General features: G+C 48.6%; 1 protein-coding gene and 1 long non-coding RNA gene across 9 annotated transcripts in view; both read left to right on the plus strand.

The window, feature by feature from the left end:
- Window positions 1-3,077: 3,077 nt before the first annotated feature.
- LOC132000841 (uncharacterized) lies at window positions 3,078-39,362 on the plus strand. 5 transcript variants are annotated; one of them, XR_009399468.1, is made up of 7 exons: window positions 3,078-3,287; window positions 12,876-13,074; window positions 13,772-13,923; window positions 14,499-14,562; window positions 15,428-15,520; window positions 34,602-34,708; window positions 38,147-39,362. It is a non-coding gene; the product is annotated as an uncharacterized LOC132000841 (long non-coding RNA). The 5 variants fall into 5 exon arrangements; XR_009399470.1 differs by lacking the exons at window positions 34,602-34,708; window positions 38,147-39,362 and adding an exon at window positions 31,084-31,137; XR_009399469.1 differs by lacking the exons at window positions 34,602-34,708; window positions 38,147-39,362 and adding an exon at window positions 26,869-27,027.
- A 30,242-nt stretch (window positions 39,363-69,604) lies between these two features.
- The window catches only part of SLC45A1 (solute carrier family 45 member 1), a 29,072-nt gene continuing 27,539 nt past the window's right edge, over window positions 69,605-71,137 (plus strand). For 3 of the 4 annotated variants that reach the window (XM_059374875.1, XM_059374873.1, XM_059374874.1), the window contains exon 1: window positions 69,605-69,769. In XM_059374875.1, coding sequence (XP_059230858.1) covers window positions 69,608-69,769 — 162 coding nt within the window. In that variant the 5' untranslated portion in view covers window positions 69,605-69,607. The remainder of the gene's footprint in view (window positions 69,770-71,137) is intronic. The other variant, XM_059374876.1, reaches the window with a different exon arrangement.

Consider the following 71,137-nt stretch of genomic DNA (forward strand, 5'->3'; position numbering starts at 1 on the left):
ACATGCTCTTCATCCCTCACCCTACTCCTCCCTTCCAGTTTCAGCTCCTATAGTCCTTCCTCAAAGGCTATTCCAGGTGGATCCTGAGATTGTGTACGTCTCCTCACAGGTGTCATTTTACATTTATTTGTTCACTGTCTGTCTCTCCAATGGGATTGAGCTTGATGGAAGCAGGACCCGCGTCCATGATTATCTCCAGGGATTACTACCGGAAGAGGGATTAAGGCCCATGTGATGAGCTCAACCATGAGTATGAGTATCTGCGGAATCAAAGAGATGCAGCCTTTGAGCACCTGGGTAGGTAGGAGGTCACACTGACCGCCACCGTGGTGCTGTGCTGTGATTCCTCTACTCGGAGGAGTGTAATGACTAAGTAGTAATACATAAGAGATGAGGAGACAGTAGTTACCTAGACAGAAGCTCTCTTAGCAAGGCCTGTGGGCCACCTCCAGAACAGAGACACCCCACCTCTCGGGTCCACTGTCATCACCCCACCCGAAGCCTCTGTCCGATCTCCGGATGACCAACCAAAAATCTTCCCATCATGTGGGAAGTTCCCACCTTCTACGTAGCAGCTGGGATAATTGTCCAACGATCTATGTAGAATTGCTCATAGCAGAGGGAGACCTATGGGCCCATTAGAACAGGTCCCAGTGCCTCACTGTGCAACCCTGCCTGGGCCAGCAGCCCTGACTCGTCTTCTGTCTCTCCCCAGCCGCTCTGCCTCCCTGGCTGCTTTTGGGAACTTCAGAAACTCCAGCCCTGGACATGGTCCCTCCTCGAGGGAAGCTCTTCCCAGCTGCCCCTTCCCTCATAAAGGTCTCTAGTGAATTGTCACCTGCTCAGTGACACCTCCCCTGGTCCTCAGGCGTGCCTGTCTCATCTTGTCCTCACGCGTGTTCTTCCTAGCTCCCATCTCCGTCTGCGCTGTTATTGTGTATTTTCGTGTTGACGTGTTTCCTGCCCACCTTTTTCTCCCAGGACACATGTTGCAGGGGCCTCGTTGGGACATGGCTGGGTGCTCGCTGGCTGGACGGGGAAGCACTTAGCCCAGGCTTGCAGAGTGGAAGGGCGGAGATACTCTCAGTTATCATGACTGAGTGGCAGAGAAATACAGCACGTTAGGGTTTGCGAGGGGCTCAGGATTCATCTAATCCTATGTCATATCCCTAAGGTCGGCGCCCAGACGCTGCCTGACCTCTTACAGGGCCCGAGAGCTAATTTTCACTCATGGGGCATGGTGGGGGGTAACCAAAAATAGCCAATGAGGTGACATTATGTCATTTTCACAAGCTAACTTAAAAATCCCACTCTGACCACTTAGCCTAATGTTTATTAAGCATATCCTCAGTGGGGTGGGAGGAAGAGGCAGACATGCAAAGAAAATAATCTAACTTGGGTCCCCTGTGGGGGTGGGGGGGCTCAGTCAGTTGAGCGCCTGACTCTTGGTGTTGGCTCAGGTCAGGATCTCAGGGTCTTGAGACTAAGCCCCACGTCGGACTCCACAGAGTGTGCGTCTCTCCCTCTCCCTCTCCCCTCTTCCTCTGCCCTCCTCCACCCCGGTGTGCTCTATTTCTCTCACAAATAAATAAATTTGGGAGGGAAGGAAGGAAGGAAGGAAGGAAGGAAAAGGAAAGAATCTAAGCCACCTGCGGGTGAGGACTTCAGTGGGACATGCCTCAGGGGGTCTGGATCCCACCTAAGCCCTTTCCTAGCTGTCCTGGTGTTGGTTAAATACTTGCAAAGAGTTTAAAAAGGTGATTTAGGATAGTAGCCATCTTAATGCCTGGCACCTCATAAGTGCCTAATAAATGTCTGCTTCAGGTCTCTCAGAGAACAAACAGCAGGCGACAGGCCCACTCTGCTAAAAACTACATTTCCCAGCCTCCCCTGCAGCCGGTGGGGCGATTTGACCAAACTCTGGTCATGTGAGCTCCAGTCCGAGGTGTCACTTACTGGCAAGGCCTTCAGACGGGAGGCCCCGGCCCCTCACACTCCCCTTCCCCTTGGGGGGGGCGGGGGGGGGGGGGGGGGGGGACCTGACAGCCTTGGCAGGGACCTCACTACAACCAGTGATCTGAATGCCCTGGAACACAAAGGGTGAGACAGGGGAGCACAGCACCCCCACCCCCAACACCAGCCACTCCACTGTCCAGGGAAAGGCTGGAACATCTCTCAGTTAAAGCCATGCATCTAGGCCCTCTTGGTCTTGACCTCACCCGCTCATGCGTGATCAGGGAAGACTTTGCCCAAGGTGCTGACATGTGTGTTGGACATTGAAGGATAAATGGGGATTTATCAGTATGGGGGATGGGGGTGGGGGTGGGAAATGGGCGCAAATTTCCAATAGAACCACACTGTATGCAAAGTATGGGGACAGGAGGGCCCTTGCCTGACTATAGCCCGTGTTTCCCCAGTAGAAGGTCCTCCCTGCTCAGTAGAGATTCCTGAGGCTCCCTTCACCCCCAGGCATCACCACCAGATTTTCTGAATCAGAATCCACAGGGGAGGGGCCGACATGGAGCTGAATTATTACCCAGTGCCTCGGGTCATTCTTGTGACCAGCAAGTTTGGGAAGCACTGGGAACTGAGTTGGGGAAGCTGGACTGAGCCCAGAGTAAATGGTTTCGGATCCCATAAGGAATTTGAACCTCCACAAGCAGGCTTCTTTTATTTGAGGGGAGAAGCCAATAGATTCTTTCAAAAATGTAATGGAAGTTATAAGCCTTTTCCCAGAAAATTCCCACCACTCCCCCTGACATTTGAATATCTTTTCAGGGACCCAAGAATTCCCATTGGGAACCAGGAAGCAGCTTGGGGCTTGGGGTGGGGGGTGGGGAGTAGTGATCTCAGTCAAGGCAGGGATTTGGTGAAAGACAGTTCCAAAGTCAAGCAGAGGCTACCGGTGGGTGGGTGGGTGGTGGGTGAGGGGCTCTGGGAAATGGAGTTTGCAGGAAGGGAGGAGGGAGATGGAAGAAAGGCAGGAGGAGGAGGCCAGAGTGTGTGACCAGCAGCTGGTCACAGATCTGTGAGGCCTGCAGAGCCCTGTGGAGGGAGCGTGGGGAGGGGGCAGAACAGGGGCAGTGACTCCAATTCTTTGACCTGCCCAGTGTACCACGCTGAGTGGGAGGAGAGGAGGGTGAGGGACTCAGACATCAGTTCCTGGAAAGCTGTGGACGTTCAAGTAGACGATTAGAGGGGGCCCAGGCTGAAGATCCGGAGCTCTGGAGTATGGGTGACAGCTGACCTCCGATAGTCCAAGGGCTCCTCCCAGGACCGTCTGCAACGTAAGACAGAAAGCTGGCCCCTGGGGAGACCCACCTCTGCCGGAACCAGGCAAGGAACCCATGAAAGGGGAGGATGCGGGCGTGAGAGACAGAGAAACAGAGACCAAGGCGCGGGAAGGTCAAGCCCCATGAACACTGCCAGGCCACCAGACTGCGCAGCTCTGAGGTCACCCGGCATCCCTCAAAGAGTCTTTTGCTAGCTCTGCCATTAACGTTCTGTCCTTAGTAAAAACACAGCCAAGTATTAGGGATAACGAGAAACGACCTACGATTTACTGTAGGTAAATTGTGCGATTTACTTGCAAATGGTTTAGAAAAAAATATATGGAGAGAGAAAGAACAGAGAAAATGCTCGAGAGCGGAGACTCTGCGGAGACTCTGGTAGAAGCGATTGGGGTTCTTTGTACTATTCCTGAGGCTTCTTTAACTTTAACATGATAAAGATCTCCTTGTTTTAAAAAGAACACTTTGAGGAGAGTTCAGGGTCACAGGCCAGACAGCCGTGGGTTCGTGGGTTCGAGCCTGGGGACGAGCTTTGGAGGAGTTTAAGGATGAAGGGGAAGAGGAGTGCGCAGGTCATTTGAGGGGTGAGACCTTTTAAAGGTGGCGATGGGGAGAAGCAGTAGGTGCCTGAGCCTATCTTACGGCTGCAGCAGCTCAGCTGCCCCGGACTGAGAGGGCCAGGGCTGGGACAGAATGGAGGGGGACAGACAGGAGGAGGAGAAAGAAGGGGGGAACCAGGAAGAGGGGAGGGAGGAGGGGTGGGCGGAGGGGGAGGGAGGGGGAGGAGGAAGGCGGAGAGGGAGAAAAGGGGGAGGGCCCGCCGCGGCGAAAATTGGGATCAGGCCGAGAGGTCGGCCTGGGGTGGAACGAGGCCGGGGGGGGGGGGGGGGGGGGGCGCACCCTTCAGACTGACCGCAAAGAAGGCGGAGGTTGGGGCCACTTGCCCCCTGACCATGCCCTCCCCCTCCCGCCCCCGGAAGCGCTGGCCCTTTTAAGGCGCCAGCCCTGCGGTGAGTCACGCGGCCACGCCCCCGCCGCCCGGCCCCGCCCCCGAGCCCCGCCCCTCCGCCCCCCGCCCCCCGCTCCCCCACCGGCCCCGCCTCCGCAGCCCCTGCCCAGCCGCGCGCACTTGCGGGGCCCGCGGGCCTCCGTGCGGGAAGCGAGCTGGGACGCGGGGTCCGTTCCTTTCCCCGGAGCCAGGGGTCTTCGCGCGGTTATCAAAGTTATCGTTCGAGTGAGCACTTGGGCGCACCTTCTCCTCGCGGCGCTCGGGCCTGGAAGAAGCGTTCGGGCTTATTTACAGCCGGGGCTCGTTTGTGCTCAACTCCCGAGCCTGAGCCTCCTGTGAGCGCTCGCGTGAGCCGCGGCAGATCTGGAGTGAACCCTGGCTTTCCTGCCACCTGACCCTAGTGACAGGATTTGGTGGGCCTTCCGGGACTGTCTGTGACCTGGGGGAGTCCCCGGGGGCCCTCGAAGAGGGACTGACCCAAGTTCAGGGCCGCGCGGGGCTGGGTGGGGGAGGTGGTGCTGCTGGAGACCCGCCCCCAAAGCTACACCTTGGCCACTCAGGGGCGCACGTAATTTCTGCAAACCCTCGCCCCCTGGATCCCCACTCCGGGTGCAGAAATCAGCAACAGCTCCATCCTCCCCTAGGTGAGGTCCCTCTGAGCTCGGACAATATGGGACTTGAGAGATTTAGCTTTTGGTTCCTCCTGAAGCTCAGACGTAACTTAAGCTTGTCGTGTTTTGGAGGGCTCAGGGCGGCAGCAGGGATCCCCACTGGACAAAGGATAGAGAAGTTAACCAAGTGGTACCCAGTTACCCCCCCCCCCCCCCCCCCCGCACAGGGTAGTATGGTGGGATCGCGCCCCACAAGGAGCTGCTCCTTTTCCGCCCTGACATTTGGTGGGCCTTGCTGTCTGCTCTGGAAAAAGCCACTTTGTTTATTTTTAAAGATTTTACTTACTTGAGAGAGAGAGCGCCCAGGAGCAGAGCTAGGAGCAGAGGGAGAAGCAGACTCAGCACTGAGCAGAGAGCAACACGTGGAGATGGATCCCAGGGCCACCCAGGCGCTGCTCAAAGCCCTCTTAGAGATAGAAAAAAGACAAGGTGTGACACAAGAATGGGTTTCAAAGCTGCCACTTGTCTGTCCTCTCCGTGTATTAATAACGTGTGACTTACAGAAATTTCCCAGGGGTTGCCCAGAGAGGGCATGAGCTTGGAGTCCTGGAAGACTGTTCTGGCAAAAAACTCTGGATTTGGACTTGAGTGCACAGGTGTCTCCACCATATAACCAGCCGGGTCAGGCCTGGTGGAGACTATCAAGGTAATTTCTGGGCTCAGGGCCTTGAGGCACCACTCAGAGCTGAATACATCCCCATCTTGGTTCTGTGACATTTTCCAGGAGCAGCTGGACGGTTCGCTGTCTCTCATGCATGAGTCAGGGCCGTCTGAATTTATATTACATTTATTCTGAAACAAGCTGGCTTGGGCTGAAGTCACCCTCATTCAGCTCTAAACTGTAAAACCCCAGCAGCTGAGTTCAAAAAGAAAGGATCAGAGTATAATGCTCTTTTGTTTGATTTTGCTTTTACCCTCCAGAAAATGGGTATGGGGGTGGGATTGGACGGTTTACAGATCCATGGTCCCGGGCAGAGATTCTAGTGACAGGAAGGACCCCTGCTTCCAGATGAGCAACCTGGGGCACCCTCTTTGTGTTTTGTTTTTGGCTAGAGAGATGGATGGGCAAAGAGCAAGACCCTTTGAGAGAGAAGCTGAGGCAGTAACCACTTACTGCCTAAACTGGTCCCACTAGGATCAACTCCAGGCTGGACACCTTTAATGCCTCCCGCCTAGGAGATCACTGGGGCTCGAGGATTGCTAGCTTTGGGTGATTACTTCTCTTAATTCCTACCCTGAAAGAGACTAGCTTCTTCAGTCAGCTGGGTGCTTACTTACTAAAAACTTCCTCTCTGTGGGCACTTGGTCACCATCTAGGACAATGACCCATCCTCAAGAAGGTAGTCAATACTCATTAGAAAATCTGACTTGAACTTTGAATTATTTAAGACAATGCTTTCTTCCTTTGACTTTGCTCCTTGATGCCTTGTTAATTTAAAAAGTTATTTAGCAAATGGTTATTAAAGTTATAAAGCTCCTAAGAGCAAAAATAAAACTACTTTTAATGTTATAGTGAATATAACTCTCAACTTTAGCTATATGGTCTTCTGTGATTTTCTTCATATATAATGAAATTAACTCCATTTTCTTAACTTTATACTTTGGGAGATGGGAAGAGTATGTTTAAAATCTAATTTTGTTGAACATTGGGCTTTTGGGAGGAAAGAGTCTAAGTTGTGTCAGTCATCCTGACCCTGGACGTGAATGAGTGTCAGTCTTAGCCTCCACTGAAATAAAATGAATGTCTTCAGAAGGTGAGCAGATCTGGAGATAATCTCTGCCCAAAGCAATAACACCTGTGCCTTCGGTGTTGTGCATAATTCAAGTGGGAGAAAGCAGGCCTTTGCATTCGCGCTCAAGCTGGCAAGAGCCCAGGCATCCAACCCTGGGGCTGAGCAGAGACGTGATGTGGTACAGATTCTTGGAAGGTCAGGGAACCCCATTCCCTCCGTTCACAGGGATGCTAAGAAACCTACAGACAAGCTACTCTTCCTTCTGAACGATTTACCCTCTTCGAAATAACGAGTCACACCAACCATAATGTATTTCAGCCTCACCAGTTTGAAGTATATAATCACTTACATATACATTATTTAAAAAAAAAAAAAAAGTTTTGCTGCACAAGAAAGATCAGAGAGAGGACATTTAATTTGTTTAGAGAAAAACATGTTTGCCGTGATCTCAGTTGCTCTCAAGTGTATGTTAGTAACTTAATGTTTATTTCAATGATCCTCTGTTCCTGAATAAATCTCATGTCTCTAGAGGGCAAAAATTCTATTTTCCTCTCCTTTGGGTTTCTATAGAGTTTTGAGGGTAATATAATTAAATTCATTTTTAAAATATTAAAGGGAATAAAATGTGCCACCCAAAATATGCTACTTTGCCATGATAATTATTTTGAGCTGAAGGCAAAGGAGAAAATGCAGACCCAGGAAATGCATTCTGCCTTCCCGCAATCTGCCTGAAAGTAGGGCTTCTACTTCCCTTTGGAGGTGTTCACCCCTCCCTCCTACCAGGAAGGGAAGAACAACCTAGATCACCAGGGACGGGGATAGTGCCGACATGAATCTACATCAATAAAACCTTACTCAATAGCCCTTGTCTTCAGTAGTTTCTCCCATATGTGCATCTTCCCACATTCACCAGCCCTAGAAGCCCACATATCATTTTCCTTTGTCTTGTCACTTCTCCACATCTTATTCTGCTTTGTTGAAATGGTTTATAAGCTCCCCAAGTGTAAGTGCTTCTTTGGGTCTTCATTTATTTTCTCTGAAGGCCTCTGCCCACGTAAAAATGAAAAGATGGCATCAAATAAAATGTGTACGCCTATTTCCTGCTAATCTGGCTTTTGTGAGCCTAATTCATAGGCCCCAGGCAGAGAACCTAAGAGGGAAGAGGAAAGTTTTTTCCTCCCCTGCAGTACTTTCTAATGTGATTCACTAAGATGGGTGTTTCTATAATTTAATCTGACCCATAAGATTTTATTATGACAAATGACAAATAATTGGGGGAAGGAAACATCCTATTTATCGTTGTTGCATGGAACCATTTGAAAATTCTTTCTAGACCTGACTATTATCCTCCCCAGAACCCCAAGAATATCCGTTTCCTGAGTGTGGAGACAAACAGGTAAGAGTCCTGACTGCAGAGACTGACAAATCTAAGACAAAAGAAATGTGAATGTTTTTCTTCCTTGGAGGGTTTTCTTCCCATTTGTCAGGAGATTCACCCTCTGGCGGCTCTCACTGGCCATTCTGACTGGTCATCATTTGCTGATAGGAGCTAAGCCTTTATTCCTGATCCTGGGTAGGAGAAAATTCGAAATTGTATCTGTGAGAAGGAAGTGGCTTCAGGCTTCCTCAGGATGGGGTGGAGATGAAGCCGAGCCTAGGAAATAGACACAGTTCGGCTCAGCAGTAAGCCAGGGAGTGTCCTCACCCTCCCCTTGATCTTCATTGTCACCTTTGTCAACTTCTGTCTCTTCCTCCTCCTCCTGACTGTTGTAGTCAAGGCACCTGCCTGTATTTGCCGTACCGAGCACCCAGATGGGTTCTCCCCATGCATCACCTCACAGTCATGGGCAATCAGAATCCCTCTGGGCATTTCATTCCCATCCCAGACACCAGGATGGCAGTCCCAGGGACAGGCCACAAGCAGTGTGCATCCTTCTGGGTGAGAGCAGCTGGCTATCAAGTCCACTGAGCAGACAAAGCCGTCCAGGATGGATTTTGGCTTCTCCCAGGAGGATGAAGAGTTGGCAGAGTAGTGTCTTCATTCATTCGACAAAGATCGGCGCGCCTACATTGTGCAGGGACTGTGCTTGGTGCTGGGGCAAGAGGAGCGGAGGTGATCCTGACCTCAGGCCTCCCTTTCTAAATGGACTCAGCCTTCCAATCCAGTAGGAACGGAAGAAGCAAGCAGTCGATTCCTCTAAACCCAGGACAAGAGCAAAGAAAGCAGGAGACTAGGACACGGGACAGAAGAGAAAGTGTAAGTGTAATTGTTAGCCGAGACTCAGGGAAGGTGTGATCCAGTCCTGATGTGGCGCCTGGGCCTTCGGCAGAGAGCAGGGCCAGGTCAGTCTGCTCACAGAACAGTAGGGTGGCTCAAGGAGTCAAAATCCGAGTAGAGTTGGGTGGGAGTGGAAAGGCCCCCGAGAGAAACCATGTCTCCTGGAGAAGCAGGAAAGTTATCTGAGAAAGAGGGATAGAGAGTCAGGGGGTGGGGTACTCCCAGCAAAGGAGCATGGTGGGGCCCCCTGGACCTGACATGGCCATGGGAGATGTGTGGTCTCCCCAAGTATTACTTGGAGTGACCCTCCCGCACCCCCCACCTCCAGCCTGCTCCACTAGCAACCCAGCAGCACCCCCAGGAGACTGGGGTCCCAGGCCCAGCACAGAAGAAGGCAGAGGAGAAGTTTCCCAATCTCTTCCTGCTGACTTGGAATGGTTGAAAAAGAAAATGAGAGAGATGAATGGTTGGTTATTTGAATTTTGATTTCCCGGATCTTGCCAGTCTTAAGACTCCAGAACACAGAGGCTCTTAGCTGCAAGTGGAATGCACCAGCCAGGGACAGAATGGGTTTGCCCCAGGACCGGCTGCAGAGCGAGCCCGCTATAAGCTGAACATTGCAGAGGAGGAAGGAAAAACTCCCAAGAATCCGTGATTCGTGTTGCTGTGCAGGACAGCAGGGTGATGGAGAAAGAACAGGAGGCCAGGAATTACCTGGTGATTCACCCAGGGAACAGTTAAGAAAGGCAGAAGTGGTACTTGTGGCCCGGAAGCAGGATCTCCCAGAACGAAGCAGGCTGGGCTCCATCCAAAACGGAGAGAGCTGGCTGTAAGTCCGAGGGGTGTGGGATGAAGAGGGACTGACGGGACAGCTGAGAGAAGGATAGAAGTTAGCTGTCATCACAGCACCCTGGAGGCCATCTGGCCCCAGGAGGAATGCCACCATTTCTGCCAGAGCTCCGCAAATGGGCAGAGAGCAGAGTCTAGAAGTCAACCTACTTCACTTCTAGAAACCTAGTTCACTGGAAAGCTAGTCACAAAAATCAGATTCCTTCACCTCCTTCCCCGCCCCACCCAAGTTTGCTGAGTATCGGTCATTGGGTGGGCACTGGGATAGGTGCTGGGGACACAGTGGTGAACTAGACAGATGTCATAGCCCCTGCCCTCCCAAATCTGGCCTTCCAGTGGCAGAAAGCAAGCAAAAACCGGAACCAAAACCGAACAAGTTAACAAACTAAGAACTACCGTAACTGCAAGCTGAACTCGGCGCTCAGTAAGTAAGGGGCTCAGGTGGAGAATAACTGAGAGGGACCTAAGGAAGGACGGGTAATCAGAGGAAACCTCCAGGAGGTTGTGAAATCCACCCTGAGACCTAAAGGAAGAGGAGGAGAAACTAGCTAAACAAAGGAGAGTGAGCACAGCAGGTGCAAAGGTCCTGGGACAGGGAAGGGTTGGAGATGTTCAAAGAGTGGAAAGAGTGGGGCAGGAGGAGCTGGGTGAGAAGGGCAGAGGATTTCACGGTGTCCCTGGGGGGCGACATGATCTGTTCCAGATTTTTCAGAAGGCCACTTTTGCTACTATGAGGAAACTAGATCGCGAGGCTTCTGACAAATTCTTGACTTATTAACAATTTCGTGTCTCAAAAGAATTACTCCCAGGAATGGCCGCCCTATGGAGGGACTGTTAGCCCAATAGACATGCTAGAAATCTGGAAGTAGCCAACTATGTGATTTTAGGATTCATGATATCCAAGAAGGATAACACAGATTTAGGTGTATTTCCTGATCATCAGCATGGGAGACCTCAAAAGTCATGGAGAAGTCTTGTGATTCTAAGATGTGCATCTCAAAAAGGGAGCTCGGTTCAGAGTAGTTCTGACTGTGTCATTACAAATGACTTTCCAAAGAGAGGGAAATGGACATGGTTCCAGGAGGAGGCTGAGGTGCTTGAGAGCAAGTACCTAAAAAGAAAAGAAAGTCTCCTACCGCTGGCAAATACAAGATGGGGACCTCTGAGAGTGATCTCAGGAATGCAGAGCACAGTCGAAAGGGAAACGGAAAATGATGAAAGCAGGACACAGGGGTGGGGCAGAGCAGACCAAGGAGTCCTGTTCTGGGGAGGCACAGGAGCCGCGCCACGAGCCACGGGGATTCCTCCTGTCCTGTATTTTCTGCATTTTCATGTGGAGGGGACACCATCAGACAGAGAGGGAGGAAACCTGCCTGACAGCCAGGACTTCTGAGCACAGGAGTCCTGTTTGCCTGGCTGTCCACAGGACCCCTGTAAGGCTGGCCCAGGTAGTTAATACTTAGTGGATGAAAGATATGCAAACTCTCCGGGCGCTGGGGGGTGCCACAGACTTTCCTTGAAGAGGACTGTGTCCTGTTCTCTGGCTTCCATCATTGATTTTAGCTGCCTAATTGGGAGCCTTGGTGGGAACCAACCTCGCCTGCCTGGACAGACGTGTGAGGGGCCGAGACATGTCCTTCCTCCCTCATAGTCGGGGCGTGGACCGGGGACCTGGCTGTGGCGGATCAGATGCCCTCAGAGGGCACACGTGGGAGTGGGGATCGCTGAGAGATTTTGCCAGCACCATCGGCCCCGCGCAGTCCCCACCGTGCACGGCGAGGGTCTGTTCCCTTACACCCAGCATCCCGGCCCCCTCCCCGCCTGGCTCCAACTTGTCTTTCTTTCACTAAAACTTTTCATTTCGAAGTAAGCCCAGATCCCACAGCAAGTTAAGGTGATCGTGGACCCTTCCCCAGCTGTGGGGACAGCTCTCTTGACCAGGGCTCGAACCAGAGACCCTGACAATGACCTGACCCATGGCGTGAGGCACGCTGGCTGTGTTTTAAAGATTTTATTTATTTTATTTTATTTATTTATTTGTGAGAGAGATTGCAAGTACGTAGAGAGGCCGACAGAGAGATAAGAGGAAGCAGGCTCCCCGCCGAGCAGAGAGCCTGATGCGGGGCTTGATCCCAGGACCCTGAGATCATGACCTGAGCCGAAGGCAGAGGCTTTAACCCACTGAGCCACCCAGGCGCCCCAACGCTGGCTGTTTTAAAGTCTGTTTCTGAGCCTTCCTACTGGTTGCTGCTCTACACAATACCCTTCCAAAATCGTCTTTCTGTCTAAATTAGCCAGTTAGTTTTGCTACTGCGAACGAAGAATCTGGACGGGTATGCTACCTTTGAGAGGTCACTAGGATGGGAGACATGTCTGCAGACGGCACAGCCTTGGAGGAATGCGAAGAAGCCTCCTGCGTCCGACCCCCCCCCACCACCCCACTCCCACCCCCCGGGTGCTTGATGGGCCCCAGGGGAGGCTGAGAAGGCCAGAAGCTGAAAAAGAAGTTGATGAGGGGCATGTCTGGACTTTATTCTGGGAGCAGGGGGAGCTGTCAAGGGGATTCCAAGTTAGGGATGACAAGAGCAAGGAAGCCTCGGGTTGCTGAGCGGGGGAGGGGTGGTTGGGAGCCTCGCAGCTGGGAGAAGCCAGGGGGCCAGAGCAGTGGGGAGGAGACAGTGCGGGACTCCACGGAGGTAGACCTGGCGTGTCTGGGATTTGGTTGGGAGGAGGGGGAGAAAGAGGATGAGGAGGGAAAGGTACAGGAAGAGGAGGAGGGGGAGGAGGGAGAGAGAAGGAGGGAGGAGGGGGAGGAGAGGGAGGAGGGGGAGGAGGGGGAGGAAGGGAAGCTAATCGGAAGATGACAAGGCTTCGAGTCACCAGCCAGCAAGCCGGCCCTCAGTGCAGAGTGAGTGGGCTGCAGGCGGCAGGAAGTGAGAGCAGCCCCCGCAGAGACGGGGCGCTGGTTCTCCGCGGTCTGCTTGAAGGGATCCTGGTGTGGTTTGGGGCTTGCTCATGAAGGGCTGTTCTCTCCCTCCCACTCAGGGCACAGCTTTTCTTTGGACAAACACCGACCCTGGCTTGACATGGGAGTCCCCGGAGCCCGGGCTTGGCAGGACAGCTGAGGTGTCCGGGGCCGGTATTAACCTCCTCCCCCACCAAGTTTATCTCACCTGATGTTTCTGAAGACCCTCTGTGCCGGATGCTCTTCTAAGCGCGTCGTACCTTTTATCTGACGTTTAAGGTTCGTTTAAGTTCGCTGCTCCAGGGGTAGGCACTAGGATGGTGTGCTTGGGAGTCGGCAGGTGGAGATAAATGCATCATCTTTATTCCTGAACAAAGAGGATTTCCCAGAACATGGTCTCCTAGCCACGTGGACCTGCCAGTTCATCCCTAAGGTAGAAAGTTGCAGGCACTGAGGAGCAGGGCACAGCTGGGAAGGGAAGCGGCTCAGTCCCTTCTCGAAAACACATGGGTAGGGGAAGCTGACCCTCTTCTGGGAAGGGGGCAAGGGGGACAGAGAAATGTCCCCTCTACCAGAGACAGAGAAAGGAGTAATGTTTTCACAGGGAAGTTAGGAATGGTGCTTTGCTGACCAAGCGCAGACAGCATTATTGGAAGGAGCGCGTCCCAGGATCAGAAGCAAAAGCAACAGGATGTGAGGTCTCTGGGTTGAACAAAACCTTCAGAGTGGTGAGGGTGTGAGGGCAAAAAGTTTGGCACAGAGGGGGTGCCTGGGTGGCTCATGCAGATAAGTGTCCACCTTTAGCTCAGGTCATGATTTCAGGGTCCTGGGATCGAGCCCCAGTCGGACTCCCTGCTCGGGAAGGAGCCTGCTTCTCCCTCCACCTCTTCCTCCTCAACCCCACTCATGCGCTCGCGCTCTCTCTCTCTCTCCCTCTCTAATAAATAAATAAATATATATATTAATTTTTTAAAAGTTCAGCACAGAAATATGAGCTATTAAGAAGGTACAATGGACAAGACTTGGCTTGACTCTGGATATGGGGGTGATGGCGGTCCCCAGGGTCATGGAGCTCTTCGCCGAGACGGGATTCCAGAAGAGAAACAGACTGGGGAGAGAGATAAGGAGGTGGGTTTTGAGTAGTTAGAGCTGCTTAGCCCCGTGGGCCACCATGGGAGAGACTGGCAGGAAATGTATACTTGAACCATCAGCATGTTCACTCAGCAAATACTTATCAAACACCTAATATGTGCCAAAAGCGTTCCTAGGTGCTGGGAATGACATGGGAGAAAGATAACTGACCCGATTCCCGGCTGCATGGAATTTAGAATCTAGTTGCGGGGACAGGCATACAGCAAAAATATGTATAAATAAGTGTATATATATATATGTATATATATATATATATATATATATGTATATATGTGTGTGTGTATGTGTGTACATATATATGTAAATTTCTTATGAATTGACAAATTATTCTAGGAGTTATAAGAAAGCACCAGGAGGCTTAGGGAAGCAGGAGGCAACCTGGCCAAGAGGAGGGGACCCAGACAGCGTATGCAAAGGCCCTGCGGTAGAGATTCGGTTCCCAAAGAGCCCAAATATGGCCAGAGTGGTGACAGTGGTGATCCCTGAGTAGAGACTCAGAGGATGAAGGTGAAGACTCAGGGAGGGTGGCTCATGTTTTGATTTTATTCTAGGCCCCATGGAAGTCATCAACAAGTTTTTCAAAAGGAGGTAGAGGAGGTTCCAATAACTGCTCAGGTGAGAAATTCTTGCACTAGAGTGATGGCAGGGAAGGTAGAGAGTAGGAGGGATTGGAGAAGCTGCGGAGACACACGCAATAAGCCTTGGATTAACCAGCTTTGAGGAGAGGAGGGAGAAGGAAGAAAGCCTTGGGACGTCCATCAGAGCAGCTGGCGAGGGGGTTGCTGTCCACTGAGAGAGGGTCCAGGTGGGAGCAGGTAGAGTGTGAGGTGGTGTGACCTTCAAGGGAGGGACCAAAGAGCCGGCTGAAGATATGGGTCTGGCGTGGGGACCAGGTGTCAGGGCCATACGTGTAAATCTGGGAAACGTTAGGTGACTGAAGATGTTTAAAGTCTTGGGCATGAGTTGACAGAACCTTTAGGGTGATTGGGGAAGAAGGACCAGGACTCCCCCTGGAGACCCCAGGCTTGGAGAATAGATGGAGGATGACCTATGGTAAAAGGGCTGAGTGGTAGTTGAAACAGTGAGTCAGGCAGGGTTGGGGGTGGTAAGATTATTTTAGTCTGAGGGCTTGGGGGCTGGCCCCAGAGAAAAGGATAGAATGCCTCCAAATATTTGAGGACTGACCACGTGTTAGAGTGTAGACCTATTTTGTCTACACTTGCAATATGGTCTTTGGCTTCACGTTGCTCAAATCCAGAGTTGGGCAGAAATGCGGAAAGGATCTAGAAAGATCCATTCAAGGATCCACCTTTAGATAGACACTTGGAGGAGATGATCTTCCAACTCCGAATCCCATCACTCTAGTTTATGTCTGAAAAGGGGGGGAAAAACGAATTGCTTTATTGCGACATTAACTTTTTAACAAAAACGCTGGTAACTAGATCCAGCCATCGAATGTGTATCTGTTGAACTTCTACAGTGTGCTGGGCGCTGCGAGTCGGTGGTCCTCACGGGGTCTGGGGGCGGACACCTTCAGCTCCTTGTGGATGTGTCTGTTTCCCTCCAGGTGCAGGTAAGCACTCGCTTCCACATCTTCCTGTTGGTCAGTGGAAGGCAGCAACACGTCATTGTCTGAAAGAGAAAAGAATGAGTTTAACAACACATAAGGTCAAGAAGTGAAACAGACAGTCTCCAGCATCTAGAAAATTACTAGAAAGTGGCCTTCATCAGTAAAAGTTCCCTTTCATCAGCATAAAAAATAAAAAATCCCGTATTTTTACGGCTGATATCACCCTCAGTGGTGAAGGTGTTTAGATGGGGTGTTTCAGGGCAGAAGAATTTATGGCACAGAGCTTCATTCCTTGGCTCCCAGTGGCTCCTAGAAGCCAAGGAAGCAGCAGAAACAAAGGCAAAAGCATATGATGCAATTAATAGTTACGCTGTTTGTGCTTTCCTTGAATGGCTTCACTCCCGTTCCTTTCGGGGTATCTTGTCCCTCTTGAAAAGTGCCACACGTTCATGATTAGCCTTTGTTCATTCCTTCATCAAATATTTACAGAGGGCGCTGGATAGACGGTGGTGGGGGGTGGGGGGTGGTCCAAAGGAAGGGAGGGAAGTCGTGGAGAGTGTCAGCAGGTTCCTCACGTAGGAAGAACAGAAATTCAGGCAGCTGGATTGGAGGGGAGGCTCGTGGAGGGAAGGGGAAACAGAACGGGGTGTAAAGAGGGAGGGGGATGGGCAGGAACGAGGGAAGTAGGGGGAGGGGGGCCAGCCTGGGGGACAGATTTTCAAAAGAACAACAGCTCAGGGGCACGGGAGATAAAACCAGGACAACTGTTTTTGTTGTTGAAAATTCAAATGTCCGACTGTCAGGGGTCAAGTTCCAGAGGAGAGAGTCTGATTGGCTGGGGTTTTGCCCCATCCTTTGAGAAGGTGGGGCATGTGGGTTGACACCATAGTACTGGGGGCAGGTGATTCCTCCAAGGAAAATCAGTTACAGGCTGGGGAGGTGGGGGGACATGGTGAACTGGCCAGGAAGACAGGAGCTGCTGTGATCAAGAATAATGTCTGCCTTTATTAGAGGACGCTGAGCCTTGCAGAGATGGTAGAGGATGTGTCCAGCAGACAGAGCAGCACATCCAAAGCCATGAAGTAAGAAAGCACCAGAACTGAGGAAGGAGTGGCTTGTGGCCCCTGTGGTCACAGGAGTTACCTGGGCAGGGAGGGGCAGGTCACTAAGTGGTGGTTGGGTTTTCTCTGATTGGGTTGAGATGCTGCAAAAAGATCCTAAAAGAGACAGTACGATGATCTGGTATATATTTTATTTTATTATTTTATTTTAAAAGATTTTACTTGTTTATCTGATAGAGTGAGAGAGACAGCCAGAGAGGGGAAGTCAGCATAGGGAATGGGAGAAGGAGAAGCAGGCTTCCAGCTGAGCAGGGAGCCTGATGTGGGGCTCCCTTCCAGGACCCTGGAATCATGATGAGCTTGAGCCGAAGGAAGCAGATCCTTAACCAACTGAGGCAGCCAGGCACCCCTGCAGTTCATTTTAAAACTTCGCCAGGCTAGAGGATAGAGAGTACATCAGGGAGTGTGTTCAACCGAGTAAGCTCTCCTTGTGGGCCCTTGGTCAGCGCAGGGTTGTGACGGAGAGTGGAGCATGGACCGCAGAGGGGAGGAAAAGCTTCCTCAACCCTCTTGGGTTCGTGAGTAGAGTGTGCAAATGAAACTGACAAAAGACAGATTAAGAGGAGGAAAAAGTATACAAATTTTATTTTTAATTTTACCTATACAGAACTTTCACAGAAAATTAAACACCCAAAGAAGTGGCCAGACTTGGGGACTTATGTACCTTTTTTTTTTTCCCCAAAGATTTTATTTATTTGACAGACAGAGATCACAAGTAGGCAGAGAGAGGAGGAAGCAGGCTCCCCACTGAGCAGAGAGCCCCATGAAGGCAAAGTCTTTAATCCATTGAGCCACCCAGGCATCCCCCTACATACCATTTTAACAGAAGGCATTAAACTATGTACCATTTTAACAAAAGGCATTAAATTGCAGAAAAGAGCCAAGACAAAGAAGAGGGGGCTTCTGGGGACAGCAAATTGTGGGAAGGTAAATATATGGGGGAACCAATGTCAGACAGGGTTATTTTGTAAGGTTTCTTATGCAAAGTCGCCTCAGTCCCATCTCCATCTCTGCAGATAGGGTTGCTCTTCCCATCCTGGTACAAGAGAAGCCTAGGATACCTTCCCTAGGGGAGTGTCTGCCTTGTCTTCAGGCAGATAGCTGGAGAACAGAGAGCCCTTCCTGTGGTCACTTTATCTCAGTTGCCTTCAGTCCAAAATTATCCTTCTGCCAAGGTAGCATATTTGATCCCCTTCAAAGGCACGCGACCAAGATCAGGTAAAAGGTCGGGGTAGGGAGTCAGTTTTTACAGGAAAGACAAAAAGAATATCACAGAGGCAGGAGATTCAGAGCATGAGTCAGTGTCAAGAAGAGCAAAAAGAGACCATGGAGCCAAGTCCAAGACCAAGAGTGTCCTTGAAAGTGGGGAGGAGCCCACAGGTACCAAGCACCCAAGTAGGTCGGACATGGATGAGGAAAGAGCAGGAGACACTGAGAGTCTAGATAAACAATAGGGTCCAAAGTCTGCAGTGGCTGAGAAAAGCCAAGAGGAACTATGGGTCCATAGGAACAGCCCCAGGGGGCAGGCTGTCTGCCCGCTGGGTTTCTGACCTGACTTCTCCTCAGGAAAAGAAGGAGATGCAAAGACCCACATGTTATGGAGGGTCTTGACTGAGGCAAGTACAGTCTATCGGAGTCTCCTTTAGTGAAGAGCAGGGTGATTCAGGGCAAGGGCTTGGGATTAGACAATGAGGTTCACAACTAGGAACTTTTCCTATTGGTCCTGCTGATGTACCTGCACAAATGTATGAAGATTTGTTCATTACGATGCTATGGGTAACAGCCAGCAGAAGGACTATAAATAAGGAAGCAGCCTAAGGGTACATCAGTAGACAACTGGTTAAACAACCCCGGGCATCCATACAGTGGAATGTGTCGCAGCCATGAGAAAGAACAAGGTAGACCTATGTGTGCTGACATTGACTCACGTCCAGGATGCTTTGTTTGAAAAAATCCAATTACAGAACAGGAGCACAGTGTGGTCTCTTCATGTGGAAAAACAGGGCATACAAATTGGTGCTAATATGTGCATTGAGAATTTTTGGAAGGAAAGACAAAATGTTGACAGTGATTTTGTCTGAAGAGAAGGACTGGAAGTGGGAAGGTGTATTTCTACTTTCCTCCTATTTGATGTCTCTATGAGCATATCTCACATCTACAATGAAAATATTAATTAATAAAAACTGTTCTTAAAACCAGAGTAAAGATTTGTAACTCCTTAGAAATAGAAGGGATCGGAGCACCTGGGTGGCTCAGTTGTTAAGCATCTGCCTTCAGGTCAGGTCATGATCCCAGGGTTCTGGGATCAAGCCCCCCATGGGGCTCCCTGCTCAGCAGGAAGCCTGCTTCTCCCTTTCTCTCTCCCCCTGTTTGTGTTCCCTCTCTCACTGTCTCTCTCTGTCAAATAAATAAATGAAACTTAAAAAAAGAAAGAAATAGTAGGGATCTTCCATAATGGATGGAGGACGTTTGCCAAACACCTACAGCAAATATTACACTTAAATATTAAGTGAGGGGGCACCTGGGGGGCTCAGTCAGCTAAAGTCTGCCTTGAGCTCTGATCATGATCTCAGGTCCTGCTCAGAAGGGAATCTGCTTCTCTCTCTCTCTCCCTCTGCCCCTCCCCGCCACTCATTCTCTCGCTCTCTCTCAAATAAATCAATAAAATCTTTTTTTAAAAAAAGATTAAATGAGAAACCTTCCTTTAATATCAGGTGTGAGACAGCAGTGCCCACTGTCTGCACTTTCTTCAACCATATGAAAGCTTCGTGTCCTAATCTGTGCATTAAGAACAGAAAAATCAATAAATGGTGTAAGGTAGAAAAGAAAAAACAAAACTGTCATAGGTCACAGATAATGTGATCATCTGCACAAAATTCAAGATTATGTTTGAACTAATAACATTTTTGGAACTGAATATTTATCATGGCTGTTGCATTTCAGGTTAATACTTAAAACGCAAGTGTATTCTTATATATGGGCAACAGTACAATTTTTAAACAACCATTTACACTTATAAATGGTTGTTTAAAAATTGTACTACCAAGGAATAAATGTAAGAAATATGTGTATAATTTCTGTAGAGAAAATTGTAGAATGACAATTTTAAAACTTATAAATTATACAATGTCTAAAATTGTTTAAAATGTAGGTATTGAAACATACTGAAAAGAAGTAGAGCTATATACCATCTTCATGGATAGGGATACTCAATACCTCATAAAGATGTCAGCACACTCCATATTAATATATCAATTCAATGCAACACCAATCAAAGCCCCAAAAGGAAATTTGAGGAGTTGACAAAATTATCTTGGAATTTAGATAGAAAAGCAAACAAATTAAGACAAATAGTTAAGGGTATTTTGAAGAAAGAGGGCAAGGTCAGAGGTATAAATATTCTTCAGGTCTTCATTTCCTTGTGAAGATGCCTGGGTCATGTACAACTTATATTAAGTAAATTTGTATGTTTTTTGTTAATCTGTCTTTGCCACAGAGCCCAACCAAGAACCTAGAAGGGTAGGAGGAAAAATATCTTTTTAACCTACAACCGGTTAGTGATACAAGACTGGAGTAATCAATAATTGGTGCCGAAGATCGGATTGTGCATCTAGAAAAAATATTAACTGATTCACTTCATACCGAATACAAAAGTACCTTCCAGGTGAATTAAATGTGAAAAGCAAAATTTGAAGGAAAAAAAAATGGAAGGGAAAGTTGGGAGAATACTAACAAAGTTTTCTCAACTAAGTCTCAGGAAGTACAAACCACAAATAACAAGACAGACAATTCATTAAAATTAGAAACTTCTTCTCACCAAACATCAGCAACAACAGAAACAAAAGGACAGTACAAGCCACAGACCAGGAAAAGATAGGTACAGTTGATAAACAACAAATGATCCACATTTAGGATTTACAAAGGACTCCTACAAGTAATTAAATAAAAGGGAACCCAAAAGGGAAATGGGTGATGGGTGTGAACTGAAAATTCACTACATTTTTTTCCTGTACTTTTCAGTATGCATGAAATATTTCATGATTTACAAAACCAAAGCTCTGGTGTCAGGTTTCCCAATCTGGCTGTGTCACTTTGAGTAAGTCACCTCCCCTCTTTGTGCTTCCTTTCTCCTTTGTAAAACTGAGGGTTGCACTGGAGGACCTCCCATGTCCCTTCCGGCCTAAAATTCCGTAAGGCATCAATCCATAAATGGATAAAGTGGCATGTCCCCACCATGGACTATTATTTGGCAATAAAAGGAATGCAGTGCTGGTACTGCCCCAACAGGGATGCACCTTTAAAAAGACTATGCAAAATGAAAGAAGCCAGACACAAAGGACCACATATTGTAGGATTCCATTTATATGAAATGTGCAACATAAGTAAATCCATGGAGACAAAATGCAGATTCGTGGTTGTGGGGGGCTGGCGGGAAGGGAGGGCTGGAGGACATTACGGTTAATCAGTGCGGGTTTCTCTTTGGGGTGAGGAAAATGCTCTAAAATTGATCGTGGAGATTATTGCACAAGTCTGTGAATACACGAAAAGCCACAGCGTCGTGCCCTTGAAGTGGGCATACTGTAGGACATGTGAGTTCTAGCTCAATAAAGCTGGGAAAAATGATAGTTTCCATTTTCCAAAAAGAAAAATTTTCAGTGACCCTGGATTCATCCTGTGACTATTCCGTCTGCAGCAGGAGTGAGCCACTCACCGGGGTCCTCGCAGACAGATTCCCCAGCTCGGTTAGCTCTTTGGAAAAGTTGAGACACATCACACACATTGGGATAGTGGAGCAAGGAAAAGGATCTTGATGTTACAGGGGGTCTGATAACGGGAGTCAGGAAGGGGGGGTCCTGTGACTCAAAGTTCACAAAAGCACTTCTCTACTACTGAAGGTAGAGGAAAGAAAATCCTGATTCTGGTGGCTGTCATTGCCACCAAAAAAAAAAAAAAAAAAAAAAAAAAAACCCTAAAATATAATAAAATATAAATATGGGTCGCAAGTGGGATGCTGAGACGTTCCATGATTGAGTTGTAGTCCTAGAATGAAAATACAGTAGCTTTGGTTGTTTCCAGCTGTAAAAGTGATTTGGGGCCGGATATCCATTTTATAGCCTTTCCCTGGGTGTAGTAACTGGAAAGTGCCTGAGGAAAATCTCTGTCCAAAATCTAGCTGCTCTCCACATAGGTCCTCCTGCCTCGACAAGTGAGAGCTGATGGGGAGCTGGCAAATAATTACATTATTTCTGCAGTAAAGCCCGATACATCCCTAATAAAAGTTAATGATTATGCGCAGACTTTCAGATATTCGGAGTCTAGACTGAAGACACTGAAAGGAAACTTTGTACGTCCATTCTTTAGCGTTCGGCACCAGCAGGACTATAAAGTGACTTCAACATCAGCCTCAAGCGTCCGTGCATTAGTTACCTTCTGCCTTAGGCACGGAGGCCCCGCGAGGACCCTGGGAAGAAGTCAAGGTTATACTTGATGTTCCCAAACATTAAAAAGCTACAGCATTCCAACATGAATGCCAAAGGCAGAACACAACTAACATCTCTTCTTTGTAGGGTGGGAAGCTTCGTCTCTTTCCCTGGACTCGATAAATTCAGCCTTTTCTCTTCCTCGCCGGTGGGAAGAGAGGGCCGTGGGAACAGAGGGGTCGGCAGCAGGTAGTGACGTCCTGACACAGTTGTCAGACTTCAGAACTGGGAAAGAGCCTCATGCGCCCTCTAAGGCCAACCTTTGATTTCACAGAAGAGGAAACCACGGCTCAGGAGGACCAAGGGTCTTGCCTAAGGTCATTGCCTCAGGCCCGCAGGGATCTGACACATCCAGGTGGACGGATAACTTGTTACCTTTCAGATGATGAAATCTCCCGGTTAGAAGATCACTCTGACACCTCATTTATTCAGCCAACAAGCATTTACTGAGCACCTGCTGTGTGCCGGGCGGGGGCCCTGGACCTGCGCTCTTGCGGGACAGCAGGGAGACGGGCGGTAAGCAAGCGGTACTAGCTGCTGTGACAGGGACTGAGGGCGCTTGGGCTTGGGAAGACCCCCTGAGGAGAGGACGTTTTAGCTGAGACCTGGACGACACGGGCACAGCCATGAGACCCAGAGGGCCTAGACCCGCACTGGAAGGAGAAGCCAGGCCAAGCGGCTGAGGCCAGGGAGAGAGGTTCGTTTGGGACAGAGCCGGGAGGCAGTGGGACAAGATACTGTACAGGAGGCCACAGGAGGTGCTGAGGGGTGAAGTGACAGCTGAGCAGAATGGGTGGTAGAGGGGAGAGGGCCAGAGGGGAGGCGACCCAGGGACCGGGGAGGAGGCCACGCACAGGTATCCAGGTGAGTCAGCCGCGGGCGTGGCGGAGGGGAGGGCAGGGCCTGGGTGCGTGGGAACCAGGTGGACCCGCCTCGTGGTCTCTGTGGACACCTTGTGCTCAAACTCGGGGTCTCCTTGAGGGCACCGGCTCTCTGGCGTGAACCCCTAAGAGCAGGAGAGCGGTCAGGAGCACAGATCCTGGAACTTTGCTTCACCCGCAGCTCTAATTCTGCCCCTCACCCCGTGAGGGGTCGCTTCCCAAATTTTCTAGTACAGGCGCTGGTCGGCTTTTTCTGCAGCGGCCGGGTGAGGACAGCCTTCGTGGGCACCTGCAGCTTGGAAGGGCCCGCGTTTGGTGCAATGTTCTGCTGCCTCTGCTTTGAAAGTCTCCACACTTTATACAAGGGGCCTCGAATTTTCATTTTGCACTGGGCCCTGCAAATGGTGGGTGAAGCTGTCCTGAGCTGGAGGCCGGTATTCTGGGCTCTGGGGGCTGCATGGTCTCTGTGGCAACCACTCGCGTCTCAGGGTGTATCGTGAGCACAGCCAAGACGGTGGGGCGTGCATGGGCGTGTCTGCGCTCGCAGAACCCGACCTGCGCATCCAGTCTGCAGCCTGGATCCCGTCCAGGCGCTGCCAGTTGCCGACCCCGGGGCCAGTGCCTCAGTTTCCCGGTGGGACGAATGGGAAGAACATTCCTCATCTTCTAGGGCAGTTCTGAGAACCAGTCATGGAAACAAATACAGCACCTGAACACTATTATGTAGTGTGAGCTACTAAGACCTTTCGAAATAATTTCGAATTTTTTTTAATTGTGGGGAAAAAAATAACTAAAAAAAATTTAAACTGTGGTAAATTAGACACAAAAAAAGTTTATCGGTTCTAAGTGTGTCGTCAAGCACACTCACACTGGGACGCATCCATCACCACCGCCTGTCCCCAGAGCTTTTGGTATCTGGCAACACTGAAACTCTGTTCCCACGAAACACTGACTCCTCGGCCTCCCTCCCCGCCCCCACCGCCAGCCTCCTTCTTCACCTGTCTCTGACTTCGGCTGCTCAAGATCTCGCATGGAGGCCCAATCACGCAGCAGATGTCCTTCTGTGACTGACCCACCTCACGGGCAGAGCGTCCTTGCGGTTCGTCCTTGTTGAAGCGTGTATCAGAATTTTCTTCCTTTGTGAGGCAGAATGACAGTCCATTGTCTTAGCTCAGGCTGCCTTAACGAGACACCTGAGACTGGGAGACTTGTGCATTTTCTCACTGTTCTGGAAGTTAAAAGTCTAAAATCAAGATGGCAGCATGGTTGCTTTCAAGCAAGAATGACTTTCTGGCTTCTAGAGGCCACGTTCCAAGTCTGTGCCCTCTGTAGTGGGGACAGAGAGAGGGAGAGAAGCGGTCTGGAGTCTGGTCTTACCAGGGCACTGATCCCATCACAGGGCTCCACCCTCATGACCTCGTCTAAACCTAATCACCTCCCAAAGGCCCTGCCTCCAAATACCATCCCATTTGGGGTTAGGGCTTCAACATAAGACTTTTGAGGGGACACAACTGAATTCTTAGCATCCGTTGAATGGACACACCATGTTTTCTTTGCTCATTCACGTGTGGATGGACACTAGGTTGCTTCCTCTACTGTGAACGCACTGGATGAACTTGGTGTCCAAAGATCTCTTTGTATCCCTGACTTCAATTCCATTCCATTCCATTCCATTCCATTCTTCTTCATGCACAGGGGAAATCCCTGGATACTATGGTAATTCTATTTTCAATTTTTTGGAAGAACCACCATCCACAGCGGCTGCGCTATTTTCCATCCCCACCAGCCGTGCATGAGGGTTCTAGTTTCTCCATATTTTTTCATTATTTTTATGAACCATCCTAAAGTAGGGAAGCAGCATGAAGCAGAAGTCAAGTATGAAGTAGTATCTCACTGTGGTTTTGATTTGCTTTTCCCCAGTGATTAGTGATTAGTGACGTTGAGCATCTTTTCATGTTCTTCTTGGCCACTTGATTTTCTTTCTGGGCAGAAATGCCTATTCAAGTCCTTGACCTTGCCAAGTTGGGTAGCTTGGGTTTTTTTATTCTTGAGTCTCAAGAGTTCTGTATATATCCTGGATATCAGTTCTTTATCTGATGTATGATTGGCAGATCTCATCTGCCATTCTGTTGATAGTGTCCTTTGATGCATCAAAGTTCTTCATTTTGATGAAGTCCAATTTTTTTCTATTTTCTTTTGTTAGGCTTTTAGTGTCGTGTTCAAGACATCATTGCAAAACCCAGTGTTGTGAAGCTTTTCTCCTGTTCTTCTTCTAAGAGATTTAGAGTTTTAGCTTTTGTGTTTAGGTCTTTGATCCATGTTGAGTTAACGTTTCATAGCATGTTAGGAAGAGTTCAGCTTCATTCTTTTGCATGTGGATGTCCAGTTTTTCCAGCATGGTTTTTTGTTTGTTGGTTTGTCTCATTTTTTGAGAGACAGAGAGAAAGCACAAGTAGGGGAGGAGCAGAGGGAAGAGGAAGAGAGAGAATCCTAAGGAGGCTCTACACTGAGTGTGGAGCCCAATGGGGGGCTCGATCTCCTGACCCTGAGATCATGACCTCAGCCAAAATCAAGAGTTGGGCGCTTAACAACGGGGCCACCCAGGTGCCCCTCCAACATCTTTTGTTAAAAACACTGTCCTTTCCCCCATGGAATGGTCTTGGCACCTTTGTTGAAAATCATGTGACCAGTTATGTGAGGATTTCTTTCTGGGGTATCTATTTTATTCTCCTGGTCTAGATCATTCCTCTGGTCTAGAAGTCTTGGCTTTGTGGTAGTACCACACTTGTTTGGATGATTGCAGCTTTTCAGGAAGTTCTGAAATCAGGAAGTGTGAGACTTCCTGTCTGTTCTTTTCCAACTTTGTTCCAGCTGCTTGGACTCCCTTGCAATTCCATATGAATTTTAGGATGGATTTTCTATTTCTGCACAAAAGATCATTAGTATTTTGATAGAGGTTGCCTCAAACCTGTAGACATTACAACTCTTTTTAAGGAGTTTGCAAATTATCAGATTGAGGTGCTATTTTGTTATGTTTTAACTTGCATTTCTTTTATTGCTAATAAGGTTGCTTAACTGTTTGTATCTCTCCTTTTTTTTTTTTTTAAAGTGGGGAGAGGGATACAGGGAGTGGGAGAGAGAGAATCTTAAGCAGGCTCTATGCCCAGCGCAGGGCTTGATCTCACAACCCCAAGATCATGACCTGAGCCCAAACCAAGGGTCAGATGTTCAACTGACTGAGCCACCCAGGCCCTCCTGTATCTCTCCTTTTCGAATTATCTGCTAAATCCGTTGCCCACCTGTTCTCTTAGAGTTTTAGGATCACATATATAAAAGGTGTAAGAGTATCAACACTTCTTTTGCTACTCAATAGACTTTAGACAAGCTGCTGTGTCAGAGGTTGGCCTGCATGGCAGGGCGAGGAAAACCCCACAGTCTCTGCCTTCTTGGGGCAGGACGAGAGGCCCTAGTGGCAGAATTACCTGAATATGTGATTATGAAATGGGATAAGCCATGTAAAGGCAAGGGCCTGGGTGCTGTGAGGGGATCTGATCTAGCCCAGGGCTCAGGAAGGTTCTTCTCAGGAAGTGACACCTGAGCCTCAGTCTGAAGGAGGAGAGAGCAGGAAATGAGCACCTGTGGGGGGAGGGGCAGGGGCTGGAGGGGCGGTCGCACGTGCAAGGCCCCGTGGCCCCCGAGGAGCTGGGTGTGTCCAGACCCGGGAGGGAATGTGCTTCCAGCTGGAAGACGAAGGATGACAAATGAGGGGAAGTGGGGGGTGAGTGCGGAGACTAGAGTTCCAGATTAAGGTGAGGCAGTCAGGCGGCCGGCGATTATTTATTTTGCCTTTCTGGATTCTTTGTCCACAGCCTTGAATAAGACGGCCGTCCAAGGCCTGGGCGCGTAGCTCATGGTTTTGTAAACTCTGCCATTTTCTTGGTTGAGTTCACCACCCGTTTTCTAGAAGATTCCTTGACTGGCTCTTTCACCCATTCATCTCTCCCACAGACATGACATGCAGGCAAGTGAATAAGGTAATCTCAAGGCTGATGAGGTTCTGGAAGTGAACTAAAGGGAGAAAGCGCGGAGAGTTACCTGGGCTCTGTGTTGGGCGCTGGTGTGGTTAGAGCTCTGAGTAGCCACCTCGAGGGAGGTAGTGGCGAGGCCCCTGAAAGTGGAATGGGGATCTCCATCTTCATCCTCAGGACGGAGGGAAGTCAAACATGGTTTTCAGTCAGGAAGTGGTCCCATCACATCTGTGATTGGGAAAGGTCTCTCTGGCTTCTCCAGGGACAATGAGTGGCTGCTGAGTGGACCCCAGAGGCCATGGGAGGCCATTTCTGTGGTCCACGTGGGAGGCGAAGGTGTCCTGAGAAAAGCTGGAGGCCGTGAACACGCCGTGATGTGGATGGATGGCTCCAAGGTGTTCCAGAACACTCCACCAGGCGGTAAAGGGTGGGTCAGGGGAGGGGGAGGGAGGACCCAAGAAATAGTCTCAGGTCCCTCGAGTAGAACTGGAGAGGGTGCTATTTAATGAGAAACAGAAGCCCAGAAGGGCCCACTGTGGGGGAACGACCTTGAACTTTGTCTTGGTGAGTTAGTGCCTGGGAGCACCTGTGCAGAGAATAAGCCGGAGAAGTCAAGGAACTGGCAAAGTGTGACGGGAGCCGTATGTGGATTTGAGATCTTTCAGGGGTGACACAAAGTCTTTAGAGACACAAACACGGGGGTGAGAGAGAGGGAAGTGATGATTATAGACCCCGGTTTCCAGCTTCTACCACCTAGAAAGACTGTGCTGTTTTGTGGCAAATATCTTTCTTCACTTGTCATCGGCCTTTCACTTTTTGGGGGGACGGGGTTAATTCAGCTCCCCATGAGAGAGTGGTTCGCCTGTACATTTTATTAATATGAATGTGAAATACATCTGGGTCACAGAACTGTGGGGCCAGTCTGAACGCATACGTTAAAAATAAAGTTCCCGGTGTGCTCCAGGAAATAATACGAGCCCGTGCCTAAACACAGGGTCAAGTTCATCACTTCTAACATCCCGAGAACCTGAGTTTGTTTGATGATAAACTCCCACATCACCATCTTCCGAAAAGCCTTGAATTCCAGGTGTGACCAAGTAGAGCTCCAGACTGGGAGTCAACACCGTTCCCCAAGAGGCGTGCACACTGGCTGAAGCCTTCTTCAACAATCACCAAAACAACAATTTCTCTTGTTCCCACTACGGCTTGGAGCCACAAAAATTAATTACATCACCTGTAAAATTAGCCCTGTGTTTTGCATCCAAAGGTCAACGTTCAGACTGAGCCATGGTTTAGTGCTTTCAAACATAGGGCTCAGCATATAAATATTTATCACAGGAGGACAGGAACTCATTGTACACGGCGTGTTTACCTTATCAGGCAGTTACCTGGGGCAAAGAGTCCACTGTCTGCTTCCTGTCCCAATTTCTCTTGCCCAAGACCTTGGGCAATTGTTTATTTGACAGAGTGTTCTGTCCCATTCCCTTTCTTCTGGGAATAAAGACACGGCGTGCTAATCAAGCACATCACCTAGTCCAGAAATACCTAGTTTCCGGAGAGGGCAGAGTTCTAGGTGTTTGCTTGAAAGATCCAACAGCAGTTATGAAAGAGAAAACTTCGGCAACACCCACACAGTGAGCAGGGAACATGCCTTTCTCCATCCCAGACTGTTGTTCTGTTTTGTTGTTTTGTTTTGATTCGTGTTTCGAAAGCTCTCAGTAGACTCTGGAATGCTCGAGCTTTTGATAGTGGAGACAATGTAACAGACACGGGCACCATGATCACAGACCTGATTCCGGGCAAAAACACAGCCTTCTATTTTATTACTGTTTTCTACGTTTAGAAAGCAGGAATGTTAGGGAAACGTTGGCCAAGTTGGTTTTAATCTGGCCACATATTTGTTTTGGCCAGTCTTAGCTTTTATTTCCAAAGTTCTCATACTAACTCGCTCAGGGGATTGTTACATAAGAAAGCCGGGCTGGGCGGCGTGCCAAAAATTCAGCTCAGCATTTTTCCGCCTCCCCACCGTGGTCCTTGGTCCCAAGGAATGGGTTTGGGAGCCGGCGGAGCAGAAATCTCAGAGTGAACTAAATGGGCTCCTATGCAAGGACCCTCTCGCAACAAACTATTTCTCAGGTGTATCCCCCTGTATCAGTGTCCGGCTCCTACTCATCCATCGTTACATTCCTCGTGTGGGTTTATCAGAATCTCTTAGCCTTTCTCCCTGAGTAGCTACTACCTCTTAAAGCTTACTAGCAACTCTGCACTGCTGGGTTTTAATTTACATTTAATTTTGCATCTATTCTAGTTTGCATTTCATTCAATTGGTCATTTCTATCTCTTCTTTCTGAATTGCCTGCTGTCTTTTGCCTACTTTTTCTGGTGTCACAAGAATAAGGATGTAAAGAACACGAGCGCTTCTTTTGTTAGATAAAATCACCAGTTATCCATCGGGCACCACTTGAGTCCTGGGCATTGTGCGTGGGTTCTTCTGCTTGTCATAGATCGTCTTTTAACCAGTTTTCCAAAATTTGGAAAAACAAATTTATATTAATATCCAGTGACCTCACAAGAACAGGGCTTGGTCTGTCTTGCGTGTTGGTAAATTCTAGCACCTAGACATGCCTGGACCAAGTAGGCATTTGATACATTTGTCTAAGGAACAGAAAATCCATTAAGAAATTATTCTCTATTTTTCCCTGCAGCTGTCCTCTTTCGAGAAGACCCCAACCTTCTTATTCTAACCCTGACATCAGCCTCTTGTTCTCTGGGTTATTTTAATGGTTCTTCTTCAAGATATTTTCTTAATATACAATAATTTAAAATGCAAAAAAAAAAAAAAGTTTTGTTCTGTTTTGGTAAAAAAAAAATAAGTAAATAAAAATAAATTACGTATAGTATCCTAGGTTGTAGACAAAAGTGGGGACGTATTTTCAGCTTTGCTGGAATCCTTCCTGAGTTTTATGGGGTTTTGGTCACAGCAACGTATGGACCAGCGCCTTCCTTGGAATGATCCACTCTAACTCCCTGAAATAATGGAGCTTATTACCTTATCATTATAATCTTGCCAGATTTCCCCCAAAACAAGTCTTCAGGGCTATGAAAATGTTATGTGTGTGGGGAATAGGTAAGGCGTCCCAACTTGTTGTAGATGTGTACATCTACACAATCTACATCTGCAGGATGAACTGGGGAATTTGGGGACCGTCCCTCTCGCTCCAGAACCTCCCCCGCATTCAAGGTCAACTACCCCCCGGGGTCCATTATTTATTGAGTGCTGACTTTGTGTCAGGTGTTATGTGAGGCACCAGCACCAGAGGTTTTGTGCCTGGGGGCTAAAGTTTTCCAGACATTCTCTTTTAAAAAGTAGGTTCAACCCAGATAGACATCTCATTAATCACAGATGCCTTAATCCATTTATGAGGTCCCTCAAGTTTACCAAACCCCAAAGGGGTGGGGTCTGGACTCCCACCCAGGCGGTCTGGCGCCATAGATTCCCAGTGAGTCTGGTCCGACTGTGCCGTCATGGGGAGGTCACACACTAATTTACAGGGGTGACCCTGCCATTCTCCAACATGCTTGGAATGATTCTCTTGGAATTTGATTAGAAACTGAAGCCCTCGGAATCTAATTTTGGCTCTCCTATGAGGCAGCTAAGATGCAGTCAGTGAACCACGGCACCGCTCCAGCCCGCTTTCTCCTGCGTAAAATGAGATCAGACCTGATGTCTGATGAGATTCCCTCCAGCTGTAACGATCCGTGGTCCTGTCTTAGCCATGGCCTTTCCTTTCAGTATAAGCGTGGTTTTGGGGCTCTTTCCTGTAAAATAGAGATATTTAGGCTTGCCTGGGCTCTCTTGCTGGGCTGCTGGATGTGAATTGCATGAAATAAAAGCTTTAAAATCCATGAAGGGGATGGGAGAGGGAGGTAGGTTAGTCTTGGGACTTGATGTCTTCCCTGCCCGTGCTGCTGCTACTTCCTCCAGCCCGCAACTCAGTTTGAAGTACAATCAATAAAAGTTTCTGGACCATCTGCTCTGTGTCTGTACTTTCCCAGGCTCTGGAAGAACGCGGACACTTGAGCGAGAGACAGAGGCCAGGACAAGTCAACAGAATACACGAGTTCATTGAAGATGAGGGAAGCTCAGGCAAGGACACCAGCCAAGGGCTGGGCTGAAGATGAACAGCCCACCCTGGTTGGCTCAATCATTTTGGAGGAGTTGGGGGGGGGGGTCTACCTGAGACCTAAAGGCCGCTGTTAGGGGTTGAATTGTGTCCCCACCCCTCCAAAGATATGTCAAAGTCCTAACCCCCAGTACCTGTGAGTGTGACCTTATTTGGAAATGGGGTCATTGAGGATGGAGTTGGTTAAGATGGTGACAGTGGACTGGGGCGGGCCCTTCATCCGACATGACTGGTGTCCTTAGAAGAAGAGACACAAACGTGGAGGAAAACGCCTCAGAAGACAGAGGCTGGGGCTGGAGTGATGTGTCTGCCGGCCCAGGAATACCAAGCGTTGCTGGCAACACCAAAAACCAGAAGAAGCAAACAAGAATCCGCCCCTACAGGGTTCAGCGGGAACGCGGCCCGCCAACACCTGGGGTTTGGACTTCTGGTCGCCCGGACTGCGAGAGACATTTCTCTTGTTTTGAACCACCTTTTGTGGTGGATCATGATCCTTCGTGACGACAGCCCAGGAAGCTAACATCAGTGTGTGGGAGCGAGGCACACGGAGAATGGGAGAAGAGGGTCCCGGGGCTGACAGAACAGCACTGGGAGTGGCCAGGAAACATGTCTGGTTGTTCATGATGGCAGTGGTTGCTGGGAGAGGGTGCCAAGCTGGAACTGGCAGGACGGGCCTTGTAAGAAGAAGGCTGTGTGCGGGATGTAGATGAGATGGGGGGAGTGGAGCCCAGGACCTCACCGGAAGGTGGTGGCCCCTGCTCTGGGATGAAGCCACGAGAGGGAGGTGATGGAAAGTATGTTAGAGAAAAAACCCTGACTGGACGGGGGTGAGTTGGGTGCAAATAGGTTTAAAGTATAAATAAATGCTTTCAAGAAGTTCGTTTTCAGGCTGGGGGAGGGTGCCGCTCTTCATGAGTGGGTGAGAGTTGGAGAGGAGCAGGTTCGAGTGGGAGGGGATATAAATGCGAGTTTGCTGATCTGATACTACCTAGCTCCGTCTTTCCTCTTATTCACCAGACTTGGCTCCGAAAGACTGACTTGGCTGATTCTAAAATCCAAGCCCCCTCATCCTCCTCCAAAGAGATGCACGAGCCCCTGAGGCAAGATAGGAGAGAGTCTTGCCCCCAGAGGAATTTCAATCATGTCCTTTCAAAAGGTGTAATCATTTGACTAAATCTCCTGCTTTGAAGAGGAAAACACCTTTTGAATATGTAAGTTCTGGTGTGTTCGTAAAAACAGCGGATCCCATCTGGCTTCTTTGTAGCCATTCCTGGTGAGCCCAGATTTGAAAAGATCATGTCAGTGCATGTCATCGGGATGCCTTCATTATCAAAGGCTGCTTGCTTATAAATAAATAATGTATTTTCCCATTCCCATTTAATTAGGAACGTTATAAGCTACCCATGAGCTAAGAAGAGTCTCACGATTGAAACAACGGGAAGCTGGGAATTTGCAACAGCCGTGCCTGTGGCCCTTGGAGCTCGCAGTTAGGTTTTTCTAAGACTCGTAACAGTGTTCATGAAAACAGAAAGAGGTGCTAGTGGCTGGAGTACCCAATTTTATGTGAAATCCTCTGTAGGATAAGGCCGGGGGAACGGACGATACATATGGTGCTGGGGACGGCGGTAAGAAGGTAGAGGCAGCCTGTCCAAAACGGAACTTGATTAGATCTTAACCCTATGGAATCAGCCGCGCCTGTCCCAGACCCCCTTCCTCCTCACTCTCCCTGGGTGACGTCATCCCCCCCAAGACTTGCTCATTATCCCACAACCGGGTGAGGCTTAAACTGAGCTGTCAGTGCCCAGTGCTGCTCAGGAGCTGCAGACTGGGTCCCCTCACATGCTGGGAGGTCCCCGCAGCCCAAGGCTCCTGAAAGGAACGTGTCCCAATAGAACTCCCCTCTCCCGACCCACCCACCTGCTCTTCCCTGGGCTCCTCCTCCTCCGGAACCTGTGGCCTGACTTCCCAGCCCTGCCCCTTGGGGCAGCATCAGGCCTCTGGGGGTTCTGTTCCTGATCACCTCCTGTTGTCCAGGCCACCATGTTTTGTCACCTGCATCATTGCCGGGTCGCCCTGGCTCACTCCGGTCCCCTGTCTTCTCATCCACTGTCTGCATTGCAGGTGGGATAATCTTTCATGAAGGCAAATTTACTCATGCCACGCTCCCTAAGAGACAGAAAACAACTCTTTGATATCCCTTCACTTATTACTCCGAATAGCAGCCCAGTTTCCTTAACTTGACCCTCTGGTCCAATTCCTGCTCCCTCTTCAGGGACACGCCCCCCTCCATTCTCCCTTGACCTTGGCACTGAGTCGAGGGCCCATAGGGTGCCCGCGCACTCCGCCCCCCCGTAGAGGCACGCATTTACAAAGCATGGAGAGTGCTGGGCTACCATGTAACTTACCTACACATGCAGGTGCACGGAAACCCCCATGTCCCTCTTTCTCTTCAATCAAATTTGACTCCATCCTCCATCCTGTCGGGGTAGCAGGAATGTTAGTGTCATTCTTGGGGCTCCTGCTGCTCCCCCAACCTGGCCCAGGGCTCCAGGCAGAGTCATCTGAGGCACTGCAACCCAGTCCCTCTTGTCCCCACCCACTCTGCTCCTGGCCATTCCTGGACACTGGCACCTTGCCTGAGGCTGGAGCCCCAGTGCCTGAGCTGCCTTCAGGAGGAACCGACTTTCTCTCAGTCCTCTGACCAGTCTCAGGGAACTCGTCCCAACCAGGGGCAGTCAGCTCTAACTCCCCAGTGAGTTCAGGTTTTTCCAGAACACAAAGGAGGGTGGCTTCTGGATCGTTTGTGCTGGGGATAGGAAGACTCTCGGTACTGGGGATAGGAAAACACCATGAGCCCAACACCGGTGGGTGTCCCTGGAAGTCATCCTGGACTTGCCTCCCTTTACTCAGCAGTGACCTCTAAGAAGGGGCTGGGTCCCTTTCCCACTGCTGGCACCGTGCTGGTAATCAGGAAGACCAGCCGGGCAGTATCACTCCAGACCTACCAGATGTGTAAAGATCAAGACACCGGACCGGACGGGGGGGGCGCCTGGGTGGCTCAATGGGTTAAGCCTCTGCCTTCAGTTGGGTCGTGATCTCAGGGTCCTGGGATCGAGCCCCGCATCGGGCTCTCTGCTCAGCAGGGAGCCTGCTTCTCCCTCTCTCTCTCTGCCTGCCTCTCTGCCTACTTGTGATTTCTCTGTGTCAAATAAATAAAGTTTAAAAAAAAAAAAAAAAAGACACCAGACAGGGCCGAGTGTCTCTGAGGATGTGGAGTATCAGGAGCACGGAGACACTGTGGAGGGACTGCAAATCCCTCTCGGGAGCAGATGAAAATACCAAGTGAAGTTAAGAATGCCTATTTCTTTCACCCTGAAATCCCACTTACAGTGTAAGCCTGGAGAAACTTCTGCCCAGCGCATGGGACCACACGGACGTTTGTTGCAGCATTGTGATGACAGCAGAGAACTTCCAAGAACCTGGCCATCCTTCAACAGGTCAGATAAATCATAAGATATCCTTATGTGGAGTGCTGTGCCGCTGTGGGCTTCCGTGCGTTTGCTCATATTCTCCTTAATGGGATTTTGGGTTTCTTAAAATTTTTTAAAGATTTTATTATTTATTTGAGAGAGAGCACACAAGCAGAGGGGAGGGGTAGAGGGAGAAGCAGACTCCCTGCGGACCAGGAAGCCCAGTGTGGGGCTTGATTCCAGGGCCCGGCGATCATGACCTAAGCTGAAGGCAGACGCCTCACCAACTGAGCCGCCCAGGTGCCCTTTAATGGGGTTTTGTAAAACCGTGGCCCCTCTGCTGCTTTTCATTTGACATCTGAAATAGCTCATGTTAAGTTTAACAAGCTGAAGAGTCATTTCTAGGGCACTATAAATACAGACGTTGAAAAACGCATCTCCTGCATTTCTCTTTCAATGATACTCAGTGGCATGGGAACGGGTTGGTCGGATGTCCTTTACAATCTGTTCTTAAAAACACATGAAGAAACTCTCGTTTAATAGACATTTTTTTCATTCTTTGTGGTCTATGATGAAAGATTCACAGGAAGTACATTTTAAATATTTTCTACCACATATTGAGGGACTATCAAAAAAAATCAAATAATGTGTCTGAAAAGGGAGGACTAGAACGTACGAAAGCTGGAGGAGTATTTGGGTCTCCTGGAGCTGCAGGAACCAGCTGGGGGTCCGAGCAAGCCTGGAAGGTTAATCTTCTTTTTTTTTTTTTTTTAAGATTTTATTTATTTGTTTGACAGACGGAGATCACAAGTAGGCAGGGAGGCAAGCAGAGAGAGAAGGGGAAGCAGGCTCCCTGCTGAGCAGAGAGCCCGATGCGGGGCTCGATTCCGGGACCCTGGGATCATGACCTGAGGCAAAGGCAGAGGGTTTAACCCACTGAGCCACCCAGGCGCCCCTGGAAGGTTAATCTTAATTAATTGTGAGTTGGAAGTAAACAGTCTGGAAAACAAACAAACAAACAAAAAATCATTTAGATAAGGTACTTTAATCAATGATTAAAAGGGAGTAAACAGTCTGGAAAACAAAAAATCATTTAGATATGTGACTTTAATAAGTGATGTTGTAAAAAGAACTCAATGTTTTTCTTAGCTTTGTAAGAAAGAAGTGTTTCAGCTCTTAAAGCCAATGTGAATGCAGTGAATGCTAAAGAGCTTGAACTTACTGGGAGATGAATCTACAAAAAGGAAGAAGAAAACATGATAGGAACAAGAAAATGATGTATAACAATTTGGGAAAACTTTATCAATTTCGAGATTAGAACTGCTAGCCTATTTATGAAATTGCATGTGAATGTATGTCATTTAAGAACAAAGTAGCTTAAAAACTTTGAACTATAATAATATAATAATAATATACAATAATATAATAACTCACAAGTCATTCCAACTTACCAAATCCCGAAACTTGGCCCATGAGGTTTCCAGAGTTTGTGGATTAAGGATGAAGGAAAATTAATAAATTAATCCAGTTCACTAAAATGACATTTCAAGGAAACATTTATGACTTATCTGATAGCAAGATGTTGATTTTTTTTAAATCTCAGGCAGTGTGAGTGAAACTAGAAATCATTGTAATGTGATTGTTGTTAGTTCCATAGAAGTTGAGGGAAGATTCAGCATCAATATCATTGATGTTAAGAAAAAAATCTCTAGTTATGGGGGACTATAGATAATCTGAGAACTATCCCCTCAGTAAAAATCTCTGAAACTATTTGATGCTGTTAACCATAATTTTTTAAGTGGTAAATCCACTTAACTTATACAAATATTAGATGAATGGGTATAAATATTTTATTTAACTGATTAACTTATGAAGATGCTATAATCTGTTCAAAGGCGAGTTCAGAGAACACACTATGAAAATTTAAAAATAATTAATTAAGTGCAATTAATTAATTAATTAAAATAAATTTAAAATGCTGAAACAAATGTGCAAATTGATGCAAAACGGATCAATATCCCCAAGGCTATCGTATCTCCATAGGACAATATTCATTTGCACTTCTGTGCACGAAGATCAATTATATTACTATCAGTTTCTACAACATACAGAGCTGCAAACTAGCTCAAAAACAAAGGTGCATATAAGCCAGAAGGACTGGAGAAACCTGTATTCTCTTCTTGCCCATTTCTAGTTTCTCACAATATTTCCCGACAGTGTCATTCCTCATGTCCAGGGACAGCTCGGACCTTAGATCTGTTGGCAGCGTCATATACTTAGTGATAGTCATGCCTAACAAAACATGCAGGTACAAAAATTGTACCTGCAATATCCAGACATCAACAAATGACTTTGATATTCCCAGACCGATCTGATGAATGATCTATGTTACAACTTATCACTTTGTAACCATTTTATAAGTATATATTTTTTTTCAAAATTTTAAAGGCATATTTAAAATTTTTATGTATTTCATAAAATGTTATATATAATATATATACTATAATATATAAATTTTATGTTGTGATTTACATATTTCTATTATTTGTATATTTATTATTATGTATTTCTATTGCTGTGACATTATCCCATTTTGGGTTCTGCCTCTTGTATCTGCACATATTCGTGTGTGTTAAGAACTGGATCCTGTGCAGAGAAATGCCAGGGAGAAGGCAGATGTCCACATCCTGGAAGGTTATAATGAAATCTGACTCTCACTTGTAAGTAGAGAGGCATGCATTTATGTGAAATCTGTAAATCACAGACAACATGGTCAGTCTCAAGGTAGACTTGTTCCCCCTCAGTCCGTGGTATTACCATTTACCCGGTGGTTCACGTCCAAAATCCAGGTGTCGTCTTGGATTCTTCTCTCTCACACTCCGCAACCAATCCCTCCCAAACCCCTGGCAGTTCTCCTTACAAAGTATACTCATCTCCCTTCCCTTCTTCAGAATATGGCGCTTCTCTCCATCTCCGTCTCCATCTGGCCCCTCTCCTGGGCAGGCACAGTGTCTCCTGACAGCCTCTGCTTCCTTGGTTTCCCTGCTATGACCCATTCCCTGCTCTTCAGCGGAGGCAACTTTTAAAACAGCAACTAAGATGTCTTCATTCCCCCACTTATATCCGTCAGTGGCTCCCCTTATTCCTAAAATAGTCTAAACTCCCTCCCTTCACCAATCAAACAAACAAACAATTCTGGACCAGATCTGTTTCATAGCCATTTAGAACGATAAAGCTTCTCCCGCACCCGAACACCGCCCAGCCCCTCCCTGATCTGCCTTTCCACGGAACTTACCGCAGCCTACATTGTACTATGCTGTATGACAGTACACTTGGTACGTCTCTCTATGAAATACCCTTTAGACAGTTTATTATTCGTCATCCTTTGCAAGAAAATATAAGCATGAATCAGGGATATTTGAGCATTTTATTCTTTTTCTAAGATTTTATTTATTCATTTGACAGAGAGAGAGAGTGTGCACAGCAGCGGGAGCAGCAGGCAGAGGAAGAGGGAGAAGCAGACTCCCCACTGAGCAGGGAGCCCGACGCGACACGGGGTTCGATCCCAGGACCCTGAGATCATGACCTGAGCCAAGCGTAGATGCTTCACAGACTGAGCCCCTGGGCACCCCCTTGAGCATTTGATTCTATGCAAGGACTTAAAATTGTGCCAGGTATGAGGTAGGAGTACAAATGTGAACGAATGAATGGGTCCACGCACTCACCGGACCTGCAAAGAGTCTGGGACTTTTCCCTAACTTGCTAGCCTGCCGCATCTCATGGATGCCGGCAGAAGATGTGGGTCTTCTGGATCGGAGACAGGACATCGGTGCTCACAGCACAGCCGGCAGCCTGGGCTTCCTCATTCCAAGGAGGGAAAAACAAGCCAGACAAGATGCTTTCGGATCAGGAAGGTGAGAGCAGTGACTGGTGTTGACGGGGCCGGGGCAGGGCACTGACGGAGAGAACGGCCCCCCGAGGAGGAGCGGCCGTGTGGGGAGGCACCTGCTGAGGGCCAGACTGGCGGCAGGGACGCGGCTGGGAGCCTGCTGCTATGGACCAAGTCACGCGAAGGAAGAGGAGAACGGATGTGAGCACGATTTAGGAATTTCGAGCTCAAGCAGGAGCTTAGTTAAGCTTCCAGAAAGCAAGCAGGTGCGCTTCCGGCAGCAGGCAGGAGTGGGAGGCCAGGGTACACCTGGGCAGGTGGCGAGCCCGTCACGGCACCTAACGCTTCTGTCTGGCTGGTACAAGCCACTGCACGTGTGCTACTCGGGAAGTCCGCCCCAGAACCCTCACGGGATGAGGAGACCAAACCCCCGGAGGTTACGCGACTTTTCCAGGGTCACATGAGGCCGTAATCGGGGAGTTCCCCTCCGGCCTAGGGCCGCCTCTCCTCACCTGCACACAGTTCCACAAGCTCCAGCCAAGGACTCTGGGCTTGGAATTACGAGTCCAAACCATCATCCAATAGAACTTTTAAAAAATGTGTTCAGGGGCGCCTGGATGGCTCCGTCGGTTAAGCATCCAACTCGGTTTCGGCTGGCGTCCTGGGATCAAGGCCCACTCTGGGCTCCACGCTCAGCAGGGAGCCTGCTTGTCCTTCTCCCCTTCCCCTCTGCTCTCCGCCTCCCACATTCTCTCTCTCTCAAATAAATAAATAAAATCTTTATTAACTACCTTCCCTGAGCCTTGGAGCCCAGGACCCATGTCACCTCCGACCCACTCACCTAAGAATCCAGGCAGAGAGCCAAGCTCAGGCAACAGGATGTAATGACGCGGGGATACCGTGTTTCAGAGAAGCCACCCCAATCTGCTCCCTACCAAGTGTGCTCGTTTTTAAGAGACCAGTGGCAGTGTGTGGATCTAATGGGAAAATCCTGCTTCAAACGAACCAATGCTTAGATCTGAGCACTGATAATATGCGGATTCTGATTAATTATTTGGTGTGATAATGCAATCATTTTTTTAAAAAGGTCTTTATCCTTTAGAGATGCACACTGAAGACTTCACTGATGTCATAAGACCGGGGAGTCCCGTCACGTGACGGCCGGGAATGGGGTTGAGGGTTGTTGAAGCCGCACGATGGGCACTTGGGATCGAGACACTCTTCTCTTCTTTTACGTGCATTTAAGATTTGTCCATAATAAAACATTTTCCAACTATTTCAACAGATTTTAAAACAAATGGACACTGTGTCTTCCCTACGTTCACACTTAATTGCGGCCAGCTGAGCTCATGGAGTCTTGGCCAGAGTGTTTCCGTTCTGTGCCCTCCTCCGAGGGTGCTTTTCTGGGGGTCGCGTTGCTACGAGCTGCCTTCGCCCGCTTCCTCAATCTGCCAGCGACTTTTCTTCTGTAGTGAGAATATTCTTCTCAAATTGCCCCCAACTAATCAGAGAAAAGACATCAATTTCCTTTCTATCCTTCCTGGGCTTCCTTAACTCCTTTTTCAACATGAGAAAGAAGACAAAATTGGGAAGAATTATAGTCGCCACACAAACTGGGAAAGGTCTATGTGCTGCTGGCTTTTCTAGTCCCAAGGGAGAGATTTCCCCCTTTATTCTTTCTGAAAAAGGCCGCCTGTCTCCCTTCTAACAAATGTTATCCACTGCTAGGTACTGCTCAAGATTTATCTGTTGGGTACTCCTATGTGTTCCCCAGAAACTTTATTGTCTCAGATGTAAACTATTCTGGAAACCAGAGCCCTTTGGACTTCCGAAGGAGCTTAGATCCTTCTAGCCTGTCCCTCTTTAAAAAAGATGTGAGCAGAAAATCTAACAGATTTTGTTTCGTTTTTATTGCAGTCTCTAAAAATATATTTGTCACAAAAAATTTCATTTTAAAATTCTTCCCAGGAATGGAACAAGACGGTTGCTCCTTGTCCTGGGCAAACATGGGTTGAAGGTGCCCGTCATGATCTCCGTGGAGACGGAGGGCGAGGGACAGTTGTGTGGTGTTAGTACAACAGTATCAACACGGAGCCTGTATTTGAAATTTTGTTTCCCAAGGTCCATTGAGAACGTTTTGTTTTTTGTTTTTGTTTTTGTTTTTTGCTTTTCTCAGAGGATCCACACAGGGGAGATCGGAAAAGGGTTAATACCTGATCATTCATAACAACTTGGCTTATTTCAGGAAGGGGGAAATAGGGCGCCTGGGAGGCTCAGTGGGTTAAAGCCTCTGCCTTTGGCTCAGGTCATGACCCCAGGGTCCTGGGATGGAGCCCCGCATCGGGATCCCTGCTCAGCCAGGAGTCTGCTTCTCCCTCTGCCTGCTGCTCCCCCTGCTTGTGCTTGTGCTCGCTCTCTCTCTGTGACAAATAAATAAATAAAATCTTTCAAAAAGCGGGGGAGGAAGAGTCATAGGTGGAACAGTAGAGGCTGAAAATGCAGAGGCACTGACTGCCAGGATCATTATCACAGGAGCTAATGTTCCCAAACTCCTAACCTCAAAACCCAGACAAAATATTCAGTGCACTAGAAACTTCTCTCCCGGGACCATTATTACCCTTTGCATTCTGGAGGCCAAGTGGGACCGGAATAAATCTGTCCCTTTCCCCTTTCAATGACTGAATGCCGCTTCTGTTGGCGTCTGCTGCTTTCACCGGTTCCCGGGCTCCTTGCAGAGACGGGATGTGCAGCGCTTCGTGAGCGAGTATCTGGGCACCATGGAGACACGCGGCCGTAAAAGTGTCTTCTCTCATTTTCAAGGTAAACAAATGTTATTGCCACCAGGAAATAGACCACATGAAAAGAAACGCCGGGAACCTGGAAGAGCTGCCCAGGCAGTCATTCTTTTCAGTTTCCAAGTTCATTCCCCGCATTAACTCAAGCCAAGGGGACAGAACAAAAGGCCTCTCAAAGGCCCCATAAGCATGGGGCTTACATATTTTAAATCTCCAGCTATAAAGTCACGAAGCTGATTTTTCTTCTTGCTCACGGAGCCCTCCCAGGTTTCCCCTTGTGATAAGCATGGCTTGTCACACGGCCCTTGCGTCCTGTCTTACAAAGCACTGTTTATCTTGAACCCATGGATGGTTATGGGGTTGGGGAAGAAAGCAAATAGCCATAACCCTGAGTCCCCCCGCTTGGGCTGTAGGAGGTAGCAGGTGTCTCAGGGAACTTGTTGAGAAACATGGATGTCTGCAGGTAGAAGGTTATGCCCTGTGAAAGTGCAAGGCCAAGGGTCCTCATTTCTGTGAAATTTCTGGGGGTCTGGTGGTCTGGGGCATGCTGGGATTTCCCTCCAGCGTGAAGGGACAGCTGCTGCTCTTTAGGTCCCCTGCCGTCAGATATGGAAGAAGCACATGCTTGGGTTCTGGAAGCCACCTATGGCATAGTAGGATGACCTGTTCTTGCCGATGTACTGGGTGGCTCAAAGAGCCACCAGCTTGGAGAGCGAGAGAAAGCTCTTCAGCAGTGACGCCCACGCTACAGTTCGGTGGCTCTGACCTTCAGAGTTCATGGTCCACCCCCTTACCATCAGGAGTCACTGGTGGCTCTCTAGGACGCCATGATGGTTTCTTCTATGTGTCAACTTGGATGGGCTGTGGTGTGCCCAGATATCTGGTCAGACATTATTCTGGGTGTGTCTGCAGGGGCTGTTTCTGGATGAGATGAACACTGGAATCAGGAGACTGAGTAAGGAAGAGTGCCCTCCCCAGTGTGGGTGGGCCGTAGTCTTCTCTTACTGGATATAGTCTTGAAAAAAAAAATCAGTTACAATGTTCCTCCTTCCCCTGCAAAGGGCTGGGCTGTGAGACCGAAGTGAGACCGGTCGAACGCTTCCTCCCAGAAACTGGAGTCCTTAGTGGGACCACACCGAAGTTCCAAATGGCCGGAGCTATGTTGTCCCAGAGGAAGGAGGCTGAAGAAATTGTCACTTGGTTCCTGTTCCGAGGTCTCTGTTCTTGTTCTGAGTCTGGCCCTTCCCTTCCCACTGTATCCGACGGGCTGCTATGGATCCTTCTAATAAATTCCATTATAGTACAAATTGGCCAGAGTCTTGTCTCCGCGGTTGACCGCTTGGCCACAGGTGCAACTGCCCTGGGAGGGTGTGGGAAGAAGAGGAAGGGGAGAGAGGCTCAGGCAGCCGCGAGGGACAGCCCGGAGCCTGCAGGAAGGCGTGGAAGGTCCAAGCTGGAGGCCCAGGGCGAGCGGCCGGCCGGCGGGAGACTCTGGGCAGCGGGGTCAGAACCTGCTTCTACAGAGGGTTTCAGCGTGGAGCTCGATGCCAGGCGGGCGAAGCTTGACCCCCGAGGGTGGAGGACCGGCGGAGGTGAGGGCAGACATTATCTTAGTTAAGGTACCAGTTGGGCTGCTTCCGGCGGATCACAGTGGCTCCGACAAGACCGGAGGCCTCGTTCTCTCTGGTGCGACGCCCCGCAGGTGGGAGGCTCTGTTCCAGGACGTCATCCTCGGTCCGAGCTCCTCCGGGAGTCACTCTGCTCTGCCCAGGGTGTTTGGTGCGTCCGTCTAACCAAAGCCGGGTCATACCCTCCCGCCCACCTTCCCATCTTCAAGGAGCGGAGGGAGGAGGCCAAGCCCAAGCAGCTCCTTTGAAAGAAACGTCCTGGGAACTGCCTGCAGCCTCGGTTCAGCCCCGCAGGCTGGCGCGCAGCGGCCTGGCCATACCGGCAGGCGAGAGAGACGGGTCCGAGTCCCCAGCCCGTGGCCAGTCAGGCCTGGTGTGGGGGTGGTTATTTCCAGAAGGAAAAAGGGGGACGGCCAGTAAGGAGCCAATCGCAACCGTGGTCCCAGACGACCGTGTCTAGCCGTCAGGCTGTGAAGGAAAGAGATGGGGACCAGCTGGGGGAGCGCCGGGGTCCCCCATCTACAGGGCTAGCGAGAGATGGTGAGGGTACAGGAGAAGCTGAGGGTAAGAGAGGGAGAGCTCAGAGGAGGAGGGACCGCAGGTCAGTGCGCAGAGAACTTGACCTTGAATGGGTGGGTGGAAAAGAGGAAAAGTAGAAGAAAATACAAAGGGTTTTGCGGGCTGATGGCTGGCAGCAGGGAGCATCTTCCGGCTGCCGTTTTCTGTATGAAATCAGAAACCAAGTCTCTTGCTAAAACTGAGTGGGAAGGAAGGCGGCTGGGTGTCAGAGAGGGAGACAGAAGTAGTCCTGGCAGGGAGGCCCGGGCGGGTGAGCGTGGTGGGGATCCCTTGGCGGGATCAGGAGTCGGGCAGTGTTGGTGAGGGGCGCCCCAGTCTTGGTGGCGGGGAGATTTCTCTGGACAGGGGTGCTAAGCAAATCAGGTACGGGTTTCCAGGAAGCAGATAATTGGGTTTCTCTGGTCCAGCTTCCTATGGCAGAAAGAAATGAGGGCGCCTTTGTTGGAACGATCCCATAATCGTTTCAGTGTGTCTCTCAGAACACAGCACAGAAAAACACACTCTGCTTCTGGGTCTGGGGAACCGTCCTGGGGAGAATCAACACTTCATAAAGTCAAACTTCTGGCGGTGGTTATTCAGACCTTTGAAACGAATGCCCACGTCTTCCGAACGACAGGCATCATTCGTTAGTGTGACGGGAAGAGAGAGTCTTCCTACGGTCAGAGTTGTTGAGAGATGAGCGATGTCCAGCTCGCGGGCTCCCTGTCCCGGAGGAGGCCAGGAGGGCCGCCCCCGTGGCGCGGGGCACACAGGAAGCATGCGACTGCCCGGCCCGGGTCACCAGTAATTGGGGAGCGTCACGGGTAAAGAGTTTTATGGGCCGTAATGGTTTTCTGTAAATGAAAATTGCTCCTCCTCGCTGGGTAATTGAGTTATATCTGAGTTAATCCAGGAAAGTCTTATTCATCTGAACTATGACACATATGAGTCAATGAGGGACTGTCACCCAGAGACTTAACGAGTCACTGTTACCCTTTCAGTCCTAGGATGGTCACTTCCAGAGGTGTTTTGAGGTTGGTTGTGCTGTTTTGACCATCTCCGGATGAGGCTACCGGGGTGACGGGTGGAGGACAGGGGTGGGTCTTCCGTAGGCTTTTCCCTGATTTCACCAAGCCCAGCAGCTACATGTCAAAGGCCGCCTGAAGATTATCATTTTCCCCCGTGAGCCTCTCATTTACTCATTGGTTTCCATGAAAGACCGAGTTCTTAAGAAGCGATTATTACAGTAATATTAATAATAACAGTGATGACATCTTCCCTCTAAGGGATGTTTGCAGTTGGGGCTTCTGTGATTTTTCCAGAGGGACGTGCTAGTCAGAGAGAAGGAAAACTTGCAGCTTATAAATATATCCCGGTGTCCATGTACGTTCATGAATCCAAGCCGGCATGGTGTCGCCCCGCAATTTTGAAGATTTGCCTCAAAATGGGAGCTCTTCCTCCAAAAGCTCAAAACAGCAAAAAATGTTGTCTTGTAAAACATGGAAGGACACAAACTGTTGACGTTTAAACCAAGAGGAGAATGATTACTTGTGAATCCCAGCGCGGCGGGTCCTCCGGGCACCCCTGGGTGGGCACCCCCAGGGTCTTCCGCCAGCTCCCAGTCTCCTCCGGCTTTCTTCTCCACGGGCCACATGCTATGGGCACCACACGCTGAATGTATTCATCTAGAATAAATTCGTATGGAATCACCGTCTCAACACAGGTATCTGTGTCACGGGAAAAAAAACTTTCCGTTTCCCTGCGGGTGAAATGGCCCCTGGGCATTTCTTCCTTGGGGAGAATCAGGGAGATTGCATCAGGTCTCTGAGTACAGATGGAAATGGTGTGTCAGTGGAGAGAGGATTAAGCTATGTGCTGGACGTTATTTATTTCCCTGCCTCCATTAACAGTACCAGTGAGTCATAAATACCACAGAGATACGTGCAGATTTTTAAACATTAACCTAGGATTTGAAAGTTAGAATAATGAGCCTTAGGATAAATGTATAGAATAAGAGATTCTATTGTAAATGTGGGTCAGCGCCAGGAGTCCTCTGTGGAGGAGAAAGTAGTGGAGGGGATAATGAGCGTGTTTATAGCTCCTTGACTTAGCTCCTGGGTTTCAAGATTAGTTTGCCGTCAAGACAGGTTTAATCCTTTCGCTTTACCCTTCCTTCATCTATAATCAAGTCTTGGCAGGTGGCCTGAACTTCTCGCCCCTGACGGGCACATACACCGAAGCAAAAACAAAGCAAACACAGTTTAAAATGACATATTCCCTGGTCGTCAGGAAATTCTAAGCCCCCATATCCATTTTGATAATAAGGGTCATTCCTTGCAAAATAGAGATCCCTACTTTCCACTAGACGGGCAATTTTGAAGATTCACATCGGAAGTTTTTTTAAGCATCGGGTCAGGCACTTCCGACTTCCACTTCCAGTCCGGTCCACCTCCCCGCCTGCTCCGCCCGGCTGCGTCTGAGCGGACACCCAGCAGCTCTGTGGGCTGGGGGGGCAATCTCGTCTCAAGCCCCCATGAGGTGTCTCCGGCCGCAGGCGATGCGGGGACCGGGTGCCTATCAGCCCTGACATCCTCCCCCCAACACCATCAAGCCCAGAGGTGTGGGGAGACGGAGCTGTGGTCTACCCCTGAGCCGCAGTGGGCAGGAGCTGGTGGGCACATTCCTCCCTCTTCTGGCCCCAGGAGGACAGTTCTGAGACTTGTTTTGTGCGGCCCCACCAGACAGAGCCCCATGGCCAACTCCACAACACATCCTTGAATCGCTTCCCTCCCTTCTATGTCTGCTTCTCTGACCCTTCCTGCGGCTCCCTGGGTTTATCCTCCACATAAACATTTCTCTGACTCTGAGGGAAGCCAGATCAAGAGTAATTTGAGTTTATACCAAGAAAAATGCCCCCCACACTTAACTATGACTACTGACATTCTAATTTCCTACCCACAGAAATTAAATTTTAATAGTCCATTACAGCTTCTCAATTAAGCTTCACTGTCTCATAATGACGCCTGCCGGAACTGTGCCGGTCAGGATTCAGTAGCATATCTCCCTGGGAGCTGTAGGGGCAGGGAGGGGCCGCGGAAGGGAAATGGACTTTTCATTTCCATACCAGCCCCACCTCTTACTCACTGTGTGACCTTGGGCAAGTCACTTAACCTCTCTGGGCCTCATTTGTGAGATGACCTTAATACCATAAAAATACAAAATTAATGACAAATAAAAAGCAAAAGGACCTTTTACCTGGAAGTGTAAAGACTTCTGATGACTCAAGTCAACATAGAAGCATAAAAGGAAATTGCAGGATGTTTGGGAAAAGAACAACAAAGAAAACAAAACTTATCAAAATGTCTGTGACAGAGAGCTGAAACCCGGAGCAAAGTTATAACACGGAACACCCGTAACAGCAAACACAAAAAGATGAAAAGGAATGAGTGAAACATCCACTGAAGAAAAAAGAGAGAGACATACAGGACAGACAAACGTTTACCTTTTGAAAATTCAAAGGAAATCCATAACCCACCCACTGGAAAGATTGCTCATGGAAAAAAAAGATAGGAAAAAAAAAAATAAAGAACACAAAGAACCGAAAAACAACACAACCACAAATCAGCAGAAATGTAAAATATAGAAAGACAATATTATAAACACTTCATGCCAAAGAAGGTGGATACTGAGATTACTGGGCAAATTTCTGGAAAAATTATAGCTCAAGTTATATAATTATATAATTATGACTATAAAAAATTATACTCAAAATTGACTGGAGAGGAAATAGAAAACCCAGTCCTCCCTACATTGATTTATGGCACAACGCCAATGAGAGTATCATGTTGGTCTCTGGAGCTGTTGATTATAATGTCATGAAAAGGAACAAACAAGCAAAGAAAAGCCAGGAAAAGAAAATGTGTTGGGGGCACCTGAGTGGCTCAGTTGGTTAAGTGACTGACTTGTGATTTCAGCTCAGGTCGTGATCTCATGGGTCATAGGATTGAGCACCACATAGGAGTTCCCACTCAATGGGGAGTCTGCTTGAGATTCTCTCTCTTCTTCTACCCCCACCAATTGTATGCTCGCTCTCAAATAAATACAGCTAAAAAGAAAAAAAGAAATGCAGTGTTGGGAGTTTGAGAAGCCTATCCAGACATTAAAGCACATCATGAAGCCCCTATAATGAAAACAATGTGGTATCGGTATGAACATGTATATAGACAAATCAAACAGAATAGAAAATCCAGAAATAGACCCAAACGAATATAGAAATTCAGTATAGATTAAGGTGACATCTCAAATCAGTGGAATTTGATGTATGTTATTGAGATACCGAAAGGTGTATGAAAAATTATATATAATTGGGCCTATTCTCATACCATACACCAGAATGTATCCCAAATGGATCATGAATCTGGATGTAAAATGAAGAAAACATGGGGAAGTTTCTTTATGAACTAGGAGTTACAACCAAGAAACTTTCTAACTATGACTCAAATCCCAGAAGCAATAAGGAAAAGAACTGGTGAATGTGTTTACATAAAAGGGATAAAATTTGCATGACCAAAAGCATCATAAGCCAAGTAAAAACCAAACAACAAAGTTCAGGAAACATTTACAGTTTTCGTTGCAGACAAATGGATTAATACATTAAGTTAGGCCACCTAAAATTGCTGGGCATTTAACCATTTGGACCTCAAGAGATAGCAAATTTCATACAGTTCATTTTAATACCTAATACGTAAAAAAACTTCTAGAAATAAAATGGGCAACAGCCACACAGAAGAACGACTAGAGGTATGAACACACAATGCACAAACTGAAAATGCAAGTGGCTTTAGTCATAGGAGATAACACCCAAGCACACTGCTTTCCTGTAGAGATACACTGCCAAGACCCCCAAATGATACAGGCAAAACCAATTTTATACAGTACTCTGCATGACACAAAAGATAGCAAAACTCAAGTATCTTGATATCTATAGAGTGAGTCCTCCAACTTTTTTGTCTCTGATTATCTTGGATGTTCTTAATCTTGGCATTTTTATATACATTTTGAATCTGCTTTTCTATTTGTGCGCGCACACACACACACACACACACACACACACACATGTCCTGTTGAGATTTGCATGCGATTACACTGAATCTGCAAACCAGTTTGGGCAGAACAGACATCTTTACAAATGTTCACCCTTGAACATTTACTTAGGTCTTCTTCTTGTTTTTTAATTTAATTTAAATTATTTATTTTCAAGGTTTTTATTTAAATTCTAGTTCGTTAACATATAGTGTAATATTGATTTCAGTAGTAGAATTCAGTGATTCAGCACTTACATTTAACACCCAGTGCTCATCATAACAAGGGCCCTGCTTAATGCCCATCATCCATCTAGCCCCTCCCCCACCCACTTCCCTCCAGCAGCCCTCAGTTTGTTCTCTAATGTTAAGAGTCTCTTATGGTTTCCTTCCCTCTCTCTTTTTTCCCCTTCCCCAATGTTCACATGGGATTTGTCTTTCTCTGACTGGCTTATTTCACTTCCCATAGTATGCTCTAACTACATCCACGTCATTTGCAAATGTCAAGATTCCATTCTTTTTGATGGCTGCATCGTATTCTGTTGTATATATGAACCATCTGTAAATGGACATCTGGGCTCTTTCCATAGTTAAGCTATTGCTGGTAATGCCTGCTGCTAGTTAGGTCTCCTTCCATTAATCTCAATAATGTTCTGTAGTTTTCTGTACATAGATCTTGAACTTCTTTTGTTAGGTTTTCTGTGTTTTTGATGTTTTTGAAACTTGTAAATGGTATCTTATTTTTAAATTTCACTTTCTAGTTGTTAGTGGAATAGAGAAAAATGACTTTTTATCTTCATCTTGCATTCAGTGACCTTCCTAAATCCAGTTATTAATTCGGAGAGTTTATTGGTATATTTAATTTTTTTTTCTGCCCTACCAATCATGAGGTCTATAAATAATGACAGTCTACTTCCTGCTTTTGAATCTTTGTTTCACTTTTTTTTTTTTTCTTGGATTACTGAACTGGCTAGGACCTACAATATTTACTGTAGGGTTTTTGTATATACCCTTTATAATATTAAAGAAGTTCCCTCTTATTAATCAATTTACTGAAAATGTTCATCATGAATGGGCATTAAATTTTATCAAATGATTTTTCTGCATATATTTTCTGATAAGGTAGTGCATTTGAGGAGCAAACCAACCCTGCATTTCTGAAACAAGCCCAGTTGGTCTTGATATATTAACCTTTATATCTAATCACTGAAATTGTTTCTAGTGTAGGATTGTTTAGGACTTTATAAACAATAATCACAAGAGAGATGTTTCTTCTAACACCCTAGTCAGGCTTTAGCACAGAGTTGATGCTGACAAAATAAGTTGGGAAATGTTCTTTCTTTTCTGATTGGTGTTTTATCTTCCCAACATGTTCAAAAGAATGTATTGGTGAAATCCTATGGGCCTGAAGTTTTTCCGTGGGAAGATTTAAAATGATGGATGCACTTTCTTTGATACCTGCGTTTGGGGTATGTGTTTTTTTTCCTAGGAATTTTTTCCTTAATTTTCAAGTTCATTGGCATAAAGCTATATATTTTTATCTTTTTAACATCTGTGGGAACTATAGCAATGGCCTCTGTTTCCTTCCAGATACTTGCGTGTTCTTTTTTTTTTTCTTGATAATTCCTCCCATGTGAATCTTTTCAAAGAATTGCCTGGAGCTTTGCCGATTCTTGCTTTCTCCTGTGTTTTCTCTTATTTAATATTTGGCCTTATATTAATTCTATATGTCCTTTTGTTTGGGTGGTTAATTTTCCATTCTTTCTCCAACTTTTTTTAGTTGAATATTTAAGTCATTGATGTCAGTCCTTTCTTCTCTACGCCACACGCTCACTGAAGACTATGAGTCTTCCTTTCAACGTGGTTTTAGGGTGTGTTATTATATTCATTTTCACTCAGGTCAAAATATGTTCCAAGTTGTTTGTAGTAAGGTTTCTTCTCCGACTCTAGTTATTTAGAAATAGATCATTTAATTTCCAGATTCAGGGGGAGGGTCTATTGTCTCCTTGCTATTAATTTCCAGTTTAATTCCGCTATTTGCAGAGAACATTCTGCGTGCAGTTGAATCCTTTGAAACGTGTTACAACAGGCAAGCAGGTGTGGCATTTGGTCAATATTTGTGCCCGGGGTATACTTGGAAAGGGCTGTGCATTCTGTGGTTGGAGATAGTTCTGTAAGTATCAATTAGGTCAGACTTGTTAATTAGGTTAATAAAATCTGTTTCCTTAATGATTATTGTATTGTCTTTGCTCATTATGAAGAGAGATGTGTTAAAATCTTCCACCGTAAAGGTGGATTTGTGTATTTCCCATAATTTTGTCAATGTATTTTGGGACTGTCATATTAAGTGCATTAAAATTGAGCATCCTTAAAAGCTTCCTGATGGAATGACCCTTTTCTCATTAGGCAAGTTTCCTCTGTAACTGTAACAATTCTCCTTGACGTAAAGTCTGCTGATTGACTCTTGAACAACTTGAGAGTTCGGGGTACCGACTCCTCCACCCGGTCCCGTGTAGTAGAAAATCCGCACATAACTTTTGACTCCTCCCCAAAACTTAACTACTAATAGCCTACTGCTGACCGGAAGCCTTACTGATAAGATAAATGGTTGATTAGCACAAATTTTGTATATGTATTATATACTGTAGTCTCAAAATAAAGTCAGCTAGAGAAAAGAAAATTTTATTAATCTTTATTGTGTTTAAATGTTATTAATCTTATTAATCACAAGGAAGAGAAAATACATTTACACTACTGGACTGTATTTATCAAAAAGAAATCCATGCGTGAATGAATCCGAGCAGTTCAAACCCATATAGTTCTAAGGGCACTTGTGTTAAAATAGATACATCAGCTTTCTGCGGTTAGCCTTTTCATGGTGTGTCTTTTTCTATTCACTCTACTTTCTATTTTTCTATTTTGTGATATTTAAGGTGTGTCTCTTGGTAGCAGCATATAGTTGAAGGATTTTCGTATCCAATCTGATCATCTTTTAATTAATGATAGTCTCTTACCTGTGTATTTTGTGTTCTTACTCTTGACACAATACTGGTACAGCTGGGCTTAAATCTATCATCTTAACTATTTGTCCCATCTGTGTTCTCGTTTTTCCCTTCTCTTTTCTTCTTTTGGGTCAGCTATTTTTATTATTTCTCCCTTCCCCCCAATTAACCTGCTATACATTCTTGTACTGTTCTTCTGCTGGTTATCTTAGAGATTACACCTTGCAGGCTTTATTTATTAAAGTCTAATATAAGTTGTAATTTTACCACTTTTCAGATAAGGCAACACTTTGTATTTACCCTGTTCTCAACTTCTGTGCTCTTGTTGTCACATATTTTAATTCCACTTATATTTCCATATGTTTTGACTCCTTAATAACAAACCACTAGTTACATATCACTATATAAAATACCATTGTTTTATATATCAAAATTCATTTAGATTTACCCACAGTTTTACTCTTCTGAAGCTCTCCCTTCCTTCCTATTTCTCCGTGTTTCCTTCTCAGATAATTTTCCTTCTGCTAAAATAATTCTCCTGCATATTTCCCTTCATGTGAATCTGCTGATGGGAAATCATCTCAGCTTTTATTTGTCTTAAAATGTCTTTATCTTGTCTTCGTTTTTGAAACATATTTTCAATTTCAAAATCTATTGCAAAGCTACAGTAATCAAGACAGCGTGGTACTGGGATAAAATAGACATAAAGACCAATGAAATAGCACAGAAAGTCTAAAAATAAATTGACCATACATCTATGGTCAGTTAATTTTCAACAAGTGTGCCAAGACTATTCAATGGGGAAAGTATAATGTCTTCAACAGAAGATAAGTGCTGGGACGACCAGATATCTACATGCAAAAAAATAAACTCAAACCCTATCTCACAATTTTGCTAAAGAAAAATTAGCTCAAAATGGATCAAAGATCTAACTGTTATGGCTAAAACTATAAAATTCTTAGAGGGAAACATAGGATCTTTATCACATTGGATTAAATAACAGTTTCTTAAATAAGATGACCAAAAGCACAAACAACAAGGGAAAATAAATAATTTGGACATCATCAAAATTAAAAACTTCTGTGCATCAAAAGACTGTAAAGAAAGTGGAAAGGCAACCTACAAAAATGGATGAGAATTTACAAAGTGTATATCTGGTAAGAAAGGCTCTATGTGGGCGCCTGGGTGGCTCAGTGGATTAAGCCTCTGCCTTCAGCTCAGGTCATGATCTCGAAGTCCTGGGATCAAGTCTCACATCGGGCTCTCTGCTCAGCAGGGAGCCTGCTTCCCCCTCTCTTGGCCTGCTTCTCTGCCTACTTGTGATCTCTGTCAAATAAATAAATAAAATCTTAAAAAGAAAAAAAGAAAGAAAGAAAGGCTCTATGCTCCAGAATGTATTACAACTAAACAATAAAAAGACAACCGAATTTAAAATTGCGCGAAGGACTTGAACAGACATTTCTCCAAAGAAGAATGGTCATCAAGCACATGAAAAGACACTTAATGTCATTAGTCATTAGGGAAATAAGTTATTATGCAAATCAATACAAATAAAAACAATGAAATACTAACTTCACACCTAGTAAGATGGCTATAATTTGTAAAACAGAAAAAAAAAAATGATGAGAATGTGGAGAGATTGGACCGCTCGCTCATTGTTAGTGGGAAGATAAAATGAATGGTGCAGCCCCTTTGGAAAGGAGTCTGACAATTCCTCAAAAGTTAAGTATAGAATTACTATATGGCCAATTAATTCCACTCTTGGGTTTATACCCAAAAGAACTGAAAACGTATGCCCCCACAAAAACTAGTACACAAATGTTCACAGCAACATTATTCATGTTAGCCACAGAGTGGAAACAGCCTAAATGTCCATAAGCTAATGAGCAGATAAATACGAAGTTTAATATCATTCAGCCATAAGAAGGAATGAAGTGTTGGTCCAGCCCCAAAGTGGGTGATTTTTGGAAACATTACTCTAAATGAAAGAAGCCAGACAAGTGTTGAGCAATTACATTGATAGGAAACGTTCAGACTAGACAAATCCAGAGAGACAAAGAGTAGATTGTGTTTTCCAGGTGAAGAGGGGAAGGAGGAATGAGGAGGGACTGATAATGGGTATGGATTTCTTTTGGAGCAATAAAAATGCTTTGGAACAAGGCAGGGGTGATGGTTGCACAACCTTGCAAATATACTCAAACCATTGAATTCTACACGTTAACTAGGTGAATTTTGTAGTCTGTGAATTGCATCTCAACTGAAAATTCTGAAAAAAAAATTCTTGCTCTCCTTCGATTTTTTCGATACATTACTATATCGGTTGATTTTGTTTAGGGTTTTTGCATATTCATTTTTCTGTTATAAAAATGGTTGCCTTTTGCTTAAGTGTGCGTGTGTGTGTGTGTGTGTGTGTGTGTGTGTGTGTAAATCGCACATGAATATAATGTAGAGGAGGAAGGACACTCCCTCTACCCTCCTAGTCTCCATTGCTGGGTCTGTGGAATAAACAAACAACAGGCAGATTAACAGGAGAAAAGGTACACACATGAATTAATTTTCAGTATTACACACACAGGGCATCACAGGGGAGGAAAGTGAATACTCAGAGAGGAGGTAGGAGTTGAACGTTTATGTAGCATCTTAGTAGGGGAAGGGGGAGCAGGATGCGGGCCTCTCAGGAAGGAGGAAATGATCTTCAGGAAAGATGAAGGGGCCCTTGGGAGAACAGATGGGAGGGGTGACCGTTTGTGACCAAGTCTGTCTGTGTGTGGTGTGGACTTCCGGTCTCCTCTCCCGGGACACAAGTCCCTCCTCCCTGGTTGATGGACTCCCAAGGGGACATGACGGCCGAGGCCATTTAGAAGGACCTGCCTTCAGTCAGGAGAGGGAGGTCCAGAGGAAGTCCCTCCCAGCATTTGCCTATGACTCAAAATAATCCCTTTATCAAAGCAGCACATTTTGGAATCTCCTTCACTAACAAGACACAAGATGGACCCTAATAGAAATTATTATTTTGCATCTACTTTCTTGTCATTGTTCTGAGCTTCTGGATGACAGGGCAGTGGGACGAATGGTGTGCTGAGCTCTCTCATCCTGTAATCTTTTGTTTGGAGGGTCTGCAATTTCATGCCCGAGAGTGTCCTCTCCTACGTCCGTGTGTGTCCCCAAGTTTGTCCTGCCGTTGTCCCGGCCGAGCCCTTTCCCTGTTACATCAACCCATGCAGGGCTGACAACTTTGCCACATTAAGTCTGACTAATTTCGTCTGAGGTGCCACTTTTTTGGGAATTTTTATAAACTTATTTTGTTCATAACTTCCAGCTCACCATGTGTTCCATCCTCCTCCACAGGGCGAATGGAAATGAAGCCTTTGATGACGCTTTCCTCTTTTCAAACTGGAAAATTGGCTGCAATGAGGCTCAGAAGTGAGTCAGAAAGTCTGTGTCAGGCTGACAACGTGACCCTTCGGAAGATGAGGGGTGTTTACAGGTTTATTTATAAGAAGGGACAGAGCTGGAGCTGTGTTCAGTTGGCTCTGTGTTAGAATTCCGACCACACTTACAGGTAAAATCTTACATCACCAAAGCTTCTCACCAGTCCTCCCTACAAGGAATAACAGTCCTCTCCAGTGACGAGGCATATGAGGTTCAATGTCAGACACAGCTTTCCGAGGTGCAGGTGGGCTTGAATTCTATCATGATTTATTTACCTTACCTTCCTCCTATCACTGTACTTCCAAAGCTAATGTTCCCCCAACGTTGTTCCTTTCCAGAAAAATCTGGTATTGGAACGTCTCAGAATTCCTAGGAAGTGTGGGGACAGCTGGTGAAGTAGGTAGGATAGGTTCAACCAATCTAGGTGACAAAACAGTGACGGTGGAGAGGGGATGCAGTGAAAGATGGTTGGAGTGGAGCAAAGCTGGAGAGGAAGCCCTTCCCTCACTTAGAACTCGCTCAGAATTGGTTTATTGGGGTGAGGACATCTGGACAAAAAACAAAGGAGCTACATTACTTCATTCACAGCAGGTCAAGCAGCTGTCCTGAGTCCCAGGCACTCGGGTGCACACCTGGAGATCCGCTCCTGAAGTTCAAGGAGCTCAAGCAGGTAGACAGACAGGGAATCAGGGACCCACTCTGGAGGGCTGAGGAACAAGGCACTCAAGTGGGTGATTTGAACTGCACAGGGGAAGATGGGCTCCCATGTGTGTCCCACTCCATGGCAGGGAAAGGAGGCTCCTACAAAGGTCTAAAAAATTCTTATTGACCGTGGGGGAGAAGATACTCTCACGCTGCCACCATTTCAAATGTCTATACTTTCCCAAATGGCCAGAGTGTCTCTAATGCCACTTGCTGAATGGGAGACAGACTAAGGAGCCCGCGGAGGGCAGATCAGCTGGCAAAGATCTCAGGTCTCTACAGCCGTCCTGAGGGGACCAGCAACTGGTATCTGGCAAGGAAAATCGGGTGGCCCCATGGGCCAAGGAGTAAGCTGTTGATTAGAGCACTTGCAGAAAGAATAGGAATGTTTGTCTGAGCCTTTCTTGCTTTGGGGGGAGCTATGTAACTAAAAATGGCTGATTACTCACATAGCCATCAAAAACTCTCCAGAATGATGCGAAGCGAGGTCTTGTCACTGCTTCCAGGACTGGAAGTGTTGTAGAGCTCCGTCCTCCCTCTAAGCCTTGTTCAGATCTGACATGAGCACTGTGCTCTGGCCAAGACGTGTTCCCAGTCCCTGTTTGCCGACTGAGTCACGAGGAGAGTGCGTCACTGGGAAATGCATCCGAACAATGCGCGTTAGGAAGATGATGGCTCCAGCAGCGACGGTTCTCCTTGAGCCTGGATTACTGGAGTGATGGCGGCCCAGAATGAGCTCTCTAGCGGTGTAACTCAAGGCTCAGACACCGTAAGTCCCTTTAATCCCTCTGAATGTGCTATCTTGAAAGTGTGAGGTGCTGAAGTAGTTTAAGCCAAGGTCACCAACAACCCCCAAAGCTCAAGGGTCAAGCAAGACAATGAAAAAAAACAGTGCAAGACAGTTGGGCACCTCTCCTCCAGCTGTGACTCAGGGAATCTTGTCTGCTTCTGTCTGGCATCTCTGCTACCCACAAGTTCTTTGCGGACAGTCCTTGAACGAGAGCACAAGCGCACATCTGCTCTGCACAGATTTGAACTGAGCGTGGCCAACCCCTCCCACCCACATTCCAACAGAAAGAACGCAGTCACGTGATCCCACCCTATGCCAAGGGGTGGCGTCTTCCTGGGGACCCAGTAAGAGGAAGTGGTGTAGTAAATAGAAAACATTCTCTTCAACCCCGTGTATGTAGAAGACAGTTGTCGTCATTGTATTTAATGGTAACAAGACCTACCGGGAAAGGCACGAGTCTTCGCAGAATCAACTCACTTTCAAGGACACCACAACTAACTGTTAAAGAAGAAGCCTGGAATCTTTCTGGATGGAAACCTTCCACGGCTAGTTGTCTGCCTCTGCAACTGCTTCTTGCTAAGCCTGATCCAGAGCAAGAGGTTTGGCCGCACACCGGCAGGCCTGACTCCAGGCTGTTTCTCGAGGACCACAAGCGGCAGTTGGGAGCACCTTGGGCTCGCATGTTTGCTCCTGTGGACGTCTCGGCCGTGGCAGGATGGGCAGCGAGTTCCCCTGCACCCGAACGTTGGGCAGAACGTTGGCTGTAATTACCTCCCCTGTAAATGCTGGAAGTTGGATACAGGGGGGATAAAAAAAGTTTAAAGTTCTCTTAATTTCAAGACTTCTTTTCAAGGTCTAAACAAAACCCCAGCAATAAAAGCCAGTGCTTCATAAACATGCTCCCCCGACGTGGAAACCTGCGTTCCTCGGTGGGATGATGCTGACTGGACAGTCACAAACCCGGCCCCAGAGCGAAGGCACGTCTCTGTGCCCTGATGGGACCCGAGGCTGGAGAAGACAAAGCGGAAAGCTCAGTCTTCTGAGAGCCCAGAGTAAGGAGAGCCCAGGCAGGCCTTTCAGAGAGGCCTGAGCGGAGGCCGGGTATGTTCTCTGAAGATCGCTCCGTCTGAGCCGTGGTGCAACTGACCTCTGTGGGTCTGCAGAATCGCGTGGATTACGTTGACTGTTGGCGAGTTCATGAGATCAGGGGCTCACCGGATAACCTCAAGGCACAGCTGACAGCAGGAAATGGCTGTGGCCAAAGAAGTGAAACATGGGCATAAACCCTCCAAAGACGATTATTTTTTAGCCAAGTATTTTTTACAACATAGAAAGAACAGGGAGCTGTGGGCACTTACCTGGAAGAAGATAAAGTTTGGAAGTGTGACATGGTCACCCCAACCCAGGAAAGATGTTCTTCCCCTGCTCCAAATGCCAAAGTCAGCTCATTGCCATGGTCAATCTGGTTCTAGTCGCTATGCACAGAGAGACCCACCCAGTTTTCGGACAGACTAGGGCTGCAGCTAAGGGGCCCTGCCAGGTGTTCAGTGGGGGGCGCCGCTTCTTGCGGGTTTGCCGCTTTCTGGGGCATCTCCACTGGTGTGTGAAGGAGGCAGATGTGGCTGCTCCTATAAATGCCCTTGATTGGGTGGAAGAACATTTTTCAGCAGAGATGTAGCAAAGCACGTGTAACTGCCCGAGCTCATGGGAAGCTTTCCGGGAGAGGGACCCTGTGCCAGGCAAGCCGGGATATGCACAGGGAATGGGGCTGGGGAAATGTCGAGGTGAGGAATGTTGAGGAAGTGGCCTGGTTTAATTCCTCCTCTATATTATAATTAGGAGGCTACGCCGACTGCTTGGAATTAGTTATATTATCAGTGAACACCATCAGAGTAAAGTGGCATTGGGTCTGTTTGCCATGAGAAGCTGAGAATCGCTGGTGTCCGGGGACAAATGAGGGTCTCCAGGGGGCGAAGACAACTTGGTGATCTCTTGCTGGCTTCGCTGTTTAATGGGTAAGTGACTTCATCTCTCCTGGTCCCAGTGTCCTTGAAGTGTCAAGATTTTGCTACATCATGTACAGTCTTCCCATTTGGGACTTGGTCATACAGGAGTGAAGTTGTCTGTAAGCCATAAAGCCCTTGATCATGATTGGAATATGGTCAAAAATGAACCTGGAGGGACGCCTGGGTGGCTCAGTTGGTTAAGCGGCTGCCTTCGGCTCGGGTCATGATCCCAGCATCCTGGGATCGAGTCCCACATTGGGCTCCTTGCTTGGCGGGGAGCCTGCTTCTCCCTCTGCCTCTGCCTGCCACTCTGTCTGCCTGTGCTTGCTCTCGCTTCTCTCTCTATGACAAATAAATAAATAAAATCTTAAAAAAAAAAAAAATGGACCTGGAAACGTGAACTATGATGCATTCGACCTCTTGAAAAATATGCCAGGCAACTTCATGTTCTCTGTGTTTCGCCAAACACCTTGACTATTCATCTTCCAAGAGTGAAAGAATCTTCCTAAAAAATGAGCGAGTGTTTGAAGATGACTCGTGCCACGGAATTGCCCCGAAATGACCCATCCAGTGGTCTTCGTGACAAAGGATGCCCTCTGTGCCCCTGCGATAGGAGATCAGTCCCCTCAGTTCCTCGGCGGGTTTAACCAAAGTCCTCACCTCCTTCAGAGGCCTCCCTGGTCCCTGGCATCTTCTGTCTTCGAAATGGTGCCACAGACTCCAGCGGTGTTTCTCCGAGGAAGCCACAGGGGGCACCATCCTTGGGGCTACTTGCTGCATCGACAGCCTGGACCAGGGTGGGGAACCCGCTCAGCCCAAACAGGACTCATCAACACCCTATAGCGGGCCAGCGGCCACCTCAAGGTTAGTAAGTTGGCTGCTTCAGAATGTAGGCCCTTGAGTAAAGAATCTAATTTTATTTGAAAGAGACAACTTCTGTTGAGCAGGTCCCTCCTGAATGGGTAAGTCTGATCCATTGAACTGAGTTGAAAAACAAGTTAAATGGAGTAAAAAAAATCTCTTTAAGAAAGAGAACAACGTAGGCTGTGTTGGGGCCGTCAGCGGGATTTCGCTCAGCAGGAGCAACTGTTTTCATCAGAGAAAAGATTATGGAGCTCTTGAGGGAGGTTTCCAAGAAACAGAAAAATAGTCCCGATTCAAGCTCGGTAAATACTGAGGTGTCTGTCTGTTGGCAAGTGAGCCGTCGGCCCAAGTGAAGCCCGGGGAGGCGGGTTCGCTGAGTGGAAGACAAAGCCGGTTAATTAATACCAAACGACTCGCGGACAGAAGGAACATCGTGGTGGGAGGGCAGAGTGGAGATCTGGCGGTGGGGAGATCTTGCCCATGACCTTGCCGGTCAAGGTTCAACGAAGACTAAGCCCTCGGGGTTCAAACGTAGAGAGGGTGCTCAGGGAACAAGCCAGCGGGAGCTCGACCTTCTGCTCCATCCAAGTTCAAAAGCACGTAGGTGAGGTTGCTGGGAAAATTAGAAATCAGGAAACAATGCCCTTAAAAGTGTGCGGAAATGGATCACCCAGAAATCTTTCAATTCTACCGCCCTACACGTTACTGCAGGAGCCCCTCCTGGACGACGGCGCTGTTTGACGGGACACTTCCACGCTCCCGTTATTTCCAAGATCTTTCCTCCAATCGTTCGGGATTTGGTTCTAAGTCTCAGCCCCTTTCGAAAACATCCCAGTTGTTGGTGCGGGGTATAGCTCGGAGGGAGTGCGGTGGACACCCGCCTCACCGAGGACTTCTGTTGGATATTTACTGAAAGAGAATTGTGCTGGGTTTTCTGCTCTTGAACTTACTTTTGTTGTAAAGTAGCAGGTGTTCATTGTGAAACAACAGCTGCCCCCATGAGGAGTCCCAAGGTGGCTGAATTTAGAAGGTCAAGGTCACCTGTCTCGCCCAGATACTACCACCAAGGATAGACACTAGGGTAGTTCAGAGGGTACCATTCCAGAACTTTCCTTTGCATATGCTGATATATAAACTTGTAGGTCTTTCTTCCCCTAAGCTTCTAAATGTAGAATTAAGACCAACGTAATTTAAGCACTCCAAAGTGCCAGTCCCAACCGTGGTCTACACCACAAGGCTTTCTCTCAGGGAGAAGCCCCGTTCCCAAGGCCAGCTGCTGGAGTCGGAGCCGTCTTTTAACTCCTTCTCAACCCCAGAGCTGTTGAAGTCATCCCGTCTGGACAGCCAAGACCCCAACCTGGCTGGAACCCGGTGGCCAGATCAGTGGCTGAAAGGAAGTGCAAACAGTATCCCAGGCAGACGGAGGTCGTACGCTTGATCATGCCTCAGTAGGGAGGAGCCCCGAAGTGGTTGTCCCGGAGGTGGTTGGATGCTCTTTGAGGGACACCTATAAGGAAACACAGCACAGCAAGTCCATCAAAATCCAGGACAGGAGAGACTGTGTGTGAAAAGACGTTCCAAGAGCCAAGGAGCGTTCGGTTGTCAAGCCGATCCCAAATTCACCGGAGCTTATGTTTCAGGTGTGGTCATGGTGTGATCAGCCCAGAAGCAGCGGGATGTTTGTTCAACTTCCATCCCAGGCCTACCAAGTCAGAACCTCTGGAGGAATTCCCAACAGGCACTTCTAAGGGCTCCCCAGGTGGACTGGAGTCACATCAAAGCACAAGAACCACTTACCGAAATCACAGAAGACAGAAGCCTGGCTCTGCTCCCTGGGGCTTAGTGCAGCCAAGAAGACAAGGAGGCCAAAAGATGGGAAGGTCTCCTGGCCTTGGCCAGCCATTGTGTGCGTACCGACCTCCAGTGCACGGGCAAGCCCTCCCTCCCCGATGCCCTGCGGAGGAGAAGAGGTTTTGGGAAGCTAGAATAACTCGTTCTCTGATGTCGTAAATCAGTCCCTGTCATTGGACAAGCCGGGAGGATTGACCGAGAATGAGAGTGTGCTAAGCATCATAGGGCCAACAGATTTGCTTGGGGACAAAAGACAAACAAACCTGAAACAATGCTGAGCTGCAGACGCCAGCGTGTTTTTAGGCACTAGGTCAGGTGCGGTGGACATGCCCATCCGAGGACACGGAAGAGAGTGAGGCGGAAAGGACCAAGGTCAACGACGCGGGCGGATTTGAGCACATCACCGGGAACAGACCAGAGCCAGGAAAGAACAGGAGATAGTCGCCCACAGGTGGGGACTGGGGGTGAGGGGTGTGCAAGCCAAGGAGAGGGAGGGGGGAAGCAGGTGATGGAGGGCCCGGAAAACTAGGCAGAAATTCCAGACCTCGAGATGTGGGGAACGGGAAGAGGCGTTGAGAAGCGGCAGCCTCTCGGCGCTGTGGATAATACCACCTTCTGCCCAACGACGCTCCTGCAGAAGCAAGTAATACTTACAGCCCAAATCTCAGTGGGTTCCTAAATGCCGTCTCAGTTTTCCACCGTGGTTAATCAAGCAAGGAGCTGATCTGGGGGAGGAAGTCAAGGGTTTGGGGGTCAGACTTGGCGACTTGGCAGAGCCTGTTTAGCTGTGTGTGTGAGTGGAGCAATGACACAGGCAGCGGGGTATGGGCTAGGGGACAGGCGGGAACAACGGGAGACCCCCTCGTGGACACACGGTAGTCAGATGGCCCTTGGGCATCGAGGGACCCCGTCAGCCTCCCCTTCTCCAGCCCCATTCGTAGCCCCAGACCGGAACCAGGAGTGTTCTGTTCCCTCGCTCAAGACCCATCTCCAAGCATGGAGAAGCCACCAGCCCACGTGTCTAACTCCGAGCCACACTGTGTCCCTTCAATGTCTCGACAAAAGTTCTAACTCATAATGAAAAAAATGGCCTGTCAAAGTGTGTGGGCTGCCTCCAGAGTCGTGCTCACAGGGAGACATGTAAGTCCGAATGCTGCTTACATTGCAAAGAGGAAGGGCCCAAACTCAGGCAGTCTAAGGGGATTGCAAGATGAAAGACAGATGACCCGAGAGGAGGACGGGGAAGTGGCGTGATGGGGCACCTTACGGAGGAGATCCTGAGATGAACAATGGACATATGAGGAGATGTTCGAGCTCATTAGCCATTGGGAACGTAGTTACAGCTACCACCAGGCCCGAGCAGACTTCCACCAGACGGCAAGAAGTAAAAGACAACTTTACCAAAGTGTGTAGCCATCCACACTGCTGTTAAGGGGGCAAGTCTGTACAACCTTTTGGAAAACTGTTTAAAATCATCGACAGAAGGCAAAAGGATATTTCCCCCCAAATGCCACTTTTGGATATATACTCAACAGAAACACATACATCGGTGCACCACGGACGTGTGTTACGATGTCCATAGCAGCCGATCACAATAACCCTAAAAGCGAACCCTCCACCATGTCAACAGAAGGATGGATACGTTCCGAGGATACATACGGGAGCTCCGACCACATGCAACAACACAGCCAACTCTCAAAACCAAAATGAACAGAAAAGGCCAGACACAAACGAGCATGTACTTTGGATTCCAACACACAAAACAAAACAGAAAGGCGACACAGAACCGTAGCTTCTAGGGATGCCCCCTGCAGCCCAGAGCTCCTCGGGGGGCGCCGCCCAGCAAGCTGCTTCCCATCTGCCAGGGCCAGGAGCTCGCGGCAGAGGGCCAGGAAATGCACTGTTTGGTTCAGTTAGTTTTTTTGCCTTGGTAGTTAGACTTCCAGATGAGGAAGCAGCACATGGGCTTTAGGCCTGGGGCCAGCCCCGCATCTGGTAGCGGCCGGACGCCCGGAGCAGTCCCGCCGGGCATCTCCTTGGCTCACCTGGGTCCACTGGGAGCACAGCGGTTCCCAGCCCAAGCTGCTGGGATTTCTCCAGCACCCTGAGGATTTGCTCTTCCTCCAAAACTGCCCAGCTGCAGTGCAGGGCAGTGAGTGTCCCCAACCAGAGCATCCCACAGCCGGGGAGGGGGGAGCAAGGAGTTGGTAAATAAATGTCCTAGCTCCCTCCTCCAGTAGGACAATCATAGGGCTTCTCTGAGAGCCCAGCATGGGCGATCTCCCTGGTCATCTACTCTCCTCCCCATCACCATCCTGCTCCTGGGGACCTCCTTCCCAATAAAAGACCAACTTTGGGGGAAACCAAAACTGACTCATGGGGAGAGGTTACAGCTACAGAAATAAGCCAGAAAGCAATGCACATAAAAGTCAAAATGGTGATAACCTCTTGGCAGGAGCTGAGGCGAGAAGGGGGTAGTCACAGTGATGGCACGGCGAGGATTTCTAGGGAGCTGGCGAGCAGTCCGCTCCAGACCTACCTGTGGTTACACGTGGCGTGAGAAGTCACTGAGCTGTTCCTCTTGTCTCACTAGCTTTCTTCTGTTCGATTTTATGATAAAGTTTACTTTATAAAAGTTTATTAATGGGGCTCAGTCGTCAAGCATCTGCCTTCAGCTCAGGTCATAATCCCAGGGTAGTGGGACTGAGCCCCAGTATCAGGATCCGTACTCAGCGGGAAGCCTGCTTCTCCCTCTCCCACTCCCCCGGCTTATGTTCCCTCTCTCGCTGTGTCTCTCTCTGCCAAATAAAGCTTCAAAAAAAAAACTTCAAAAAAATCTTCAAAAAAAAAATAACTAATTCATGGGCATTCTTAAAAGATTAAAATAGTTTGTAATGTTCCTGTTTTAAATGTATTAGTCGTATATATAATGGTTAAATGTTAGGAATCTCCATTCAGTAGATTCAGAAGTTTAATACATTGAACAACGCGATAAAGAGATTAAAAAGTACAAAAGCCATTGCAACATTCAAGATCCCAGAGGCGTCCTATCCAGAAGTTTTCTTCTCTCAAGACCCACCCAGAGGCTGGCTGGGACATCTCTAGGAAGGCCGGGTTCACTGTTCTCTCAGGGGAACAGCGAATCGAAGTTGTGTTTGCCAGAGGGAGGCTCACGGGCACCAGAAAGCAGCTGGAGCCTCGGGGCCCTGACCATCCAGCAGTGCCATCGGCTCGGGTGTCCGGCTCCCAGAGTCGGCTTCTCCTGCCGGGTTCCAGGAGCTGTCCCAGCAGGCTGTGGATGGAGCGCGTGCATCTTGTGCAGATGCCACACACTGCCTGTAACATATTATATGTAAAAATTACTCACTGTTTACCTGAAAATCAAATTTCAGGAGCATCCTGCTCTTTCTCTGGCAAGCCTGTGTCCAGATGAGGCTCGCAGACAAGGAGTCCACAGCCACCGTGGGTGTTACTGCCTTGGTCTTGGTTCTGGAGCCTGAGTCCAATACCTTTTGGTTTTGGCACTGCCCAGTGTCCAGACCCCGGCTTCTTGCTGTGGCTCAGTTCAGACTCTGACTACAACCCTGTAGCTCTAATAGCCCATTGTCCCACAATTTGGACGGTCCCATATGCAGGGTTCGGTTCCCCAGATTCTATAAGGAGAGCACGCGTTTAGAAATCAGAATTCATTTCCCTGCAGAAACGGTATGATCGATTTCCCAAGCCAGCCCGTTAGAATCTGTTTAACCGGTAACATACCTGTGCGGACACAGGTTCAACGACACAGCTGCAACAGGCCCCACTGTGCGTCCATCAAATAAATGCATCTGCAAGTCTGTGGGTGGCCCGTTAGCAGGTGTTTCCCAGCGGGACAAAAAGGAATTGGGCTGTCCCATATTCCTGACCATCATTTTGCTACTTTTTCTTTACGGAAACATACCTTCTGGGTTCAAATGCGGAGTCTCAGGGTGGCTGTTGCTCCCCCAGCAGGAAGAGCCGTGGCAAAGGGAATTGTGTGTGCACACGCACGTGGGTGCGCGTGTACATGCATCTGTGTGCTTATCAATGGGCATACACATGAGTGTGCATGCCAGCTGTGTAGGTGTGCATGCGGTTGTGTGCAGGCAAGTAGGCACACACGTGTGCGTGCGTGTGAGTGTAGGGCGCGTCAGATCCGTGGAGGCTACCCTGAAGACTGAAAAGCAGTATTGACTAGAGGACATCAATAACTCGTTAAGTCCACGTAAATTAAGAGAGGACACTTTTCTCTACAACACACATGTAAGCACATGCTTTTTCCCCCAAGCGTTCTCGCGCACGTGCACACGCGTGCACACACGCGTGCAAGCGCAAACACTGGGGATTCTGCAAGGGCCTCAATCTTTAGAACCAGGACCCAGAAGGCAGCTCCTCTGACAAGCCATCCGTGGACGGGCAGGGGCGGTCACAGCACGGAAGCCACAGCCCTGGGGGACCGAGGAGGAGGACGGAGGCAAGGCTGTGGGGTCTCCGCTGGCGCGCGGGGCACCATGCCTCCCAGCCCTGGGCCGTGGAAAGCAGGTGCGCAACAAAACGTCCAGGGTGAAGCCGGCGGGAACGCGCCCCAGCAAGCCTACAGGCAGCGCATCTGTGGGCAGCCCGCCCGCGCCGCTGGACGCGTGCGCCTGGGTCCCCAAGCGAAAGGTTGCGTCCCTGCTCCCACGCTGACTGCCCTGAGGCCGGGCCTCCTCAGGGAGCCCCGGGCATCCGGACCAGAAGCACACGGCGGCGGTAATACTCCTTTCATAAAGTGAGGTTCCGTGAGTAGGGATTCAAGTACATAAAAGCAGGGCCTGGCACAAGATCTGTTATTAAAAATAATGTTATTCATAAATTCCGCGGGGCCGTGTGCTTTGCAGGAAAAGTGCGTTCACAAAGTAAAAAGAGCAGCTCAGTGTTGGAGCCACAAATCCCTGCAAAGTCAGAACAGGCTTCAGAAGAGCCTGCTCTTGCCTCCGGTGCGGGGGAAGGACTGGCGCGCCGGGCTCCGGGCGCCCGCGCTGCGCTCGCTCCCGGCCGCGCTCGGGCCCGCGGGGCTCTTCCACCACCTGGCGGACACCCCGGGATGGCAGGTGCGCCGCGGGCCCTCGCCGCCGCCTGAGGTCGGCTCGTGAGCCTCCTCTGCTGGCTGGACGGCAGGTTTGCTCCGCTCGCCGCCCCCGGGGGCGCCGAGGAACTGGGGTTCGCTTATTCATCTGTTCCCGACTGGAGCTTTTTCCAAAGCCATCACCGACCGTGCGCCGTGGGGGGCGGGGGGGGGGTCAGGGAGGCGCCAACTCGGCCAGACCTGGGGTAACATCGAGTCCAATGGGCTCATCTGAACAGTCCCTTTGGGTCTGACTTGGTCTCTTTAGGATACTTACAGCCTTTGGGGTTCGTCCTAATCGCGTCCGGGATGCTGCTCCGGAGTGGGCGGGGCTCACGTGACCTCCTGGGCTTGTGGGCGGGGCTCCCAGCCTCGGGCGGGTCGTCGGTGCGCACGCCCACCCGGGATCCCCACGTCCCAGGCTTTGCTCTGAAGTGGGCGGGCGCCCTGCCTGGGTCTCTCTGCCAGTCTCCACCCGCCTGCTGGGGGCCGGGGGTCTGCTGGGGGCGGGGGGCTGTCTGTCCTTCCACACCGAGATGAAGGACCGCCCCCTCCCTGGGGGCTTTCAGCTCTGAGTAGGGCGACTGGAGCCCCCATGCCTCTCCGCGCCCCATCCAGGCTGCAGCCACCACCCTGGTGTGGGGCAGCTGAGCCCAGAGCAAACTCCTCCCGGGACAGGGTGGGACCCAGCCTTGACCCTCAGGAGTCCCCCGGACACAAGGCCTCCTGGCTCTTCCCCGGGGACCAGGACGGGTGAGGTCCTTCCCTCTCCCTCGGCTTGAGCCTCCTGCCTCGACCTCCTGACCACATGGGGAAGTCTCACCCACACCAGGGGAGGAGCACCAGCCTCCCGTCAGCCCCTGGAGGGTTAAGAAAGGAGGCTTCTAGTCGTGGAAGGTTCTAACTTTGGAAGGTTAAAAATGGTCAAAGGAATTTTTAAAAAATTGTTTCCTTCTCCACAATGCCTAGATTTCAAGCCTTTTCTCTTGCTGCAAAATACTATTTTGAACACCAGAAAGGAGACATTCGCTTTTGTGGGCTGAGTGGCTTCCCCCTCCGTTTCCCCACCCCCCAAGCTGAGACGCGCTGGAGAAGCAGCTGCCACCCAGCTACTCGCACACCCACTTCCTCCTCCTCCTGGCAGGGGCCGCACATCCTGGCCTCCCTGGCTGCTGGGTGTGTCCGTCGCTGAGTCGCAGACAGGGGCTCGTGCCTGAGAGGAATGGGGGCCTCTTGCAAGCGCATCTCCCGCAGAGCCAAGATGGAAGGAGCGGAGGCCCCCTGCCCAGCAGGAACACCCCTTTGGATTTCACTGGAATCCCAGAGAAGCTTCGATTGCATGAAGATGCCCAGGGATTTCAGTTACAGCTGTGAGCTCTCTCCTGTCTCAACAGCAGGTCATTTGGGTGTAAATGCAAAATAGAAAAACACGCTGATATTTTTCCAAACCATTGCTCCCGTTTAGAGGGGAAAATAAGATAGAACCAATGATCGGACGGCTTGTTCTCCACTGGCCAGAGACTGCTAGTCCCCAGCAGGCTTCGGTGGGGGCCTCTCCCCTCCGTCTCTCCCTGCCCACCCTCGACGGCCAGGCCTGCATTTCGCCCCTGTGAGCAGCTGATTCTCTAAGGACCATCTCTGAGCTCCAGACCCTGATCTCTGGTGACCTGAATGCTTCACACGCTTTCTGTCCCAAAGCCAACCTGCCACTCTCACCCCACCCGCCAACCTGTTCTTTTCCCAATAACCTTCCTTCATCCGGGCGCTTGAGCTGAAAACTTGGCACCTCCCTCCCTCTTTCCCACACCCCTAGCCTCAATCTATCACGTCCTGTTGCTTTTAGCTTCTAGATGCCTAACCAGTCCACGCTCTGTCCCTCTGCCATCACCCCCATCCTCTCCCGCCCAGACCATTCTCTAAGTTCCTGCCTGGTGTACCCACTGGTCTCCCGGTCCCCTGCAACCCATTTGCCACTCTGAGCTCTACGATCTTTGCAAAATATGAATCCTGTTTATGCCATCCGCTTCCCTGCATCAGACATTTCTAAGCTTCTCCTTGTTCTTAAAATATGACAGCAGCCCACGAGGCCTGCAGGCTGGGCCCAGTCTACCTCTTCAGCCTCCCCAGCCCCCACTCACCCGACATCCCTGAACCAGCCCCACTGGTTCCTCAGTCCTACGCCCACCGTGTCCTCTCCTGTCACAAGAGCTCAGCCTATGTGGACTCTTCTGCCTGGAACACACTGCCCTCCTTACTCAGCATTAGTGTGCCCCCATGTGTCCCTATGTGTCCCTTTCCTCAAGGAGCACCCGACCCTTTATAAATTCTCCCCATTATAAACTTTCACAGGGCCACATGCTTCCTCTTGTAACATTTTCTGTGGTTGTAATTTCACTACAAGCTATCTATCTGCTCTATCATTATTTGATTCAGCAACCCCCTCACTTCTACCCCAGGCCCTTTGCACCTGCTCTTCCTTCTGCCTGGAATGACCTTCCCCCACATATCAGCATGGCTGGACCCCTGGCCTCCTCCTAGTCTTTCTTCACATGTCACCTTCTCCATAAGGACTCACAAACAACCCTGCTTAAAAATACGCCACCCCCTCCCCAGCCCCACCCTCTCCAGCTCTTTCTCTGGGGAGTTAATACCTTCAGGCATGTCACGAATTCATGTTGTGTGTCTTGTTTGATGTGTCGCTCCCTCTCTACAGTGTTGGGCCACAGGGGCGAGAACTTTCATCTGTTTTGTTCATTGCTATATCCCCGGTCCCTAGAACAGTGCCTGGCATAGAGTAGACCCTGATACATATTAAGAAATTCTTCCAAATTTCTAGGCAGGACCAACTTACCTGATCTGTACAGTGGGCACAGTGCCTGGAGCCAACAGTGCTTTTAAGAATTGCCAAAAATGAGTGCATTTCTTTTAAAGTCGGGGGCGGGGGGTTGGGGTGGGGATGAGAACTCTTAGGCCAAGGAAGATAATCAAATACATAATGTTATCAGATTCATCCGTAACCAACACATTCCTAAAGGAAAACTGCAATATTGGGGGGGAGGGGAATGCCTGAGGACACCGGAAGTCAACAGTGGACCTGTTTCTGGGGCTTTCGGGCGAGCCCTGGCGGCGGGAGGGGTGCGGGCCGAGGCGGGGCGGTGCCGCTTTAAGGATGCTCTGCGGGTACCGGCCCCGGGCGGCGCGGGATGCAGCGTGACGTCACGGCCCCGCCCCACGGGGTGATGCTGCAGCAGCAGGAGCAGCAGCAGCGGCAGCGGGCCGGGGGCTGCGGGGCAGGGACCGGAGCTGCGCGCGGGCCAGGCGGGAGCCCGGCCTCGGAAAGGGATGCCTCCTGTCTCGAACCACAGGTACCCGCGTTTCCTCCCCGCGCTCGGCACAGCTTCCCGGCTCCACGCTGGAGCGACTCGGCGTAGGCCCCCGGGTGATCAGAGTGCCAGGACTGGGACTGGAGGTTGGCCCGGGGACCTTTGTTCTTCCTTAATGTCTAACTAACTGACCTGTAAATGGAACCCCCCGGTGTCGCCGCGCCCCCCCCACCCCCGGACCGCGGAACCCCCGGCGCACTGGAGGGTAGCGGCTGGCTGACAGCTTGGTTTCACCCTGGCCAGCAGGGAGAGCACACACGCTGCCATTTGCCCCAGGCTAACGCTGTGCTCATTGGTGCCAGAGGCCTGGTCCTCGGTCACCTGGGCAGGTGTCATCAGCTTCCGGTTCGCCTCCCGCCTGAGGCCGAACCCTCCAGAGGGCAGGGGCTTCTGGGAGGACCTCTGTCAGCTTCCCAGGATTAAGCTGATGGTGAGTTCATGGCCCAGGGTTCCTGCTTTCTCGCCAGGGCTGCAACGGGAGGCTGATGGCCATTCAGTTCATTCTGATCTCATCAGCAAATAACTCCTCAAATTATTTCTGAGGCTATCATACTGCTTCTGTTTTTCAGCTTTTATAGGGAAGTAGAGTCAGGTGCGAAGGAAACCCAAGTTCAGTGACTGACCAGGGCTTTGGGGATCAATTGGTTGTCAGGGAGGGGCCGGATTCCGGAGAGCAGACATGAGGGATGGGCCCCGAGTCAGTAACCAGTGCATTTAGAACACCTCCTCGGGTCCACGCAGCCCTTCGCTGACTTGGGAAGGTTTCCTTGAAGTATTAGCTTTGGGAATGGTTGGAAGGAAGAGTGGGAAAGGGATGTGGTCCCCTGGGACCCCAGATGCAAAGCCTGTGTCCTATAAAGAAGAGGAGAGATGAGGAAATGATTTGGCTCATAGTAGGGTAATTTTTAGCATTCAAGTGACATGGGCATTGTTATTAATCATTTGTGGTTTAATCGTCCAGTGCCATCTGAGGGATTTGTTCCTTGAAACATCCTCTGTTTTCAAGAAACACGGTGGGCACAGCCTAGAACCTTTGTGGGGCCAGGGATAGACATAGATAGAGATATATATATCTCTATCTATGTCTCTCTCTCTCTCTCTCTCTCTCTATATATATATATATATATATATATTTGAACTGAACTAATGCCCATAGTATGATCAGGATAGCAAGATGGTCTGGTAAATATTTGTATTCGTGTATTAAAATTCTATTTCATTATTTGAAATTTCACTATTTCATTATTTTGAATTTTAAGCATTCTTCTTAAACTTTCATGGACAGCTTTTAATAAATGTATTCTTGAAACGAAATAGGAACGCCGATCCCCCAATTCAAAAATGAATCCT

The sequence above is a fragment of the Mustela nigripes genome, chromosome 14 (assembly GCF_022355385.1).
Source record: "Mustela nigripes isolate SB6536 chromosome 14, MUSNIG.SB6536, whole genome shotgun sequence".
Lineage (NCBI taxonomy): Eukaryota > Metazoa > Chordata > Mammalia > Carnivora > Mustelidae > Mustela > Mustela nigripes.